The sequence below is a fragment of the Anopheles marshallii genome, chromosome 2, assembly GCF_943734725.1.
Source record: "Anopheles marshallii chromosome 2, idAnoMarsDA_429_01, whole genome shotgun sequence".
Classification (NCBI taxonomy): domain Eukaryota; kingdom Metazoa; phylum Arthropoda; class Insecta; order Diptera; family Culicidae; genus Anopheles; species Anopheles marshallii.
The window spans coordinates 88,263,565-88,335,653 of NC_071326.1; the positions used below are offsets into that span (position 1 = coordinate 88,263,565).

Consider the following 72,089-nt stretch of genomic DNA (forward strand, 5'->3'; position numbering starts at 1 on the left):
CAACAGTGGAAGAAGTGGAATGTTTTATATCCATCATTAACTGTCAAACTGTGCTGTTTGGCTGCTGGGAAGCCGGAATACCGGACGCTTCTTATTCTTCGGGCAAATAAAAGGACGGTGTGCAGATTGTGCGGCCCGAGCACAGAGCTGTGGCAAACACGAGAAGATTCCTCTCTTTCGAGCGCGCATTCAACTGTGTAGTGAAAAGATGAAATCTTTCAAAAACGTTGTAATGCGGGCCAACCGTACCTTAATGCCTTCGTGTGTACGTGTGTGTGTGTGCGTATTTTCCGCTTATTTTTCTGATACCCAATGGGCAATAAAATGTTTTACAATAATTCTCACTTTCAGCTTCGGCGGGGCCCGGCTTTAAGGGTGCGTTTTATATTGCCATGGACAGGGTTTGCACACCGAAATGCAAAAGGTGTAATAAAATTACTTTTATTATCGAAACAGCACGTTGCTTTGTTCAAATAGTTGATGGAATGGGGAGTGTTTTTTTTTTTTTCGTTGGCTGTTTTTCTTTTTTGTTGCGTTTTTAAAACAAGCTCCGCTCACTCTCCCATTTATTACGTACTAGTGTTGTATTCCATTTTTTCCTCCTGCTTCTCGCTATCAAACAGAGTATGAAAAGCGGAACATAGGAAGAATTTGATGATGGGTTTCTGCCTTACACTATCTTGTCAGCAGCATGGTCACGAAGGCATCTCGTTCCCGGGGACCACGAAACAGGGAACCATCAATCTGAACCACGGTTGTCCACGGCTTTACCTTATCGATGACGCAGAGCGCAATGATAACGATGCCGATGGTTAAGGGACTGTAAAGAATCCCCCTGGGGAGGTGAGCAGTTGTTGAAGATGGGAAGGCAAAACAGTACCACCACCAACCAATTCCTTTCATCGCAGCGAGTGTATTTTTTTTTGTTTGCTGTTTGATTGGAAGACACATAAAATTCCCCAAGGAACTCGAAGGTTTTCTAGCGTTTTGCGCTCTGCGGTCCCTTCTGCCTGTTCACAATAATCGGACCAGACGAGCCTCTTTCATTTCAAGCCCCCTGCTATACTCTTGGGAAGTGTTGCGAGCACATGGAAGGAATCAAATCATCTGGCAATCGTATTGGTTTTCTTTTTTTTCTTTGCGCGCCTTCCACCACAGGGAGTATGTCCACATACCGTTTCTCCGTCCGCCGCGAAGAAACCGAATCGATGACAATTTCTTCAGCGGTTTCGGATCCCGTTTGATGTGTCTGTTTGGCAATAAATATTGTTCTGAGCAGCTCGCGGTTGATTGCAAAAACCGTTGCCTTGCGCGTTTCTTTGAAGTGGCTTTCGAAATAAAACAGCATGGAAAAATGGATAGAAGAAAAAAATCTTACACACAAACACGACGAGGGCTCGTCCGGGAATTGAACCCGGGACCTCTCGCACCCGAAGCGAGAATCATACCCCTAGACCAACGAGCCAGTTGTACGTGTGGGTGCTATCGACACAGTTTGCCATGCGTAGCGTAATGCACCTGTCAATAAATGCACTATCGCTTTCAAAGCCTCAATAGCAATGACCTCAATGCTGCTTGCACAGATGTTCCATAAGGAACCGAAACATTGTGATAAGATAATGTGTTTTTTTTTTGTTTTCTTTGGCGGGCACTTATTTAACACATGAATTACCCGCACCAGTTATGTTGACTGAAACGCTTCATTTTAATTTAATTAATTTTTGTAGATGATGCACAAATTGTATTTTGGTTCAATACAGCTAAATAATAAAATCACCCCGTGAGGAAGTTTTTCTGCTACATTAATCAAATGAAATTAATGGCATAATGCAGAAAAAAAACAACAATATTCACAATTTGTTTAAATCCCAACAGCCTCTCTGTGCAAAAGGGACAAATTGTTTCACATTCCATAAACACACACACATTAGGATTAGATTTTTTTTTGCCTTTGTACATTTCTGAAAGGTAAATCTCCACCTGGTACGTAACCTGTGGCACCGGCAATGACATGACAGGAAATATCTCCCCAGAGTGGAAGGCAAAACAAAATGCCGCCATGATTTTTATTTTACGACTATCTCCCATCGGGAGAGAATTTTCCACCCATCCGCTATACCGAATTCCAAAAATTGGTTGAGCCTTTTCATCAATCGACAAGCGTGAGATTTTATTTGCCATTTTGACATTAACGTTCTTGTCACAACACCGTGACGGCGCACGTTTCAGTGGTGCATGCCTTTCGACCATTTTTGTGCTTCTTCTACGCTCACCTTAACAGCTGAAATAAGACAAATTGTGCTGTTTTGCTGATGTTTTTTTTTCTCTCTCGTGTATACCATGAGTAGGCAAGTTTTCTTACATGCTTTCCTATATCACGCACTGTGTTCACAGATTTGTTTGTTTTCCAAAGAATTTGAAATTTCTTGAAGTTGTGTCAACTTATTTTTGCCTCCCTTTTTACCCTACCCAAAAAAAAACGACTCTTTGAACTAGCTTTGTTTTTCACGCAAAGCTGAACGAACATGCTGGTACAGAGAGCCCCATTCTATGTACACACCCACCCCGGCACTAATGTTGCGAGACCTGACCTGCCATAAAATCTGCATATGAGTAGCTTTCAAGTTTACGAAACGTTGTGAAATTCTAACCAAGCTTCGAAAACCATTTCTCCCCACGCTGGTGTTGTTCGTTTGCTGACTGAAATGCTTTGCTGTCCGTGTGATAGCACCAACAGTTAGAGAACGGTTTCGGAATATTGCCAACAATTAAACCCTGATTAGGTACCGGTGTAATTTGGTCGCTCGTTGTCTTAGAACTTCTGGGCCGAAAAAAGCCGGGTGGAACGTTGCCGGGCCGTTCAAAACAGGTTACGGTTGGAGAATGTCCCTAAGGGAACGTTAGACATCGAAAGCACCAGCTTGCTTCATGGCAAGCAATCGAACCAGATAAGATGATGCTGGACAGGGTACAAGGCAACACCCGAACGTTAACGAGACACCATAATACAGTAAGCTGCGGCTGAAGGACATGCTGTGCCCCCGGGGGTGGCCGCCATCGCCAGCAAGCCTCAAACGCACACCACATACACTCATGAACAGCTTTTGCTGGGCGGTGAAGTTTGCCCTTTAAAGGCGTACAAATAATTAAAACTTAATTCCTTACCCCAACCGGTGTCCAACCCGGCCGTGGAAAAGGAGCTCTTGCCGGACGAAACTAAGCGGAAACTATCATCAGCTCGAACGACCTAATAAATTCAATTAAACAACGATCAAGCCCCCACCGACTGGATGCCTGCGGAAACGGCATCTTCCAGGCACTGTTTGAATTGTCCGGATCGTGTTTGAGTACACCGAACCAAACCGAATGCCCGGTAGTAGTGTTATGGTTGCTCTCGTGCACTTGGAAAGCCACCCCGTGCGAGAGTGTGGGCACGGTTGTCATCGTCACCGTGGGCCCGCGTGCTGTGGCAGGCAGGAAGTGTAATTGAAATAAATAATAAATAATTGTTCTAAACCATCTCACCGAAGTGTATGACGGTGGGCCGTACAGCTTACGCTACCCTTACTCGAGGACTGGTGATCGTGAGGCTCGTGATATGTCAGAATTGCTCACATTCCGCGTCTGTTGTGTCGGTGAGCAATCAGCGGGTGATTGCCTCACGCCCGGTCCCTTACGTGACCGTCCGAGATGAAATAGCTCCGTTGGACGCTTCTTTGTCGCTGCTAAGGTGCGGTTCGTTTGAGTTTGTCAACCGTTTCGAAGGTTTTCCGTGTGACTGAAGGTTTTATTTCCATCTGTACTTGTTTGTTTGTTGATAGTTCCAGACTCCAGAGCGGATGAAAACGTTCAAAAGTTTTAACAATAAAATTTAAAAAAGAATATTACAAAAAAAACATACATTTCCACCATCGACAGAAGAGCACCAGCAACCGAAAGGCACATTTTTAAGGCCGCTCAATCAATATCAAAGACCTGTTTATACAAAAAATGAAACAAAAACGAACGAAGATACAAACGTGAAGCGTAATGTAACGACCGAAATCTGCGCCCCCTAGGCCAGCAAATTACCATCATCAGAGTGGTGAGGTTGGTAGTAATGCAAAATAAAAATAACGATAAAACGCTCTGCATTAAATAATAAAATGCGGCCATCTTTCCGGTTTTTTTTAACGCTTTCCTGTCTCTGTATGCCGCTGGAAATGTTCTCCTGTTTCAGGCATGGAACGAATTTCCGAGTTTCTCTGTGTGTGTGTGCGTCTTTAATAGTATTATTTTCTTTTGTACTTCAATGGCAACCGAGCCAGGAAGATCGTTCTATTAATTTGATTTGAAGATAGTTCATTGCGGCATCGCACCTCCTTAGGGAAGCACCGGGAACGCATCCTCGTACGCATCAATGTAAACGACGGTTTGAGTTAAAGAAATACACATAAACAGCTTAATCCTCCCAGGAGGACCAGGGGCTTACAAAAATGGTCCAATAAAAGCAGGCAAACGATAACGAGGCCCACGGTAAAGATGCCACCACGATGTTGTTGCTCGCGTAACCGTTGGCAACTTTGGCTCATGACGTACTTGGCGCGATTAACAAGTATAGTTTACCCGACAGGAAGGCTGAAACCGTTCCACCGAATGGGAAAATGGGATTCTTTGAAAAGTTTACACCGTCTGCCTGCGAGAAGCCTAGACACACAGAGCCTCGTGCCTCGATCCTGAGCATCCAGCGTGTACGAGTGGTTAACGATCTTGTTAGTGATAGTTATTTTTCCGCACGAGTCACTTCCCGGAGTGGGGTCGCATGACACTAGGAGGAAGTTTCGTTATTCCTGCCTGCCTATCGGCGTGTAATGGGGTTGAGGAGTGCAAAGAAGATTTGCGTCAGAGAGATTCTTTTCCGGAATCAATAAACAATTTAGCTTAAAGGTTATTGGAACATGGCATGTTTAAGGTTTTCCAATAATGCTTAAGTATTTAAAAAAAAGTTTTGGATGTAATATCCTGTATAGTATATTAATAATTGATACTTAATTTGTGTTTCAGGATTTCAGTGGTTTCTCAAGCCACTCAGCAAAAATCTTGTATCTTCTTCCATTAAAAGACATAAAGACCCTCATGATTTCTATCTATAAGAATTCCTACAAAAGTTTCATATAAGATACCAAACTGAAGGAAAATTTGCTGTTAGAAAACTTGCTTGTCAGCTTTGTTGGGCATTACAAGCCAGTTTTGTGATGTGTGAAGAGGTAAGAACTCATTTTGATTGCTCCATTTTTAATAGACATCTTTCATTTCTGACCCTGTTTTCGGGGTTTTCGGAATTCAAGTCGTATAAATCATTATTTTTCCCCATACTCAGCTTATTCCACTCTACTGAGCTGATCATATCAATGCTAATGGAGTAGCTGAACATTGTACCTACTGCTGGAATTTGAAATCGTTGCTACTTCCCCATGCTCAGGTACTGCTTAACACGAACCCATACTGACCCCAGCAATTTCGAGAGCCGTGGCAACGCATAGCGCTAGACATTCGTTACCGTTCCGTAGGTTATGGTTTTGTATTATTATGCAATTTTTATGGTCTTTCGAACATTCGAATCCCTTTTCCTGCGGTCCTTGTCCCACCCTCTGGAACCGTTTGAAGCAGCGAGCGAATAACGAAAATTCTCCGTCTTCGCGTAACCATGACAACGGAACAAGCAGCTGACGACAACCGACACACAAACGTGAGGGTTTTCTTCCAAACCTCCATGAAACAGAAAACCGGTGAGAAACATTGTTTAGGCAATACGGGTGCTCTAGAAGCACACACACAAAAAAAAACATGCGCTAGAACCGTCAGCTCAGTCAGCTGTCATCGGACGAAGTACCGAGCTGAAAGCACCATCTCGCGAATGATGAAAAACGACATGCGAAAATTCTTCCACTGGAATTACATAATCAAACCGGTTAGCTCGCCGCTCACATGTGCCGAAATATGGGATCCCTCCGGTTCAGCTGGAACTGGAAGTGGTTTTCCTGTGTGTGTGTGTGTTTTTTTTTCTCTCCTGCGCTACGTTCTTGCCAACATCTTTCAGGTGCCTCAATCTCAAGAACCCTTTGCTCGCCCGCGATGAAGAGTTTAGAAAGAAGGAACCAAAAACAAAGCCCAAAGAAGTCACGTTTGCGAGCGGTCTGCCATGGAGTCGGAGGGATTGAGGTCCACCGAATCGCAACCAAACAGCCGTCAAATGACCGAAATTTCAACCCAAAAACAGCACAGCTGGATATGGTGGATCTCGCGTTCTTTCGGTTCCGAGGAGTTTTTTTTTGTTGTGTTCGTTGTGACCACATTTGTTTGTGCTCCAAGCGCGCACAACCCGGAGTTCCCTTTTCGCTGAAAGCATAAAATTTATGCGCAGTTCTCGCGGTACCTACAGCGTTGAGTAGGGTACATGTGGCCGCGTGTGTGCAGTGTGTATCGAGGCAGTAAAGCAGTAAGCGAACCACACACAGCCAAAAAGCAGACGGGAAAAACAAAAAATACACCAAACCTAGAACCAGTGCCCGGATTCCCATTCGTCGTCGTCAACAGTAATATAATGTGCACCGAAACCATTTCTGGCAGCAGCATATGCTGTAACGGTACGCGCTGGTTTGTGGTGTGATTTTTCCTCCCCGTCCATCTTCACTTCACAGTGGTTTTTTAGGAAAATTTGGAACTGGATCGCTGGGCCGCGGGTTCATAGCCAGAGATAGAGCATAGGTAAGTTGAGCTAAAATTGCAAAAGACACGGCATAAAACAAGGAGAGAAAAAACCTCCACCTTTGACATTGACTAAATGTTGCCCCGGGTGGTTTATTTTTCGGTGGCTGCCGGATTACGTTTTGTATGAAAATCACTGCCCTGGTGGTACCCTGTCTTCAGGGGGGTTGATGAGGAACCTGAAGTGGAGGTTGGGGAGGAGAATTATGGTTCAAGCATAAATATTTCATGTGGACAAATTTCGTGCACAAAAAGAAACGCCGGTTAGCAGTTGGTGCCGGAGGAAAATGAGCGGGATTTTTGCTTTTGTTTCATACAAATGTCGAGCCGTATGTAAGTGAAGTGTTTTAAAATGGGGATTAAGGGCGCTCGGAAGGGCGCTGGATGCCGTTGTGTAGAGGATCGGCAGTAGGGTTTAATTATTCTATTAACTGAGTGGATTAAAATTATTCTATTCATAATAGAATTATACGGTTTGTGTGTTGAATAAATGTATTACTATTCAATGAATGCAAAAACTGAATACTAAATTAATCACTGTTGCCCTTACAGTTGTTATTGCTGTTTTTTTTTTTGAGAATATAAAACTTCTTAACCTAACTGTCTTATAAATAGAAACTTCTAACCATGGCTTAAGATACTCTAAACTTGCTTGTGAGATCTGCTGCACAAGCTAATTTTATAGCCATTCTTCAACTTTCATCTATCAGCATTATTCTTAAGCCGTTGACAGCTAATTAAATGTTGTTTTGATGTTGCTCTGGTGGACAATAATAACTTCCATCGCTGACACTTTATATCGCGACAAACACGAATGATCGATCGCACATGATTGCACAGTGTCCCATGCAGGCTAGGAGCAACTGCGCAGGAAGAAATGTCCTCGCATACCGAAAAAATGTCCACCTCCAATAAAACCCCGAGGATCCCGGGTCGTCGTGTGACGCACATTCGATGCGGCACACGAAAATAGAGCAAACCGATTAACAAGTGTAATTTCAACCCCCTCCAAAAACCACTCGTGGGTGGAGATGTCACTGGACGGAATGAAAACATTTGCTACGCCAATGAGGATGGGCCGCGTTCGCACGCATCTGCCCGTACGTGGAGGTGGAAAATCGTTCCTTCCCATCGAACCATTTCCGCATTTTTACTCACTCTTCGCACGTAGGACGTTTGGTATAAGTTTGTGTTGCTATTGTAGAGTTGGTTTTTTGTTAATAGAAGCGAATCCAAACTACCCACAGTACTTTTGGACAGCGAATGGATTAGCAGTTACATGTGTCACAACGGCGTAGCAACGTCACGTCGGCAGTAGAGGCACTGACCTGGTCAATCTGGTGGGTTGTGTCACCAAAGAAGGGGCAAGATTAATGTAGCTCACCCGGTTTACTTGCAGGATTTTCAACTCTTCGCTACGACGTTCACTGAGCAATATGGCGACTACTGTGGTTGCTAGATGAATTTTATTTAAACAATTCTTTTGTATTCAATCGCTCTCTCTCTCTCTCTCTCTCTCTCTCTCGGTGTATTGTAAATTTAACGTAAACAAAAATTTAGTTTTTGAAACACATTTGTGCATTACCGCATTTTTGTTGACTGTATTTAGTAGGTTTTCGGTCTGTAACGAGTTGCCTTTAAGTTAAGTTTCATTACACTTAGATTGGCCCATGTTTCGTAACTGACGGCGACGTGTTTGTTCAACGAATTCTGCTTCCTAGCAAATTGGTTCAGTATGCCAAGAACCGTGTAAATCCACTCATCAATCATACCAACTAAAACAATCTGTGTGCAAATCAAAACCTTCATCAGGTAGGTCAGTTACTCCGCAACCGATTGCTTCGTATTATCATTTATTTGACACGTTTGGTTGTAAATAATCCTTACATTGTGTGCCGACTGCAACGCCACTGATAATCCTTCCATTTGGTGTCACAACAGTGAGTGGCGAAAGTGTGTGCCTGCGTGTTCTTTCCTCCCGCAAGACGCAAGATACAGCGCGACGGCCAAATGAACAGTTGTGCAACGATAAATAACCATCCGGCTGCTCCCGGATGATGTACGAGTTTGTGGCAGAGCACACAAAAATAGCTCGTTTGCAAACGAATGGCAAAAAACAAAATACAGTAAACCATACAACAAACAAAACAAAATCTACCGACCAACACGTAAATGGGTAAAAACGAATCCACCCAATCGTGGACGGAGTAGAAGCAGAGCGTTGAATTTCAACCTGCACAAACCCATTCGGGTTGCATCGTGCAACTTTGGTGCTTTTTTTTTCCTCTCGCTTGTTGTCTTCGCATTGCTGTTGCATCGCTTTTTTGTTGTCGATCTTGCAACTTCGCCACCAGTACCTTCCAGTTATTGGATCCAATTTCAGTACGTGTTCCAACCCAATCTTGCGGGCGGGGTGGACAGGAAGTAACATCCGTTCGTTGGATCCAGCAAAACCGTTCCCGCCGAGTGCTATTTATAAATTTCGATCAAAAAAAAAATGCGATACGAAATCAAAACAACGGTGTCCAGTGTTACATCCCGGTTTCAGAACCTGGGGACGGCGTGCGAGTCGGGTCTCGGGCTTCCTGAGCTGTGCGAACTTGACACTGAAAAATATCTACCGATGCAGTTATTGCACGGCCAATGGTGGCCCGACAGGCTGGCTGGTTGGGCTGGCCAGTTTGTTTGTTTGTTTGTTTGTGCATCACCACACGGTGGCGTGATAAGGTGGGTTGAGTTTCTTCAAAAAATAAGCGGCGAAGGTTTTGCGTTGCTGCTGCAGAAACTGTTTTATCGTTTTACGGTTGTTTTGCAGCTTATCACATGAGTAGACGAAATGACGCTCGCATTTCACGCGCCTGTTATCGCACGAAATCTAAATGTAGTTTAGGGCAGATGCATGCAAACAACCAGCACAATTGGCATTAGCACAAGCAACATCGCGTGGCAATTATTGACGTTCGAATTTTGACTCCTCCAACACAACGTAAATTAAGAGAAATTTAATAACTGATCGGCAATGGCTGCGATTCTTCACAGACGTACCTAAAGAACTTAAAGTGCGTAGTTGCCTAAGAACTTTAAAACATTCCATGAATAAATGAATAAAAAAAAAACAATAACTCGTTTAAAAGTTTAGCTTACTCCAATGTTAACAGCGTGCAATTCCTGCAAGTGATAATGTAAATGTAAAACCCTGCCTAACGGTACAACTTCACCTAGCATTTTATGAGCAATTCTGGCTTGCGGCCAGAAATGATTGACCTCGAAATTAAACCAATTTCAATTTCATCATTCGTTCGGGTGGGGGGGTGCGAGGGAAACTTTTTACCAACCAATAACTCCACTCACTTCTACAGTAAGTTGGAAGAAGTTTGCCAATGCTGGTAATGCTTTTCAGTGGCACGAAGAAGAAGCAGCCAACATGTACATTTGTCGTTTTGTTAGTTGAAATAGGAAAACTTTTCATCGAAATAACTCAATCTCTCCCAAAAACTCGCCCCGAACGCTGTTTCTTGGCCGATTTTGCCGTGCTGCGACAAATATTCTCGGTGATGAAACTATTTCAATTTCCCTCCTTAGCCACAGTTTGTCATTGGAATTTGAGCGCTAGACGGGTGATCTAGTGCTCCGGCCAGTGGTTTTGCGGGAGATGAAAAACAATTGCCCAGTGGCTGAGCGCCTCCTGCCCGAAACAAAACCAGCCCGGTGTCCAATTCAATCCACAAATGGCCACCAACCGAACGGCATTGTTGGGTAAATGAAGAACGGACGTGGGGAAATTCGTTCATTCGGATGGAAAAATAGTTTACCCACTGTGGTGTAGCCACAAAATCCGCAAACTTTTCTTGCACTTACCATCATGCTGCGAATGGTGCGTCGTTCATCCCGCTTCCCAGTGGACCCAAAAGGTCCTCCATGATGAGGTTCCTTCCCGTTACAAAGGCGAGGAAAGTTTTAGCTCCGTCAATAAAAACGCAGCCGCAGTGGCGGCTCTCTGTCCCTTGCCTGGTGGATTGTGTCCGGTATGTTGGCGTAATAAGAGGCGGCACACATTCCTGCGCAAATTTTATGTGCCATCAGTCACACCGAAAAACCATCGGCACCACTGCAGCACCGTCATAAACATCACACGCAGCATAACGCGGTGGCGCACGGTTGGAGCACGGGCCCCGGAGCTCATAAGACTCGGACATGCCGTGCTGTCAACACCGGGGTTTGCCGGGTCGGTTCACTGGTCGAAGATGAATGCAAGGACGAGCAGCGCTACAAAGGGCAAATGGTATTCAAAATTTCCTACAGTATGTATATATTTTCCCTACGCACACATACAGAAGATCCTTGGTACGCATAAAACGCTCGAAATGAGGATGCCACGACAGCGCACGGCTTACATGCTCATTTGTAAGCATGTAAAGGTTTTATGGAACGAGCCCGTATAGCAGGAAGGAATTTCATTTTACCTTTAACGATCCTGGCCCTTGGAGGCTCGCTGGCTCGCTATGGTATTCGTTCGTTCATTCATTAACCGTTTATAATTAAATGCAAGCGTTTTAGCCTGATGGGGAAGACTTAAGTCAGGGGAAACGTTTAAGCAGACACATTTTTCCAACGATAAATTATCATCTACATGAATGAGGAAGCGCTTCTGATGTATTAAAATAAATACATCAAAAAGTTATATTTAGAAAACCTTAACAGCTTATCCAAGAAGATCTAAAAATATCTCTATTAATACTACCTAGACACACCAATTCCAAGACACTCGCATTGAACTTGTTCATCGGAAGTTGCTTCAATGTTAATGCCGGAAACGATTCGCAATCGATGCAAGTACCTGCTGTTCCAATGTCACAGCAAAGCTGACTTGGCAGCATCCAGTAGCGAAAACATCCTCCGACTAACTGACGAAACACTTCCAACCAAACCCACATTTCCTTGAAACATTGTCCGACCATCGGACACCAGCAAGGGAGTAACCGTGATTAAATGGCTGTCCCTTTGTCCAAACACCTACAGGGCGGGTGGAGTACGAGGTGACAGCAGCATGACAGCAGGCGCGGTTATGCTGTGGGATGCTGTTTGCGATGCATTTCGGAGAATGACAAACAGCGATGCGAACATTGTGTTTAGCGCCATTTTCCACGAAGCGCTTTTAATATTGTTCTCCGTTTCGCCAGACCGATGGACCGGTGTCCATTCGTTGCTTTCAGCGAAAAGCTCTTATGGATATTGAAATAATTGCTTCCGCAGAGAGCATTCGTCTGCTATTTCTACTCTATTAAATCAACGTATCCGAGAAATTGTTGAGAAAAATGTGTTTGGTTTTAAATAAATTGTTAGAAACTCTTCAAATTTGAATCTTTGAGTGCTGGATTAGAATCATTTCAGCTCAATCTGTTGTGAGTAACGTTTTCCATCAAATCGTTTCCCGCACAGTAATTCTATTTCCGTCCCGTGTGATAGGGGCCTGTATAGCGTATGCTAACTAAGCACCATCTGGTATGAATGGCCATTGCAGATTGTCGAAGAATAACCGCTTTCCGACACTTTTGTCCTAAAGGAGTGTAAACCTGGCCCCGGCTTGCAAGCATACAGTTATTCCCCGAAGCTTTGCTTGTCTGATTTAACGACCACGAGCGAATAAAACTCCCGTACGGCAAATATTCACCCTCCTAAAGGGGTGTGAAATATTTAACAGGCCAGAGACGGAGAGAGAAGAAATACGCAACTCCGTCCGCCACACAACACACCACATACATACGGGACAGGCTTGGAAGGATGTGATTAGGCACTCGGCCACACTGCTGCTTCCCAAAACTCAATCACCACCAAAAACCTTCCATTGCTGTTATACTGTTCGCGCTCGCTCCAGCTTTCCAGAAGGGAAACACTCGGGGAAAAAAAAACAGGAGCTATCAAGCATCAGGCAAGGGAGGCCGCGTGGAAGGGAGTGGTGGGAATTTAAAACATTTTTCAGCCATAAAATGAAGTCATAAAATAGATTGAAAGTGCATTAGAGCAGGAAGCGAATTTCGGGATCGCGCAAACGTTTCCATAGAGACGTCACCGGTCGGTGGAGACAGCGCCCGACACCATCCCGGCAAGGGATGCGCCGGAAGAATGTTACGCTCATGTGCAAAATATTTTCTAAAATATTTGCACCAAACAAGCAAACAAAAGCACCAACGTTTTTCCCTCCCTCCCGGTGTTGGTTTAAAGCACCAACGAAAGTAAATTGCTATTTTCCAGCATGGCAGCAGCGGGCATACGAAAGCTTCCCAGGAACGTTTCCACAAAGACCATTTTAGCCGGCAAAGTGATAAGGTTTTTGCGACTAGAAATGTCGTAAAAATAAAACCGCCTTCCTGTTTGATAGCATCCGGTATAAATTTGACCACAGTGCGAGCAAAAACAACGAAAAGCAATTGTCGCCTGACTATAAACATTAGATAATGCAAAAGAAAAGCTTTTCTCTTGGTCCGACGCCATTCAACTGTGAGATGAAACACACGAAAGCTTCTGCACTCGGCGCGTTGCATCGCACAATGCTGCGTGTTGCGACCTGCAGGGGCACTGATAGCGTACCATACAGTAAACATTCCGCCGCTTCTTTCTTCGCATGATGATGAACCTGATACGCACCGATGATCTCGTCGCGCAAGAATGTGTTATTGTTATCGATACGCCCCGTTATGCGCATCGGATCGCCGGAGGATGATATCATTCCCGTACGCGCAGTGGGCGCGTACCTCCGCGTTATCGGGCGCAAATAAACAACGAAACCCCTTTGGGACCGATCAGGTGCCGCGGCCAGACAATGATCCGCCACGCGAACACGGTACGCGGGATTTCCCACGCCGGCATCTTCGGAAGCGGGGTGCACCTGATGCTGTACACAATATATTTCACAACTCGCCGGTGTATGCACAGGTGTCGGGTTGTTGTTGAGGTGATGTCCGTGGGCGAATACGAAACATTAAAGCGAGAAAAGACCCCGGTAGAAGGTGGCTGAAACGCGACTGGGAACGATTAAAACGAGAGCAATGATCGCTTTGTGCAGGGGAAAATAGGGAATTTTACATGCGTTCGTTATTGTTAAAACAGAAAAAAAAACATCCAATTCGAATGTCTAAGTTGTACAGCTTTGTTTAGTATGAGAAAGAGATAACGATACAATGCTACAAACGTCATACAAACGCTTCTCAAAACATCCAAACGATCACGTCTTCACTGCCTTGTCGATTAGACTAATAAGGCCAATAGAAATAGAAGAAATACTTAAAGTTATTAGAAATATAATTCCTAGCTAATTCTTTTTTGTGTGACTTTAATCTCGAAGTTTTAGAGCTCTTGAGCATTTTGGTTGTCTCTACCTTTCCATACGTACTTAGACCGGCGTCTGTAACAGCCCTGGCATCAACTTCCTTTGAAAATGCAGTCCCTTAGCATTCTTTTGCACATATCCTATGCAATGAGATTCATTTCCTCAAATGACATACCGTTTGCTTCTAGAATATTCCCGTAACACCATTAATAGGATGATGGCCTCATTTTCATCGCAAGACGTAAAAAGCAGTTTGCATTTCATCAGACAGAGAAGACGAGCCAAATGGGCTTCCACAACAAGAGAGCAACGTCGCCATCGGTTCGGTCTTTACCAGCTTTGCAAATACCGACTCAGCTTTTTGTTTTGTTCCCCGCTTTGCTATTTAATCGCACATTCTGCTGGGAAATTCCAATCGAATGCTGGATTGTTTGCACAGCAGCTGAACACAATCAGCGCGGATAAACCGATCGCCAGGTACGGATCGGATCCATCCATATTTTGTATTGTCACGTGAGCTGCCCGATGGGTGGGCAAATTGTTCACCATAATCACAGGATGGGTTTTTTTTTTTTGGAAAACCCAAAGGTGGATTTTCCTTTACCACCCCTAATCATCCATGGTGAAAAGTGAAAGGAACACCCCGCTTTTGGGATCAGATGATTCATCGGCGCACCGTTCTTCCATGTGGAGTTCCACTCGAATGAAGGTAACCATTGTTTTGTTCAACAAGACGGCGCAGTTACCGCTTTTACGACTTGCGCCATGTAATGCCTAATTGGTTCTAAAGCTAAACGGCAGCTGGGCGAAAAAGAAAGGAGGGTCATTTTTCTTCCGCTACCCAGCGCTAGTTTCACCCAAAAACGGGCACCCACACCTTCTTCTAATGTGCCATTGTGGTCGCGCGGTACGAAGAAATGGTCTTGAAAATCGAATTAATTTCAAGCACAACCAAAGCCCAAAGACGGTGCGCATCTTTGCTGACGTCATCGTGCGGTCAACCGGAACGGTTGGGCAGCGGGCCAGAGGCCTGGGAAAATCGAGAATCGCGGACACTGTCCATTGTTTTCCAATGCGGGTGCCCGGGCTGCCCAGTTGAATGAAAGGAAGTGACCGATTAGAAGGGAGCGTGTGTGTGAGCGCCATAGCATAAAGATGACCCTCGTGCGAAGAGCAGCCGTCGAAATGGGGCAGCGATGGTGGTTTGGGGAGACCCATTCGAAGGAACACAATACAAAAGTCGTGACATTCACGCGACTGACGTGGGGCAGGTTTCTCATGAATTAATGGAGGAGCTTTTGGCGGTTGTTTCGGTCGTCGAGACTGGTGTGTGTGTGTTTTTTGTTTTAGATTTTTGGTTTTCGAAGTACAATCGAAGAAATTACGCCTTTGGTGCGATTATTTTATTTGAACTATGGCGATGCGCTACGCACTGAAGAGTATAAGCTTTTGGGGAGTTCTAATGGAGTATAAGTGAACTGTAAGACTATGATGAAGAGGGTTTACTAGATTAAATTAACATAGAAAACAGAACAAAACATGTAAAAATACATAAAACAAATGACGAAATAGAGAACGTAATAAGCAAAACTATCCCCAAGGAAACAATTAAAATACAAACAAAAAGATTCATCCAATTGTGCTAAATTGGAAACAAAACAAAATTCAAAACAATATAACTTCTGAAAGGACACTATACAGAGACAAAAGCTTAAAACAAACAATAAAAACATCAACATAGAAATCAAAACAGAACAAGCGCATTAAAGAAAAGATAAGCAGGTAAGACTGAGATAACGAAAGAAAAATACAATCTTAGAAAACAATCTCAACCCTACACAATGGGTTATGACTAAAACTTACTTATAAAATCAACAAAAACGTAATCGTATGAGCGTTTGCCATACGAAATAATGGGTTTATGTACTATTCCACAATGCCTTTCAACTAAATCCCAAATAATGACTCAAACAAAGCAAAGAAACAATCACTTCTCTAAGGCAAACAACACACTTTACGAATGCTTACCTCTTTTTCCCGCTAGCCAAACCGATGACCCATTTGGTTAGATTACCGTGCGTACATTAATGACAATGCCGGGCCGGTACGCGCGACGCGTAACCCCAACATAACCCTACCAGATGATTTCATTAAAACTAAATTAGCGCCAGTTTTTTGTACCGTACCTTCCCCACAGGGCCAGTTTGACTTCTTATTTTGCACTCTTTCACTTTGCATTGCTCGTTGTATTTTTTGTACTTGTGATGTTCGCTAGTAAACCGACATAACCATTCCAGTGGTCACTTTGGACGCGGCACGACGGCACGATGATTGATGATGAGAAAAAAAGGCCAAAAGAATCACAAGTAATGGCGCATTTAGCGGGAAAGGAGCAATGAGAGCGGTCGTAGACGGGGAGTTAGGGCAGCTTTTATGCGTGGCGAATCGACGAATAAATTGTTTTAAAATTGTACTTCAAACGCAGTGCGAAGCTCTTGACGTGCCAGATTATCTAAACACATGATGAGTACGAGGTTTTAGGGAGTGAATGAAACCAAGAGACAAGAAAAGTAAAAACTAAACATATTAGAATATATTAATAAATGAAAAATAAACCATGACAGGAATATACAATCAGCAAAATGTTGAAAGAAAACATTCAAAACAATAAAAGAAAAGTGCAAAACGTAATAAAAAGTTGTTATTAGACATCTACTTAGATGCTCAGGATATTATTCGGCTTAAATAACAATATTTTTTTGTTTGTAAACAATATTTGTTGTTTGGTTATTTTATTTCAAAACTGTCTTGTTTTTGAAATATCATAGTAGCCTTAGACATAACAAAGTTTGTATTTTACATTTTTTTTTCAATCGCTATCTTCGTTTAATGCAGAAAGATCATGAAAAATACAACGTTTACTTGTTTCATCGAATCTTTGCGTGCATCTAATCACATGCTAAGAATAAGTCCATCCATTTTCTATCTTTTTATCCCTACTAGAGACCAGTGCAACGAGTACGCAGTGAGAGATGCCAACCAGGCATCATTTTTCACAATGATACACACATTAAAGCCGGAAGCATTCAATTCGACATATTACGCTACATAATACGTTTCATGCTACTGGCTCGTTTAAATTAATTAGTGTCCGAGCGCCTCCCGGACACGGAGCGCCATCGCGTTCACCGTTCCGGCATCATTATCGCGGGCGCATTATCTGCAACCATCGGGCCAACCAGTTCGTTTGGAGTTTTGTAAGCGGGTAAACAAGTAAAAAACTAAAAACAACCAGCCGGGAACAAAGAATGGTTCTATTTGGGCAATGAGTGGCTACTGCCTGCTGATACTGCATGACCAGCACCGAGTGGAAGAGATATCGAACGTGGGGGAGACACGAAAAACACAACCAAATCACTAAACAAACCAGCATTAAACTGAACTAAACCACCCGAAAACAGACACGAGCAAATGGGATGGCATAGAGGGAAAACGAAACAAAAAAAAAAACAACAGAAAATAAAAGCACACGCACCCATCCACAATACAGTGCAAACACGCAACCGCGACCGAAAATTTACATAAAACACAAATATCGCCCACCGTTGTATGGTGCGTTTCTTTGTTTTCAGTTTGGTGGGTTTTAGTGGATGCAGGAAGGGATGGTCGAATGGATGGATGGATGGATGGATGGATGGGGCGAGCTCCAAAACCGGGATGGTCTTTGTTTCGTTGGTTGCGTCGGGATCACGCTTTGTGCGTGTGTTATGTTCTTGGGGTTTTGTTTTTTTTCTCCTCCTTTGTGTACCTTTCCTTTGTTTAATCGCACACTATTGCCACCCTTTGTGCCACCCCTTTATGCTTACATCCCTGTGGTTGGATGAGGATTACTGAGCGAACGGACGATTCGTACGCACTGCTGTAGATGCATCACTATTTGTGTACGAGGCTGACCCAATGCGTACACAATGTGTTTCTTTCTCTGCTTCGGAAAAGCTTGGTATTATAGGTTGCGTTCTGAAACCTTCCACTTGCTGTTTTGTTTAACTTCAATCATTCAAGTGGTGCAATCTGACCGCTGGCTGCTGTCCATAGGGTCTATTGATTTGGTCTTATTTAACTTTCAAGCGTTACCTGTAGAATTAAGCCTTACTTAAGCTTACTTAAATAAAGAAAGATTAAACAAATATTAAAGTTAAAGAAGTAAAGTTAAAAAAAGAACAAAACAATCAAAGAAAAACAATAAAAAATTACAAAAGATAGAAATAGGCAATAAGGAAAAGAAAGAAACCCATTAAAATGTAAATTATCAAATAAAACTTGTTAAACACAAATTTAAAAACATACCAAGAAACAGAAACATTACAAAAAAATTTATAATTGAACTAAAATTTAAAAAAAATCGATACAAATGATATTAATAAATGTAAAAAAAGAAACAAAAATGAACGTAACAATTACTCTTTGTTATAAATAGTTTTGCTGTTAAATTATGCAGCAAAACATGTTTCGCATATTTTGTTTATGCTCACAGGTAATAGACATAAATTAAATAAAGACTAGCCTCGACTAGCATTAGGTGGATTCGTTCGGTCAAAAAAGTCAGATGTTAGATTGTTAGCCCTTCCACATTAGGTTCGCACCCTTGAACGCCCTTTCCGAATGGAAGGGCAGTGGTCGGGGCACAAGCTGGCGTAGTTTACAATTTTTGAGGTTTTGACCTACTGGCCGGTTAGTTTTGTGCATACAAATTAAGCAACAAATTTGTATCCGAAACCCTACCTCGCCGACAGATGGACACGCGGACCACGAAAACACGTTCGGGCACCACATAAATAAGCGCACGGCTCAAACCGTACACTCCCCGGTAATTATCCCTATCACGTCGGGCTAAAGATAATTAGACACTTTGGATTCAATTTCCGAAAAAGTTTCCGTTGGCGCTCGTCAGCGGCAGCTGCGTTTGGGTGCGGAACGCACAATAACCGCCTGCTATTGTCAATAGCCCAAACCTTTTGGTTGAGGATCATCCATTGTTAGCAGGCTCGACATTCGACAACCGGGCAGTGTATCCTGATGCCACGCAGCGTACGGGAAAGCCATTAAAATTTGCAAATTTTTACGACCGTGGAGGATTTTGCGCGAAACGCGGGAACCCGTCGGTGGCTTCTAATTGTCCACCGGGGATGTATCGTCGTAAATTCAGGACAGCGGTGATTTATCGATCGTTCCGATCCGATCCGTGCTTTAAATAATGGTGCTACGCCCTGTCGGTGCCTCCCCTAGCACTGGCGGTACATTAAATCCGAGCCGAAATGTCAAATGCCTTCTAAATCTTTTCCCCAACTTGTACGTTTCGAAGGCACCAGCACCGAAACTGTTGCGTTGTAAAATTCATCCCAAGATTGATCTTTGCTAGCCGCTAATCCCTTCCCCAGTGAGTAAAAAGTAATAAAATTTCCAATAAAAATGAACACATCACTCGCACACCGAAAGGGGCGTTTTAAAAAGATACGGAAAAGTCGCGATAAAGGAGAGGAAAATCTTTCAAAATTTGCCAATAATGTTGCGAAAATACATTAAAGAAAACCAACACCAAGAGAAGGTGCAGTTTGAAAGGAAACATATCACAACAGTCATCAAAATGGGAAAAAAGGAAAACGAGGGAAAGTTCGTAAAAAACCATTTTGGGAGATTGGACATAACAAACACTATCGGTAATGAATTGGTTTAACATTTAGGACCAATAAAGTTATCAAAAGTTAATCTCTTTGGTTGGTCCTGGGATGCGCCTACTTTGAATGGTCACCATGGGAGACAGAAACCGTAAGGGAGATTATTCATGGTACATGTTGCAGTCAAGTTTTCCCCATGTGTAGTACAGGAACTGGTGTAATAAAATAGAGGATGTTTGATGCATGAAATTATCAAGCAGGATTAGCAGGATCTCTAATGCTTTAAGAAGGATCTTTCCACCGGCTGGTTCCTAACTTTATGATACGATGCGAATAATTAGATGATCAGAAAGGAAAATACGTCATGCAATAAAAAGAAAACCCACCATCCATATTCCACCCTTCGCTGTGGACTCTATACTCTAGCTGGGGAGATTAATACGCAATATCCTGAGCTCCTGCACCCGAGCAAAGAGGACGTGTTGTTTTTTTACGACCATTTAAAACTACGAATCAATAATTTCGATCCCATATCCCAGATAAAATATCAAAAGGGGATATTTTTATTGCCCATCATTATTGCGCATTATTGAAAGGGCGTGAATGTGATACGCCAAAGAACTCGTGCACAAATCATTTGCTTTCCCGGAAATTCACCCCAAAAATCCGGGGAGCTTTCATCTGTACCTGGTAAAAAAATATCTCGTTTCATGCCATTGTCTCCGTGATGTTTGCTTGGCAAATAATGATAATAGCAAACGAGCCTAAACCGATATGGGCAGGGGCGTATTTTTTTGCACTACTTTCCAAACACTCCAAAAGGAGCTGTTTCGTTTTGGAATCAAATTCCTTTGAGATGTTTTTCTCGGGAATATATAGCCACTCGCTTCCCACTTGCTTTGCCTGTGCCAAGCGCAGATAGAAGGGCCAATTAATTAACCGATCCGAAACCGTGCATTACCGCACGATTGTTTTTCGGGTGAAAAACAACTTCGAAACCGAGAGTAGCTGTGCATACTGTGTGTCTGTGACTGTCAGCCAAGGCGAACCCATGGAGGCGATCAATTTAGACATGCGATAACGGAACCGGCGAAAAAAAAGAACCCGAAAACATAAAAGCCACTGTGCTGCTAATGTCTGCAAATAAATCGTTCTACGGAATCGGCATTCGGTTGTTTGGAAAATAAAAATCCAATGCGTACCAGGTAGCATCGAGAGTGATGCTATCGTAGGCACGTGCTACCAAGCAGGGGCACATTTCCCGGAATGTAAATATTTAGCCACGTTTGTTGCTTTTCGCTGTCGACGAACTGATTAATCATGCGTTTTTAGCAAACACATCTCAGATGGGATGCTTCGGCTGGAGCACCATTTATCTAACGAATGTTCGAAGCCGGTTGGACATTATGTATCCCAAGCCAAATGGTCCAAACGATCGGTATCGGATCATAGTCAATACGTCTTCCCACCGGAGGAAGCATCGTAAACCGTACAATTCCCGTGCAATGTTCTAACGTACTGGCCGAACTTGACATGGGGCGCGATTTTTGGAGGTGCGTAATATGATTTACTATCAAAAATCAATGAAATTTCAAACCATCACACAACGCACTCCGTCAACTCGTCCACTAAGAAGGATGCCAACGCTTATCTGGAAAATAATTTATCGCCATTTTAAAGCCTCGCTCCGCATCTCATCAGCAGGCGGTATGGGTAAACATAGTTCCAACACACTGCTCCCCCTTTTGCTAGCTTTTGCTAGCCAGTACCACATACACAGTGTATCCAAACACAGCAAGTAATTAATAATTTTACGACTCCTCCGCTCTCACCAATCAATCACGCAGTAAATTGATTCGTTACATGGATCGTTTTCCTATAAACAGAAAGGGAGGAGCGATCGGGGGTTTATGCGCGAAAGACACCTGACTGCTGCCCGAGGGCACCAGGTGAAGAAAGCAGATGATTTATGTGCAATTTTTGAAATATAGCTCACCGATAAAACTGAAAACCGAAATCACCTTCATGTTCCCGGCGGACGTGACTGATGCGGTCCCCGCTGATATACGAGACTCAACCGAGAGAGCAAAGCCGAGGAGGACACACAAAGGAGAAGTGCGCATCGTGCCACGCATCAATCAAAATAAGGAAAACCAATTTATTAATTCTATAAGTAAGGTACACGGGATGAAAGGTGAGTTTGAAGCTGGCGACTTAGGATACGAGGTGATAATTTAAATTGATTCGATATCTTTCATCACATGTGGTGATAGAAAATAGTAGTGAAAAATCCGAAATCTTACTTCTACTGGAAGATTGGCTCAGTTGGAGGATGTCCGGTGTGTACGCTTGCTTGAAAGTCGTCTAGCTTTTGGGGGGTCCTTTACACTACTGTTGGTTACTTAACTAGACCCTCTAAGCTACGGTCGAAAGAAAGACACACGAGAAAGTATTTTTGGTCCCGTACCTGTGAAAAGAACGACAAGTTCCAGGGGCTGCACGAAGAACTCACTTTCTCACAGCGAATTTGACTCTCCAGTTTCAGATGATCTAATCATTAGGGTGGAATCGAAGGACCCCACCCCTAAAATCCTTTTGAATAAATCCCATCAATAGAAGAGGCATAGTAGGCCTAGATTGATTGTGTCGACGCATCCTCTAGAGGCCGGAAAACGGATAAGTGAATAAGCAAGGTGCGTCTCATTGATCACTGATCTGACAAGTTGTCTAGCTGATAAAGAATGTGAAACTACTCGTTGGCCTTATATAGCGCAGTGAAGTTCTTAAAACCAATTAAAGAAATTATTGCTAACAATTATTGAAATATTGATAAACCTGCCTTCTCAGTACATCTTCATAAAATTATTTCCACTAGGCAACTCTCCATCGCACAACCGTATAATTTTATGCACAAACAAAGCTTAAAAGCATCGATGAAAGACATCAACATACTAAAGCCAAACATAAACCCGAACCCATTTTGCAGGGCTAAGAAGTTTGAGTGCTTTTATAATTAAAAACGACTTATACCGACGCAAAACTAAAACACGAGCCAGGGATTGTAACGGAGCCGGGTACCGAGGACCCGGCACCCGGTAAGCACACTACCGTGTCACATCGCTAATGGCACAAATTGACACACGGGTCGGTCATCCTCGTCCTTTCATTTGCATTTCACCGAAAAACCATCCGACAATCCGGCTCAATCATAATTAGTCTCATTTATTGGTAGGCATAGCCATTCGCACAACTAACAACGCAAAAAAGGCGCCTGTTCGGTCTGTTCCATCGCTCACTCCCCCCGTGCTGTGCTCCTCTCCCGGTCGGTGAAAATGATCCAATTATGCGTGGGAACGATGGCAGGAAAGGAAGCGTTTCCGAAACCTCCACCGAAACACCTCACCCCGGGCAACGGGCCTGATGACAATGGAAGTATCCTATGGGAGGTTCTGCCGGCGCGCTGCCTGAAGTTGATGGATGCTGGAGGGATCAAGCCCTGTAAGCCTGTCCTGTCTCGAGGATAGATTGCGAAACGCTGTCCGCCTGTCAGCTGGTGTACCGGGCGTTTTCCCAACGTATCCCCGGTGAGTCAGGTGTGATTAGGTCAGCTGGAGCCGGCTAGTAACCGGCTTTCGATCGAGTCACGGACCCGTGCCGATGAATGATTCATGAGGCTGAGCTACCTCCGCCGAAACCGAGTGGAGGAAATCATTGAAAATCACTCATCAATGATGCAGGACGGTTGCCATTGTTGTTTGGTCCTTTCCAAAGATTCTCAGCTGACTTATAGAAAAAAAGCGGGACCCCATCCAGGGGAGGAAATCTGTTCCGTTTCTCGAACAAAGATGTTATTGTGTCGTTTGTGTCGTCGATGCTCCCACCGACACGTGGCTGCTGGAAATGCTAAAAGGATAAAGTGGAGAAACTGAAAATCGTGGTCGGTTTTCACTTAATACCACTTTCCATTCGTTAGGGAAGTGTAAGTGTGGAAAATTCCATCATCACCCGATGGTCGCGCTGTAAAGCCACTGGCTGAAGTAGGCAAGTAGGAAACAATTGATTTTCAAATATGAATTATAAATGGGCTCTCCGCTTGACGGTCGAAAAACTCCGGGAAGCGGAGTCCAAATGCAGGGCTGCAAAGTAAACGAGTGCGTACGCGGTAACAGCAGTTTACTTACAGGGCTGGGGATGGATTCTTAGTGTGTCACCCGGTTGTTCCCGTGATATCCGCAAATTCCACAAAATGAAGTGTGTCACCGCGAGCACCAGGAGCAAGTGGTTGTTCGCTTTTCACCGGGCCCCAATGCATAGGTTTGGTTCGACATTGAAAGGGAAAACGGACACATGGCGGCCCAGCAGTTCGGTTAGCTCCGTTTCGTTCCTATAAATATTTAAAATCAACTGTTTAAACCACCACCACACCGGAGGCGAGATAGCGAATTGTTAACGATTTCCAAACGTACAAACACATATAAAAGTCGGTTTAGTCGCGCGAGTTCACACTTTGCGTACATACACTGAATGGCACGAATGAAATGATTTCTGTATAAATTATCATGTACCTTCCGCTGTGCGGAGGGTGGCTTACGCAGCTTGATAAGAAGGGTTAATGAATAATTAAACAAGCTTGAGCGAGAATTTTACTTTCCATTTGTTACAGCGGTGGAAACTTGTCGGGTGGGCATATTAAAAGGCAGTGGATTAAATTGATTGATTATGGTCAAAACTGAACGATGCTGGTTTGGGTGTGCGAGGAAAAGCTGAAGGAAATCTACGCCGTTGGCTTTCATTTTAGTGTAGTCGCTATCGTTTAAACAATAATTAAGATTGCGTTTGTTCAATGACAACCTTTAGTACAATATCCTGCCGTAATGCATAAGTATCTTCATATTTAAACCACCACACGAACGGAAGTTATCCACTGGAATTAACGATATTAAATGATTTTCTTTCCACCCTAGGAATAATATTAACGAAACTTCTTGCAAATAATAATACTTAGCTCAGCCAAACCGACTTTTCTTTAAAACAATAACGCCATCTCAAAAATCCTCTTGCAGCTGGAGAAATAAACACTCTTATTTAAAGTTTGTCTTGTTATAAGCGCTTCAGAAGCGCAGTTGAAAATTTCCACCCAATTGTTGTATGTTGTTTCCACAAAGCGTGTTAAAATATATTGTTTCTACAGGATCCGTCCAATATTGATCAACTTTTTCGACTGAAAGCTTACCAAATCCGCTGACGTAGACGAATGCCCATGCAGGACGACCATCGAGCATCATTTAAAATGTGGAAATTCGACCTTTTTTATCCGGATATCCTCTTAAGCGCGCTGGAAGCATCCTTTTCCCGATCGAACCATTTGGCAGTTTCGACTAGAACTGCGAACTGTGAAATTCCATTCCGAAAACGGTGGGGGCGGTGGAATCCGGACGAAAATTCATCCCAACCCGGGTGGGTTGTCTCATCCTCGAACCCGGGGAAGTGTTCGCTTTTAAGTAATCGAACCATTTGCTTCACACTTTCGACAACCAGTGCGGCGTCCCGGGCCCATGCCTTTCGAAACCAATCGAAAACACCCCGGCGAGCAAATTCGATTCCAGCAGCTCAGTGGTGAATAATTGAACGTAAAACAATTCCACGGCACGTGTGCGAGAGTGGTGGGGTGGTGTAATTGAAAAATAAATAAATGCGCCATCCTGTTTGCATGCGGGAGCAGCATTTCACCCGAAAAGTGTGGATTGTGTTATGTGGTTTTGCCGACAAAAAGAAGTCATCAGAAACACTTTGCCACGCCAGTTTTAAGCCAATTGCATCGCAAACATTTACTTTCCGACTCGCGATGGGATGGGTGGGCAAGCGGGAAATCCTCTCCCCAGTTAAGCCCAAGGATGCTTGTTCTGCCACTGCTACCGCTCACACGGTTAGCAGGATATCTTTTTGAAAGCTTTTAAGACAATTTAAATGCGCGGTTGTGAAGCAATATTTTCCACCCAGAGCCGCGCCTTTACGCTGGCCCCCGCTGCTTCTGCTGCTAGGTGCGAGTTCTGAAAGCACCCAAAGATGGCGATAATGATAACAATAATAATAACAAACGTACAAGCCCGCCCAGAACAGTGCCCCGAAAGAACGGACAGAAGTTCAATTTTTACGACCACTATGGCGTCCTCTTCTCTAAACCACGCTTCCCCTTCCTACGGCTGGTTCGCTTCCCATCGCTTCGGATCGCTTGGAGTTTAAATGTTAAAAGTAACGATCGAAGTTATGCAGCTTGTTTACTAGTAACTACCAGTGTTGTGGTTCTTTGCCGCTCGGAACTACTTCGACTACTGGGCCGGCTAAAGAGCTAAAGATGGTGTCTGGTAAAGCGTAGAATTTATGCGACTAAGCTGCCTCTATCGGTGCGAAAAACTTTTCCATCGCTACGGAAACGGCTTTCCGCAGTTGCCGTGGGTGAGATCCTACTTAACGCGGTCTTTTTGTCTGCACAACGGTGACTAGATGGGCAGGCAATGGAACCTTTTTCCGATATAGTAATTAAAAATGGAAATAATATGCCCTCCTAACATAGTGCCCATAATCGGGTTTGTTGTAGTAAATATAGTGATTAAAAGTTACACTTAACATTTAAAGTTAGTTAAAGCTTGGATAACAACCCGCACAGAACACTGAACCATTCAGAATAAAATAAACATTAGCAATGTTAAGGCGACATTGCGCCATAGCATGGAGCCAATCACCCCCAACCTCCTCCAGCGCACATTATCCACAGGTTCTAGGTGATTGATGAAAATTCGATAACGATAAAACAAAGACACAATTTCTCCCAATGGAGTATAAAACCAAACTGTCCCACCCAGAACACTGACGCAACCAGCACATCATCACACATTGATCACACGCTCGGTGGGACACTTACAGCAGCGGAGCAGTTTTTATTCTTCCCTTTCCATCACCAACATAAAACCAAAAGGCAATAAATTTACCTCTTCTTTGCAATAAACGGTCTTTGGAAGTTTAAAGATCAGCACGGCAAAAGTGGCATTTTTGCAGGACATATATTCAATTAAAATAAGAAAATTCATCACTTGTTGTTGATGTTGTTGCTACGGGCATGGTGACAGAGCAGGACATCGACTCCCATAAAGAAGAAAGGGACCACATCCAACGGACATGATAGATCACAAAGCAACGATGCAACTCGAACGGTAATAAAACTCCCGTTCCTGATTCTTGATTCAGCTCCCCACGCCAACAGAGCAAAAGCAATCATTGGTTCAGTTCGTTTTCCTTCCATTCGCCACATTTGGTGCTTCTTTTATCAGAACTCTATCGACAGGAAAGTGGCGGGAATGTCCAGCAGCGGTATGGCACACAACGAGCGCAAAAGACTTTCTTTGTTGGTGCCGGTGCCGCCCTTTCCATGTTTTTGGTGAGCAATTGAATTGATCGAAAAACAACTTATCTCTCCCTCAGCTTACAGACAAGCGGAACATGAAAACCTTTCGTCACACACACACACACACACACACACTTACAAAAACAGGGAACCGATAGCAGCTTCCGATTTTGTACAGTGCACCGCCAACGTCAAATACGTCAGCCTTGGACTATGGCTGGACGCGATCCGTCGTCCTGGGGAAAGAAAAGAAATGACAATAAAAATATGCAATAAAATTTTATTTTCTCCTTTTTTCGGGGGCGATCGTTCGCGACGAGTCTCAACGTTCACATTCCACCGGCACTGGGGACCATTTCCGGTTGACATTTGTCCCGCGCACAATCTATTCATCCATCACCGGCCACTCAAGGACGGTGCTTGGGTGAACACAAAATGGCAGATAAAACGGACTCCCTGTCCCGAGTTCGTGCTTGCTGTTTTTTTTTTCTCGACCGGAGCAAGAGTTATGATCGAATCAAATCGTCTTCACAACATTCACAAGGAGATCTAGTACATCTTACGGTACAAGTAGACGAAAGAATTTCCACACCCTCGCAAACCTGTGTATGTGTCCTGTGTATGCGTCCGAAACAGAAAAGGACGTTTTATGTGTGACGGTTCCCGGTGTTCGCTAACCGGAAATGTGTAGTCGTATTTTTCTGTCCCCACGATAAGAAGCGTCCTTTCGCTTTCGTTAAACGACATTCTTCAGCAATAATCTTTTTTTTTTGCTCTCTCTCTCTTGGTATTTGCATTTTCTTTCAGGCAGCCCCATTTTGAATGTCCTGGGATGTCGCATTTAGATTTCTTGCGGATATCGCGTTTAGTGTGCTGGGAGTGATTGAAGCGTTGTGGAATGTTCTGCAAAACACGAATCCCTTTTTTTTATTGTCCGTCACGTTCACCTGCACTCTCGGAGGATAATTTAGAAGTAAAAATAAAATAATCTAACACTGCATAATAAAGACCCAAATGATGAAAAGGCTTATGGTTACCTTTATAAGAATTATGATAACTATAGATGATAGTATGATGAGTAGCTATTTGAAATTCATTTTATTGAAATATTCGATAAAATCCAAAGTAAATACATAACTAGTACTTCAGAAAAATTTAATATTACTTTACAGCGCACTTCATTGAGTTACACATTGCTTAACAAAAACGCATCTATCCACATTGTCGCTATGGAGAATTACAATGGGACAGAATCACCTAGTTCGTCATCACGGTTCGCTCGTCACATGTAAACCATGCCATGATTTTGCAAGAATAAATCAATTAGTTTATCACTCGAAAAACTCGAAATGAATCCAATTACTCTTCGGCTGCTGATTGGGTGGCAGGCCCTAGCAATGGCGATGACGCTGATAATTACATTCGAGGGCCAATTTTCCGGCTTTCGACAGATGAAAAAAGTATGAACAAAACCGACATGCAGCAAAGGACATAAAAAAAAACCAGGCACAGTGTTAACAAGCGTGCAGAGCCACCATTTCAAATTGGTAGACCATCAGCTTCATTTATGTAACATATGAAACAAAAGTGGTTTATTCCCACAGAAAGGAAATCCAACCACAAAGCCTACCACCTTTGGGACACATACTGCACACACACACATACGGGCGCACGCACACATATACACATTCGAACATACAATTGCAATTATAATCCGATTTTGACCAACGTTTTCGCTTTTCATGTTTCCATCATTTTCCACCACCGAAACGAGTTTGTTAGTGGCACCATTGGTTACCACCAGCGCATTGAACGGCACAATACCGCAAAAACCCAAAATATCAACTTCCGGTTCGAATGGCATCAATCAACACACACACACACACATACATTGGGAAACAACGCCAGAGGAGGCGGGCCTCTGGCATCGTAACGTCCCGAAGGACGCGAATGAAAGCGTCATGTAACGACCACAAAACGCCAACCCCCTGCATTACCGTCCACGTGGTCCATTTTCCAACACCGCGACCCAAAACACTAAGAAAAAAAAACACACGTGACAAAAAGTGTTCCCGGGAAATGTGACACTTATGTATGTGTGTGTGTGTGTTTCCCTACTGTGGCCGCGTGTCAACGTAATCGCCGTCACGTTTGCCGGACGATGATTGGTGATTGTTATTTTTAGTGATTATATTTTCAATTTCCCCTGCATTTTCCTTTCGCACGGAGCAAGGCACCCGGAAAAGGCCCCCGGAAATGTGCGTGTGCGTGTGTGTCGGTGTGTCCATCGGCGACCATGGATCACCGTAAGGGTAGTTTTCCATCGCTTTCCACGAGCGGGGTAAGCCAAAAACCGACGAGCGCCGGACGACGAGACGGACGACCGGGTTTTGCAATATCCGTTTTGGGTTAGGGAACTGCCCAGGGCGAAGGAAAGCGAATGCGGGAGCGGGATTTTTTTATCTTCCCTTTCACCCCAACATCCATGGCAGTATGACGTACCAAAGACCGTGAACAGGATGGTTATTAAACTCAGGAAATCGTGTACTGATTTACGGTGATCGAATTGTGACCGAAGGACTTTCCGACCGGACCGAATAAATCGGTGTCCAAGGGGTTGTCCGTACGGTGAACTTTTGGCAGGATGTGAGAAAATCGATCGGTGGAAATACGTCCAGCATCGTTGTCACGTCGCACATCGCAGCTGATTAGGGTTGACACATCGACACGACACGGAAGGGCTATCTTGTGCAGCGAAATTAGATAATCCGGTTGCTGAAGTTACTTTTTATTTTACTGAATTAATTTTAAGTGGAAGGATGTCGAATGGAAATGAATAAAACAATGTGAATGTTTAACTAAACACCGTAGATGAATATCGAAAACATCCAACCACTCGATCAACGAAACTACCATACAGTGTGTAAATTTGAAACCGGAATTACTACAACCTTCTTTTTTTTGCATCGCCTGCTTTGTTGGTCTTTTATGCCATAATTCTACATCTTAAGAGGTCTTGTGGAGAACTGCTACTCTCTGGCTTCAATTGAATAGATTTATCCCTTGGCATGGACGTCATGGAATTCGTCCCAAAAATGTGATGTTATTGTATGAAGACTATCACCACTACCACCTACTCTGCCAGACAGCGTGAAGCTTACTGTAAGGATGTTCGATAAGGATGCGATTAGATACTTGGACCTTGCACACTCGTACAAGCTGAAAAAAAGAGAAAAAAAGGAATAAAAAAGCAAAAAAATAATAATAAATAAAGAAATCATACAAGGGATGTAAACAATTAAATAAAAACAGGTAAAAAAGCATGCAGTAACGTCGCCACAAATCATAGGCATGCCCGGCTGGAAGATTTTATTTGCAGCTGAACGGGAAAAAAAAGTTAAGAGCAACATTAAAACCTGCCCCATTCCCGCACGGGCAGCGGCAAACATAATTTATAATCATTATTTATTATCGGCGGTAATATCTCCTATAGACTTCGCTTTGCTGTCTTTGGCCGGCGTTCGGATGATGTATGGCTTTTCCTTCCATTTCCCTCCATTCCGCTCTCTTTCTCTTATTTTCATGCCGGTAGCAAAATAGCACCACGTTAATCCTCACATGACACCCTGTTTTCGTTTCCATTCGCCTGTTCCAATGAAACAAAAAGCACACCAAATACTGTCACCATGGTGGCTCTTTGGTGGACCGGGGAAAATTATGATGTTACTTTGCCCATGGATGCCCATTCCGCTAAGCCAGTACGAGCAGGGCCGGAAGCGCACCGATGAGGAAAGAATTAATTGCTCGTGAGAAATGCTCGAGAGCGCCAATGGTGGAACCGGAACCGACCCCGATGCAAACAAATACAACATCGCGCCACTTGGATCCGTGATCCACACGGTAGGGATGCTAGGGCGGCGAATTAAGAGGGTGTTTGATAAGAACAAAATAGCAAAGACATCACGTTATTTGGGTCAGTTTTCCGCGCATTAGGAACGCCATTCACTATCGGCCAGTCACACTCGGCGTTGTTATCTAGGTCAAGGGCAGATATTCCCACATGTTGGTGCCATTTTATCTAATCTAATCTAATAATAGCGAAGTGTGAAAACGCAAAAGACAGCAGAATATCGGTGTGACCAAGAGACATAAGTCGTATAAAATCGAGCAATAGGTACATTATGTTCATATGCTTGGTGTGATGTTGTTGCCTTGACATGATACAAAAAAAAACTTCGATCCTGCCAGGAGTCGAACCTGGAATCTTCTGATCCGTAGTCAGACGCGTTATCCATTGCGCCACAGGACCTGGTCGACGAAGGGGCAAACTATTTTAAAACGCAATCACATCCGAGTGCTACTGCGCTATCGCCGAATAGATCTATTTTAAATACACATTTTCTACCACAAACCAAGCTGATTGCGCATGAGCAGAGTAATCTTCACGAGCCGTTACAAACAAATGTCTATTGGCGCTTTGCTGTATGCTTTTCGATTGAAACGATTTTGTACACATAGAAGCGAATTGAAAGTTGACTTCCATAAGCTTTAAGGCAATTGTAGCCATATAAGCCATATAATGTAATAATTTGTGTTGTAACACATGAGTATTTTCTTTGCCATTAGCATCAAATTTAGCAACCAAACACCAAACACAATTGCATTTACTTCCCAACTCACAACTGGCAATGATAATATTGGCTAGTTGTTGCATTTTTAAACCAGAAATTACTTCAGCCTCAAAATTTACGACAAAAAGTAAAGGGAAAACAATGCACAAACATTATTACGTGCAGATTCAAATTGCGTTTCGTAATTTATGAGCGTTTTATGCGACATCGTTTTAATACAAAGCGATAAATAAAAAAAGTTCATCCCGCGAATATTGGACCCTATTCATTATAGCACACTGCATGCATGCCATTTCGCACATAAACGGACTTTTTTTCGTATGTTTCCGACCTCCCCATCAGCAAGGATTATAAATTGTATCGATTTATTTATTTTATTTCGCTCCTATCGATTCGTGTTTCGGAAAACATTTTTTTACCCCGCCGCTTCGTATTCACGAGCCAGAGCCTAACGAAATGTAATAGCGTTTTGTTGTGTTGTTGTACGGTTCACTTTTTTTCCCTGCCGTTATCTTGTGTGATCATCAAATAGCGATGATTTAGCCTCGGATTGCACCGCAAATGTCAACACTTTGTGCCATTATTTATTTTTAAATGTGTTCCTTTTTTTTCTGTTGTTGTACTGTATGTTCGCTGCTGCTGTTATTATGTTGTTGTCCCTCATATCGCGTTTCCCCCTTCTTGCGCTTATCCCACGGGGTATGTGACGGGTTGTCGAGTACGAGTAGGAGCGCCGTGTCCGGGTGCTCGCTCTACCCCCGGGTGCGGTATTTCAATTAAAAGTGCCAGAAAAATATTTATGTGCCAATGTGCCGCTTGAAAGAAGAATGGACCGATCGCGAACGGATGGAAAAGGTAACGTTTTGTCAAGGATAAAGGTCATAACAGAGTTGCCATTTCTTTTTTGGAAGGACCGAAACGAGGCAGTAGCTGACGTGTACTGCATGTTATTCCACTAACATACATGGTGCCTTACGGGAGATTGAGAAACAGTTGACTTGGGTGACATTAGAGAGCCCCCTTCCAGGGAAAGGTTCAAATGCTCGAAGGTCGGTAGGAAATAGTTGTTTGTTTTCTTTTCGATTTCGAGCTACGAAATGTGCACATAAGCGACCAAACAACGCATTCTCATCAGCTGTTCTGGAACGGAAACCAGTATCAGCACTAAGCGTAAGGTCACGAAAGAGCTTTAAAACGGCTCATAATTCATAACGCAAAGGCATCTGGACATCCAACACTTTGGAGAAAATTTCGAATTTTTTCTTATAACTTTCGAAGGAACTTTTTGTTAAACATCTTCCATTAATTTACATTCCTTTACAACTTGAATGGCAAGATTTTAACGCTTCAAACAATTCAAAATCCGTTAGAACCGCACTTCCCGCCCGAGTACAAAAGGTGTTTTTGCTTTGACCAAAAAACCCATTAATAATACTTAACAATGATCTCACAAATTGGCTTATGAGAAAATTTCTCCCAAGAAGTGCAAAACCATTTCTCACAGCTCATCCGTGCCAATAGCGGCTTTGCTGGTGCTTATGTTGCTCAAAACCCCTTCCAAACACCCGGGGAAGTCCTGGTTCATTTATAATCAATTTTTAGGACATCGAAATAAATGACTCCATTCGGCGTCACTCCACTTCCGTGTCAGTGGGATGCTGAGTTTTGCCGAACGCGATGTTTCTTTATGCCCGGAATGTCCTCGTTTAATCATCCCATCTTTCTAAGCACACTGACAACACGAACAAGGACCATTCAGTTCGTTTTGTAACTACGCAAGCGTACAATCAAAACAACATTAATCAAACAATTCTGTCCTCGGTGAAGCGAAATGGTACAATTATTTTCACCTCACCGTCATGGGTAAAATGTGCCCCGGGTATGGAACCGAACCGCTTGACGAAAGATTGACAAACTGCTAAGTACTCAGCGCGACCCGTCAAACAAGCGGCTACATATGTCACATCCCTGTCCCAGTCAACCGGTGCCGCACTGCAGATGCATCGCCAACGATTGTGCCCCCTGCGGGAATCTCTTTCCGGATCTACCTTTTTTTTTTTTATTTTCGCTCCGGCCACTTCTTCTGGCCTTTTATTCACAATGCTGCGACCAGCGCTGGGACAGAAGATGCGAAACGAACCGGCACGGTTGGGAAGCATTCGATTTTAATTGTCCCTTCGGGCGTATCTAATTATAATCTGTTGATTCAAATGTCTGCACCGGGTGGGTCGTGGAATCGGGGAGGTAAGTTTTTATCCCTTCGTCCCTTTATGTGCTTCCATTCTCGAGAACGCTGATAAGCTTGCCGTTTCGAGTGTCGTATTGCTTCGTCGAAACCATTCTGGCGGGAATGGTGATGTAACTTTTAAATCAAACGTTTCCTATCCTGCGGCAATCGAGCTGTTATTGGACAATTAGAGTACTTTTACAAGGAAAGTTACAGCGCAAAACTTGATTCTGTTTGTTCAACAAGCAAGCATGTAATTTAAGAACGCTTTACGCTGTAGCTTATTGAAATAAATTGCTCTCATGTAACAGTACGGTCCTGTTCGTTAGTGTCTTGTACTGCTTAATCTTTAAATTCTTGTCATGTTGCTTTTGACCTATTTTTTTACTATAATTGTTTAGACATTTTTAATAACAAACTGGTAAATTATGTTTCGTCGTAATTGTTTGTTTAGTTTGTTGATTGGACAATTTCATTAAAGTATTTATAGAATAGAGCAACTTTCATCATTTTCATAGTCCTCAAAAAAGAATTGGCAGACGACGACGCTCGACCATAAGCGGTTTAAAGGACAAGAAAGCCTGATGTTCTTAATAAGTAATTTAACAAATGAAAAAAATGGAATATTTCTAAAACGTTTTCAAAACCTTTAGCAGTCCTTTTTACAGTTATTACAAACACACTAATTGATAAAACTTTTTTCTTATATTAGTTTAAATCCTAATTAAGAAAATACTTTGTCAGTTGAAGAACAAACTCAAAAGCCATTTAAATCTTTACAGTCAATCTGTGTCTGCGTACGGAATCACAAAAAAAAACCAATAAAAAAACAGGAGCGGAATGTTACGGAGTGACTTCAGAACGTTCAGAGTCAACGTAATCCCAGATGGCTTTTTTCCCTGGGTGGATTCGTAACGAACTGTATCGAATTTCAATTACGGCCAGCCGACACACGCACACAAACCCTAGGAAGAAGAGAAAAAAAACACTGGAAACCCGGTGAACAATCTGTCCTTTCCTTCCTAGGCACTTCATTGCCAATTTGGGCCGGAATTCGTTCCAAAAACCAGAGCCTCTTCAGCGGGGTGTTGCTTGAGAGTGGCAGAACAGCTGATTACAGCAGGGCAAGAATTAGGCAATGGGGGAAAATAATAAATCCTCCATCCACCCGTTCCACTGTGCGGTGCGCTTCCCCCGGTGGACTTTTGATACCGAGTTGAATAATTCATCTCCACATTGGAGTCGAGCCGTCGATAGATAACGAATGTGAAAGGGACTTCTGAGGATTTTAAGGATAAGGCTAGCTGGAACTAGGGAAAGAATACAATGCCAACAAAAACACACAGCCCAGCGGTGGTGAGTGATAAATGACGTCCTTCGTGTAGATGTTTAAAATGTCATTAACTTCAAACAGTAGCTCTGTACACGGCTGTACCGAGACTATTTTTTACGTCCCCTTTTTTATCTCAATAATAAAAAAAAACAAACGTTTCTCACTTTGTTTCTGTGCGAGTGTGTTTTCCGAATTTTCTCGAGGTAAAACTTTAACCAGCACGATTCCAGTCACCGCCAGGCAGGACACTGGTTGCGTTTCCTTTCCCCGCGGTTCCCATACAAACCAACAGGGCCTCGACAAATGGAGAAAAAGCGAAAAGAAAGCAAGTCGAACTGGAAGGAAAGTTTTTGCGTAACCGAAAACCATAAATTACACCTGAGCACTCCAGAACCATTAACAGCAAACAGGGACGGTGTACGAAAGAGGTAAAAACCGGGTGGGCCACCACCGGCAGCCGAACCTCCGGTCCCGTTGTTTAGGATAATTGTTTTGCTTCGCTCCGTTCGTTCCCAGTGCATTTTTTTTTTCACGGGAAAACGGGACGATTATTGATGGTGGAAAACGTTAAGCGCTAGTAGGAGCGATGGTTTTTCTTTCTCTCCAAGGTTTGTTCGGATGTGCCAGCGAGTTGTCACCTCGGAGAGCAAATAATATTGTTCGTCGGCCGGTGAGCTAATCCGATGATTAATAACTGGCTGGCTTGGGTTCGGAAAGGGGTAAAAGACCTTTATGGAGGAAAAAGGTTAAAGGGCTTTTTGTCATCCAAGCTGGGAGAATACACATTGGGCAATGATTATTGATGGATTTTTCGATCCATCCTTTAGGCATTAAATCAGTCGATTGTTTGTGTAGACTTTATGCGACTTTTCAAGCAATTGTGGATGTAAAACTCCCGGATTCTGACGGAAACAACTGGGGGTTTCCACAGAGTTCTCACAGGAAAATTGATTAAGCTTCAAGAGTCTTCTACATGTTCTAACGAAGTTTCTGATCAACACTTTTCAATCGTTGTTTTTCAGTAAAATCCTTAAGAATCCTTACGGATTTTTATGTTATTGTAGAGACTTCTTAGAGATTCACAAATCTATAACGATTTTGAGAGTTTGAATGGCTCTTCGCAAAAGTTTCATATGAATGATTCTTCTCAAACGATTCCATAGACTCAACACTAGTTAATACTGTTGTGATGGAACCATTGAAGCATTCCTGCTACCAACGCAAAAAAAATCTCCTTCCGATTGTCCTCCCATTCGTCCTTCGCATTCCCAACATCAAAACACCAGTATGAAAAACCGGCCCAACTTTCCCATCCATTATGTGCATGTTGGCCCATTCAGGTTGAATAATTTTGTCCCATCGTTATTACACCCGAACCAGTGTTTGGGCATGCTCCCCGGACGCCAATTTCCATAATGACCTTGCTCACCTCTTTTTTTACACGCTCGTGTGGGTGTGTGTGTGTATGCATGACAAATAATGACATTCCGATCGTTGCCAGTAGTAAAAATAGCTCCCAAGGTGCGTTCGGTTTGTGAATCTCATTCACACGCCGACCTATCGTCCTGGTTCCTTTCGGAGCAACCCTTCCTGCAAACAAGATCATTCCGGATTGTCGCCTTACGGTACCAAAGCGCAATGAAAAATCGGAATCGGACCCCCCCCCCCCCCCCCCAAGACATGAGTGGGTTGTTTGTGCCAACAAGGGTGCAAAAAAGGGACTCCCTCGGGGACGCCTCAAAGGCAAATCAATCACCACCAGCAGCACCACCACCGCACTCTGGCCGCCGTGTGTGGTAGCAAATATTTGTGAAAACTTTTCTTCTTTCTTTCGGAAAAATGTCACCCATAGAGGAAGATTTTAAGAGCCAGCGTGCTCTGCCAGATGGAGCACGAGCTCCGGTACACCGTCGCCCATTTCCCAAAAGTGTCCCGAAAAGGTGACCGAAGAATTTACCTTTTCGCACCCAGAAAGCCTCAAATTGGTTCCGGGATTTTGCGGTCCGAGACTTTTTGCGCTACTGCCACTGATGGCGACTTCCCACACTTGCCCCCATTACGCGTCGCCTTCCCCGGGTAGGGCACCTGATTTCGATCTGGACAATAAACGTCAACTCGGTTGGAATGCCATCCACAAAACAAATCTTACCCCGGGAGACCTAACGGGCATGGTTTGTTTGACGTTCCAATTTTTCTCCTTGCACGAGCTAGAGAGGAAATTCCTGACTGAGTCGAAACCGGCCGAACAAGAAACCCAATTAGAGCGACCATATATCACGGAAACCATCGTGCTGGACTTCCGTCTTCGTATTTTTTTTTTCTTCGGCTCCTGGCTCCTGGCTCCTTTTTTGTGCAGACTCACCTGCTGTGGCATATTTTCGCCCTTTCTCTCGCTTCCAGCCGCAATAAGAGGTGGAATTCATTGTCCAAGAAATCTTACCCCGATGACCTTGCACGAAGCTCACGGAATTTGCGACGAATTTCCGGTGCTTCATCTGTAGCAAAAACTGTTTCCACAGCAAAAAAAAAAGAATGACCTCCCAACCCCTAGAACTGGCGAGATGCGAGGAAAACTTTCATTTTCCATTCCATATCCGGGGTTGCTTTCATTCCGTTTCATTTTTAGACTTTTGCACACACACACACACATTCCTTGCACTCACCTGACGGCACGCTACGAACGGAGGGCGAAAATGGCGATTGTCCTGAACGACCTTCTCATCCGGTACACCATTCCATATATATACTTCTTTCTCCTAGGCCTCCGAAAGCCTCCCCCCAAAAGAAGTCTTTTGCCCATTTTCATTTGTACAATTTTTCCTGCCCGAAGCTCCAGGAAGGCCAAAAAGAAATAGTGCCTCGGCAAGCAAAATTGCCATCCGAGATTAAGTGAAGCGAAACGTAGGAAGTTACCTCAGCTCCTGGTAACCCGTTGTTGTTTTTTTTCCTTTCCATTTCTTTTTTTTTCTTGTTTAGAATCGAGATGGAAAGACATCATTAAAGTGCCTCGTTGTAATGCCCCCCCACCGCCCCCCAACCCTAGTGGGGTAGCGTAAAAGGAAACCATAAAAAACGAAGTATGGGCGGCGCTGCCCACCGGCAACTGTCGCTTTTCGCCAGGTCGTTACCGGCATCTGTTGCCGGCCTGATTGCTCGTTCTTAAGGTACTCACGGAGTAATTTGCAGTGGTCCTTTGGTCCAACACCGGGAGAAAAGTTAAACGACTGCAGCGGATTCCTTCTCGCATTGCTCAGCCTTCGGTGGTAACCTTTTTAACGGTGCACCAAACAACAACAACAACACACACACAATTACGGGTTTTAGAGCTGCCACATCCGGTTGACAAGGGACTTCTACGTAGGTCCAGTACACGTAAGTTTACGGCAGTAATTGAACCTATTACTGCACTTGCCATCATAAGGGGTGGGATTTTTTTCTTTTCATTGGTGACTTGGTTGATCTTTAACCGAAAGTTTCATCTCGTACCTTCTTCCGTACTCAATTTCTGTCGAATGCAGACAGCAAGGTGAGTATCGTATGTGAAGTAGCACCACGCATAGTGTTGGACGAAATACTCGATATGGAGCTGAGAACTGGTGAGCTTTGGAAGAGAGCAGCTTGTTTGAAACATGAACTAACGACAAATTGGTTCAATGGCGAGTGAATCACGTATGGAGTGAAAGGCTCCAGGATCCAAGCCGCTGGAAAGGGTCTGAGGATAGTCATTTCCGTTTAAGAATAGTTAGAGGATCGTTTCCGTGAATTTGATCTAGGAGAGTTCATGGCTTTCTTTGCATTTATTCTCAGATAGCCTTCAAATTACTAGAATATAGTTTGATCAGGGAGTAATATGAGTGGACTTAGGGAGTACAAATTCGTAGCCGGTAATACATTACTCACCACCAAGCTCGATCTATGTTCAAATATCTTCAGGATTGTATCTCTTGAACACAGAACTACCCAAATTTTTCCCAGTTTCAACGACAAAAGCCACCAGGCTGATTGAGAACTCCTGCGATAGCTTGTCCACTTCGGTAAAGGCGATGCTCATCATTGCCATTAGATAAGTATCAATCTCACATACAATTAAAGGAAAGCTCCTGTGAGCCATTTTTATTTGTCCACGCAATTTATGACACTCCGTTAGTCGTTACCTGTAGCATTGCTGTGTGCACCAAGAGCATAAATTTCATCGTAAATAGCTTCAATTAAAATAAATCACACCCATCCACCCAAAACCAGCATATGGTTCCGCAATTTGTTTGCCACCACACAACGGAACACACCATGATAAATCAGCACCCTAGAAATGGAAAGCAAGCGAGCGTAAACAAATAGTCCGTCCAATCTTAAACGTTTTATAAAAGCTCAATAAATATATCCCTCAAATTTTGCTCGCCACTAATCCCCACTCCAGAAGGGCAATGCGTCTTTACATCCACCATCCCTGCCCTTGCTGGCACGATTATTAATTACACATTACAAGCATTATTCGACCATGCTTTGAAACTATTTATCGCGTAACGCGTCGGATGATGGCAGCTATAAATATTCTTTGGCCGGTTTCCTTACAAGAGAGAGAGAGATTAAGAGCTTTCTTGCCGCGGAATGGTAGTAAAGAAAGCACACCCAAAAAAAATAATACCCCCCATCGACCTGTCGTCCTGTAACGCGTCCTCCCGGTTGCAGTACACACGTACAATGTTGCTTATTTTTCAATTTTTCGATTACGCTGCAATTTTCTTACGCTTAAGCCACAAAACGATGGGTCATATTTCATGCCTGCCGGCAAACGGACGGAGCGTTCCGAAGGGCATCCATCATCTAGCGGGAGGGGACTCCTTTTTTTTTGTTTTCGTAACTTCTTGAAGCTCACCAAGCAACGTAGTAAATCGTTAATTTATACGTAAATCTTTCACCATGCTCGGTGTCCGAAATTTTATCCGAAAGCCTGTGGATGGTCCCGGCAAGGCAAACGTAATGCGCTCCAACGCTCAACGGTGAACAACACACATCAGCAGGTTTGGTAGCAGGACTTTCTCGTTAGCAAATGGTTAATTTCTCCATCCATGTACAGGCACGCCCTATTGCCGGGCCTGCCTTTCACCCACGCGACAGCCCCATTCAGACGTACGGTTTGCTGACGCCGTACGCTATTCGGCGAAAATCGCCATCTACAGGCAAGTGGATAGAGCAATCAGCAAACTCGCCGGTTCTCGGGGAATGGGTTTGGGGCACGAACAAGGAAAATGGAAATCCTTCCAGCGGTGGAAACCATCCCACAGGATGCGCCCTCGGGATGCAACAATGGTACTGCCAGCGAAAATGAATGAGGTGTTGAGCGAGCGTTGATGAAGAAAAGTGCTGACTCCTTTTGCTTTTCTACCACTTGGGTTTTCGTCCTTTTGTTTGTTACATTTGCCAGCTAAGATTCCCGGTGCTAGGTGGTGCCTTCTAAAAGCGAGCGTTTCTGGAGGGATAAGCCGGCTGGCAAGCGAAAAATAATCATCAAGCCTCCTGTTAACCTCACACGGACAGGGAAAGGTTTTCACCCCTGCAAACGAACCGCACGACGTGAGGGAAATGAGAGCAATGGAACGTACGGCTGGGTGAATGATTTCCATTTAATCATACAGCGGCTAGCAACAGTGTATCAGTGGCCTCTGATTTTGACACGTGTCTGTAGTAAGGTGAATTATTTAGCATTGCTGCAGGAGAACGGATAATGTAGCTGAAATTTTAATCCGATTATCATTACCAATTGTCTCAGGCAAAAGTTACAATACACAATACACAACTGAAGTATCATTCCACTAACGTTTTTAAAATGATTTTATGCGATAGAAAATAAGTTTGTAATACTTTCGATACTTGGACGAATAATGTCTAGTAGCACAGTTACTATTCTATACGAGAATCTTTCAATTCCCACTCGGCAATCCTTCTTAAAGCTCATCGATCTTGGTTAAAGTGTATCGCTTCGCCACCACACCCCAAGCTTTTACTGCTCAGAAATCCATTTCTGCCATCCAACCACTTGCTTTATGCATTCTCACCCATCACCACCAATAGAAATGAAAGAAGAAATAATTAAGATTCTTCATCAGGGGCGGATCCCATCAGGTCGGGGGGTACCACTGCTACACCAAGACGGTCGAGACACCTCACCAGTGCCAAGATGCTCGTGGAAGAAAAGCACTGAGCAAAAAGCGAACAGCATTCATTAGCACTGCTGCCGATCCATGAAACTGATGAAACTGTTTCCTGCCTCTCGACTTTTGTGTGTGCCTCCATCATTTAGTAGACAACGATCTTACCACGAAACGGACGAACGAACCATGCACAACGCACCAAAAAAAAAAAAAGGAAAACAAAATCGAGGACGAAACACTTGCTCACTGCTGGCGAAAAAGAAAGTGAAAACAATCACCCTAAAAGTGCCCTCACAGCAATGATAGAATGGGCTGGGTGTTGGTGAAGGTGAGGTACGTTACCCGCCCGATGCCATTGCCCTCGAACGCTCTCGAGAGGCATCCGCACTGAGTGAAAGGATCAATTAAAAGATTTCAACCGAATGAGCAAAAAGTCATCCGTCGGGGCGCTCAGCTTTTATGGAGCCCTGGAAGTTACTTCCCACTATTCTCGGATGCTATCTTCATTTTGCCCCCGTCCGATGCTTTCTATCTCGCCCATCGCCGTTCGCTCATCCATCAAATCATCCACACGCGCATCCACCAGATGAAGGCTAAAAACAAACATAACCCCAGAAGCCACGTTTGACCAGGACGTGGTGGACCGGTGGAGGCAGGACGATAAAAAAAGACGTACACCAGACACACTTCCGGCCGATGGGAAAAGATCTGCACGAAATGGGCCCCATAAAGCGATGAGGATGCGGATGAGAGGGTGCTAGAAAAGTGCAATCTACCCTACCGATTGCTGGGGATTTGTGCGCTCTTGCCCAACTCGAGATGGAACTGGCAAGCTGGAAGCCAAACCCTGTCAATCTCAGCCACATGAGCAGGGGTGAGTGATGTATAAAGTCTAAATTAGTAATAATCGTAAAACTGTTCCAAATCCCGTAGCTGCGCAGCGGTGGATTTCCATGGAGTAAAGTTCACCCGAAAGGACCCAGCCTACTGCATGTTCCGTTCCGTTTCCTTTCGATTCGTTCGATTAGCATAAACAGCGGTGGCACTGACAGCAGCTGTCAGTGTGTACACACGATGCCATCTCTCTCTCTCTCTCTCTCTCTCTCTCTCGCTATCTGTCTCCCAGTGCATGTCATAAAACCTCACCGTTTTATAACCCTCCGGAAGCTCGTGAAGCGAATAAACTTCCCATCCGAAAGTGCGTCATCCTAGCAACAGCATCCGAAACCCTCGCACAACCTGGCTGGATGTGAGCGAATAAGCGAGTAAGCGCGATTCTTCTCACCGGGAGTTTATGGTCCCGGTGCGATTCTGCGTTCTTTTTCTGCAGAATCGAATTGTTTCTGTTCTGATTTGATCCGTGATTTTGTCAAAATGGTGGCCCCGTTCGCGACAAACCCGGGGGCACCGGGGCGACCGAGGTTCATTTCAATGCTAATGAATCCGCACACCAAATCCCATCCGCAGCAAGCACACAGGCTACCCATTCAACCGGTCTAAGGTGAACGTGTAGTGCTGCTTTGCGCTTGGGGTTTCTTTGAGTCGTGAGGATTTTGTAATAAAATAAAGCGAAAACAAAGATATTTTTCTACGCACGGGCACCGGGAAAACGTGCGTAATCAGCCTTTCGATCTGGCGCGTTAGGGATCTTTGGGAGTCTTAGAAGAATCCCTGACAAGCAAAATGCCACCCGATGACAATAATCCACATCATCGACGGCGTGTTAGGATGGTGAGATAAGCGTTTGCCGGTTGTCACGTGACGGGCAAGCGGCTGTCAGTAGTGCCTGCGGCAGGGATTAGAAGGATGACACTGACGATTGAAGCGAATGTCTTTAAAATTGTCTACGCGATTGATGATAGCCGGTGGAACTCGAGCTACAAAGAAGTAGAGCCTTAAAATGTTCCTTCTGTCCAATCAATCAGTGTATCGGTGGAGAGAATTATGCATTGAACTTCGTGATATCCTTGACTCATAGTGAAAACATGTTGTCTAGAAACCGAACTACTTTAAGGCAATTGCTGCGAATGTAGTTACAGCAACTGATGCCATTCCCCAGAGATAATCAACTGATTTTCAAAATTGTTCTAGATAATTCTCGACTCTGACAGGCTTACAGAAGTGACCATATATTAAAAAATAAATAAATATATTTGAACAAGAAATATGTCATCTGCGGATGGAGCTTTAAGCAATCAATTTGACGAAGGTCTTCTAGAAAAATAGTTGCTAATTGCTACTGTATGTCCTCTTAACTCGGAACCATGCAAGAAACTAGTGAGCCTTATGCAATGCCCAATATTGAGATCAGTGTGCTAATCAATCTCAAGTTTTCAGACCACAAATCCATGCACCAATCAATGCTTACAATAACAAATAAATCAAAGTCAAATTTTCGTAAAGAATTACTAAGAATTTTAGGCAGCTATTTCATAGTTTCGAAACGATGGCTGTAAACATCGCATAAGGAGCAATATTGACAGATTCTGTCAAACATCACATCGACTTCCATTCTGGCAGTTATCCCTTCTTAGTATTCTGATGGTTCCAGTGGTTCAACAACATCCAGTATTGATCCCTCGTCACGCTCGTATGCGTTACACAGCCGAATATGAATGACTCTAATTATCAGCAATTCCTCCTCCCATCCTCTCACCCCCCTCCTCCTTCTTCTGCCATCATCTTCTAACGTTTTCATCGAACAAACCCCGTTCGATTCCCAACCGCCCAGTGCCGGATCCTTTTGTCGACCACATACCGGTGATGTAATTCAAGCAATTCCAAAACATGTTGTCACTGCTGCTGGCTGTCCTTCACCACCAACGAAGTCGAAGTGGTCGTCGAAAACTATTGCATAATTCAACAGTCGCTCTTGAATCCACTCCAGTTTTCGGTTGAGCTGGCCGGGTTGCGTTTAGCGATTCGGATTCCCGATATTCCACGTCCAGAGATAACTTCCGGTTTTGCGGCAGCCACTACATTCAACATGCGAATTGTCAACAAAATCGTGTCCCGTACTCGCTGCCCGTCGCCCATCGAACCGGTCCGCTAGTGGCTGAAGAACCTCTTGAGTTATTCGCGTCCTTTTCCTCCGCCCTCTGGGCGTCCGTCCCTGGCAAAAGGATTGTTACTGTGGAGCGTTGGCGCGCATCACCAAACACGGGAACCAATCCGCCCAAAGCGGAACCCCGTTCGGAAAGCCGCCGAACACCGTGGGTGGGTGGGGGTATTATTCAAGTTGACACATTTCTTCGCTTCCATCCCTAATTGACACTTTTCAGCGTGAAGCGAAGCGCACGAATCCGTGATCCGTGAGCACAGAAATAGCGCCGATGTCCCGCAAGACACACGTCAGCTAGGACTGCCGGGATTCCGTCCCGCGAAAGAGGCGGTGGGTTGTGCTGGACACAGTTCTCCCACTCTCGCCCGATGGCGTTGTTTCGCGGAGGGTGACTGTTCGGTTCACTTGAATAAATTTTATCGCACCCATTGTCTTCGGTTCGGAAGTGTCTCCACACAACTCCGCCGGAGGCAGAATTTTTTTTTTTAGATCTTTCACCGTTGAAACGTGTCGATTTTTGTAACCATTTCCATGTATCTTCCCGCCACCTTCCCTTCCCGCGGGGGTTTTTGGGAAGAATAGAACGGTTTTGGAGTACCGTCTCGAGGACTTTTAGCGTTTGCTTTCGTGGGCGCTTTTGGTTTTGTGCTTTGTTCGCATAAGAAAAGACGCCATTCGCATATTTTTCGCGCCCTGCACTTTAGCGCCTGGCTACACGATGCAACGCACCACCGTGTGGCCTCCACAGCCGCATCCGTGAGGTGTTGGTGTCTTTGATGGCTGCCTGCAGAGTGTTCACTCTCACTCTCACTAAGCCGATGGAAAGGACACTTTCTAAATGGAGCGTGCGGATGCTTGTTTGCCAAAAATAGAACCAACAACCTCTCGAAGGATCGCGAAACGTGGACGTGGAACTCAACAAACAAGAGAGGCTTACTGCCATGGCGGTTTTTAGAATGTGGAGAAAAGTAAGCTTGGGTTCTGTTCTGTAAAGTAATGGAGTAGAATGAAGCAACGGGATATTAAGGCTTTGTGATTTGATTTGTTTCTAAGACTGGAAAAGCTTTCCTCATATCTGGTAATACTTCGTGCCTTGGAATTGACATCTTCCTGTCAAAATTCCTCTTGATTTATGATATTAAAAATTTAAATTTGTAGCAATTTTGCCTCTCGGGTCACATCCTCCGCACCTTAATTAACAAAATTTCATCTAGAAAGTCACGGATAGTGTCTACTTTAAAACACATAAAGAAAGGTAATCCAGTGACCATTCGTTTACAAAAAAAAAACATTAAAATAAGAAACTAATTGTAGTAAAATGTTTCCTTGCAAAACCAACTCCCATGCCTGTCGCCATGCCTTTCATACCCCACCAATGGTCCTGTTGTGTTAAATATAAATTCGTTAACACCATGTAAAATTCTTTTCTTTCTTTGTGCCCGTATCTTCCTTTCTCCCCACTGCTGCTACCCCATCGCACAGGATGTAATCCTCAATAGTTAAATTGAAATTTTCAAACAGCTTCCTATTGCCAGCACTTTACAACCGGGGGGCTTCCTTTGACAAATACAGAAGCACCATCCAGCAGTGGAAGAGTACACCGAGCAGATGCAAGAAACGTGAAAAAAGTATCCATTGTGCATGTAATAGGACACGCTAGCAACATCACACACAGGCACAAGAAGCTTAAAAAATACACATTGAGGTGTCTTTCAGCGCTCGTTGCGCACGGAGAGAAGAATTCGATTGATCGCGAAACGCCTGAATGACAATCAATATCACCTCCCCCTTGGGAAGGGAACAGAAAGGACACCCGGGAAGTGGATTGTATTTTATTTTTGCTAGCGCTTTTTTCTTCCTTCTTCTCTTTGAGAAGATTTCATTTCGTTCTATTTACAACCCAGAAGCCTCGAAGGATTTTTTTTTACACCCGAATCGGCTGTGACGGATTGTTGTGGAGCGGCACGATCGGGATATTACGTTCCCTTTTGAGGGCTTTTAGACGAGAGCTTGAAAAACGAAAAAAAAACCGCGCCAAATGAAATGGATCCAATTTAATCAAACAAAGGAAATCATTGTGGGCTTTGACGATCGGAACAAATTACCACAGCTTTTTAAGTGAACTTTACACAAAAACTGCGATAAAGTCGCAGCTTTAAGAGAGTGTCTCGATGAGATGATTTTCCTCGGTTAAAGAGATGCGAGATGAGGTCATTAAATCTGAGACCGGCTTTTCACCACCGAATGACATATTAAATGAATGTCTTGAAGACACAAAAAAACTTAAGCACAACGATGACGAAGCTTCAATTATGCCCAACGCTTGCAGCTTAAGATTACGGCTTGGCACATTCCGCGCAAAATGGAACACAAATTCCAAAAAGCCAACACAAGGTGCTAAATGCTTTTTGGGAAATATAAAACTGCTCACTTTTCCTTCCCAGTGAGAGGAGGGTTTTTTTATATCACTATTTCACCCTTTTGGCCAACCATCCTTTTTTACGATCTTCTCGTTTTTTTTTGCTTACTTTCCTTCATCAGAGGCATCAGTTGGTTAATTACAAAAGTTCAAATCGTTCTAAGCTGATTTATTTTGTTTTATTACACTTTCATATCACGAAAAAACGGAACGAAACTACGAGAGAGAAGGAGAGAGCATGACGGCTGAAGAAAACTCTACCCACGTAACCTTCCAGCAGTAGGCTACGAGTTGGCATTAATCCTTTTTCGACGGTAAATTTGTTATAGCCTACTCTGTTTTAAAGGGGTTTTTTTTATTCACTCCTAGAAGATGCTTTGGTTGGAGCTGCTTAAGCGATGACAACACCCCGCACAGCAAATGTATGCGCTGTTTGTCGCAAGATAAGCATAAGTCCGGATTGCGGTTTTGTATTTCAGATGTCTTCAAGAATTCCTGGAACACGTTTGAATACCCAGCAGTTGATTATGCTAGATTGCTGTTTCATTTTGTGCGGTTTTCATTTATTTTATTCCTGTGAAGTAACGTTAATTTTTTGAACCTTTCAAAAAGTAATTTATACATTATGTATCGTTAATTATTTATACAGAGGACAATAAATAATAGTGCAAGGACCAAAATACAATATAATAAGCATTGCGATGGTTAAATCTTATCCTTAAACAGTTGTTGAAGCATAAATTATAATCATATTTCGATTACATCATGTATGCTGTACACATATTCTGTGCTTGCTCGATAAAAAAACACAACAAAAATCTGAACAATAGCTAAACAAAGCCGTTCATTTCTATACATGCACAAAAAGTAAAGCAAATAAGCGACTTGCCCGTTGCTAATAAATCAGCGAGATTACTAGGTTTTAATACTCATTTGAAACATTTCGCTCTTACAAAACCATTTGTCTACAATGGATGATGGCGTTTTTTGGCTCCCTGCTACCCTCTTAATGGTCAAACGAGTTGTTAGCAAATCCAGTTCCAGTTCCTGCAATGGGAAAACCGAAATACGACAAAGGATAAACAAAAAAAGGCACCTAGCACGGAAGCATTTTCCGTTTTAATCTAGTAAATTTAATAAAAAATGATTGATGACCGCCAAGGCACGCCCCGAAGCTCTACGGTCGGACGACACCAAGCAGCTAGCGCCCGCCGAAACAAATCTCGCGCGATTCATTCCGCTGGGTTGGTTTACTCCCCCCAGAAGACAAAAAAAAAACAACCGAGTATTTGTAGGAAAATCTCCGAGGAACAAAAAAAACACATCGGAAAAGGGTTGTGTAATTAGAAAAACAAATTTTTTACCCTTTCTCCGTGGGTAGGGAAAGAGGTGAGAAAAGGAGTGCGGATTCGAGAGGAACGATTCACCAAGCGGAAAGATACACAGGCCACGAACAAACGACTTTTTGTTCATCCTGTTTGTCAATGTCCTTTTTCCTGTCCTGTCTCTCGCTGTTTTTTTTTTGTGTGTTCGCCTGTTACTTGACACATTGAGACACATTGAAGGGATTTAGCAGTTTGTTTCGCTGTGGCAGCTCCGAACGAGGATTTTGGGCAATGAGTCCCACGGGAGGCTAAGCTAAACCCGTACCAACCGGTCTTGATTGATGGCTTCCGAAATCCTAACCATTTTCTACAGTTTTCACACTCTCGATCGAATGCAATCTGCTGCGAGGGCCACTCGTGCGTAGCAGCAGCGAAAGGAAAGCGACATACAATTGATTGCAATCACATTCGAGAAAAGCGAGAACAAGGTGACACAAATATTTGCATCATCCGGTGGCGATGATCACAGCACAGATAACGCTCCATCGCTATTGGGTGGAGGCTATTTTAAGCCTCATCATCGTCATCAGCATCATTATCACATCAAACCACCGATAGCGACCACCCGTAGGTCTTGCCCGGCTGTCTGACGAACTGGTCAATATTGATACTTTTTCCGAAAACAGACCGATAATTATGTGTGAGAATGCTGTTGTTTTTGCATCCAGATGCCAGACGGATCCGATTGTGCAACCGCATACACTGCTCGGTGATTATCAGTAATTATTTTTAACATCGACAGTCCCGGGATGCGTGCTCTGGGACCTGATTCCTGGCAGGGTGACACGGATTTTAGCTTGACCATCTTGGGTTGTTTGTTTGGTGCGGTATTATTAATTGTGTGATTTGTTTGGGTATGCATTAGTCGACACAATCCGGTAGTACGTCACCAAACGGGAGGAATTACTTCATTCGATCGTAAGTGCTCGCCTGCACTTGAACAATGATCCTTCTATTATGCAACACATTAGACTCATAGGACTGCGATAGGCTAGGCACGTTATGCGATCGGTACTAGACAATCTATTTTCTACCCTATCTTTAGTATCACTGCACTGAAAAAGAACTTATTAAATCCGTTTTGCAACATTTGGTATGATCTTGTTGTATATGCGTCTCGAATCACAAAACGCATTGTATGACCCATCACTACTAGCAATTGGTGTGCGAAGGAGTGACCTAGTTGCCCTTAAATTGTAAGCCTTGATGCCGTTTTGTACATGAACATTAAGATCCAATAAGTTAAGCAAGCAATTAGAACAATTTAATACATAATAGTAATGAATTAAAATTAAAACGCTTAAGATAATATTACTCTAAACTACTAGACTCGATCTCTTAAAATATACTTCGTAATATTCTTTAAGTAGCCAGTACAAAATTAAGTACCTTCATAACGTTGGGTAGGGTAGGATTTTATGTACTTAGTTGTCTCAGCAATGCATCATTCGTAAGTTAATTTCCATTTTGTATGCTTCACTGTACAGATTTTTCTTTTTTTTTCCATTTTTCCAGATTTTTTTCCAGATTCTTTGCTGCGCTGCAAATAAATATCAATTAGAAATCTGCATTCAACAGCAACAAACATTGCAATGCCAACTCTATTTGCCGAAGTAATTTTTAAATGCTTTTTAATAAAGAAAAAAAAACCATTACGACGCATTCAAACGAAAGTAATTACATGGTCTTACAAACGAACGAAAAAAAATCTCTCAACTTCACAGTAACGTGCGCATTTGCTTACTGCCTTTTTGATTTCACACTCTCCAACCCTCACTGGAACTGACTTATGTTTTTTGCTTCCTGAAACGATTCATAATAACAGGATCTGGAAGTAGTAAGCTTTTGCTTCCTTAAGAACCGTTTTCCTCCTTCCTTTCCCGTTCATTCCAGTGTCTTCTATCATTGAAATAAAAGGTAAGGTGAGCTTTCTTCGCGGCACAAGGCGACAAATGAATTACACTGAAGTGCAATTAGTTGCATTCAGAATCGAGTGCAGACGTTTGCCGGCCCGCTCGTTGTTCGTTAGCCAAGCGTTTTGCTGTCGTGGCCTTTCCCTTTTACCACTAGCCATTGGTTTCATGAGGCATCGCCACCAACATCCGGTGACCGGAACGTGGTAACTTTGCCATCATAATTTCCCCCACCCTCTCGGGGATGCAATAAGCAAGACAAAACAGTGCAAAATTTACAGCTCAATTTTGTACCGCTTGCATCGGTGGTGCTGGTGTTTTCTGCTGTGTGTTGTCCCTCTCGGTGGACCCTCGGCCATCTCGCAGGATGGCGACTGCGGGCGAAAGTGTCGACACCTGGGGAGGGAAAGACGAGATAGCCATTACTTTGTGCGTTTTATGAAGATTGGATTACTTAATTGCAATGGAGGCTAAAGTGTGAAAACGAAGAGAGCAAAACTGTCCTGACCGCTGCAAAATGGGAAATGTGTTTAAAAATTAAAACAAAAAATGTATAAAAATGTCACTTCAAGTGCGCGCCTTTAAAGTAATTAAATTTACGGCAAAAAAAAACCCCCTCAACGTTGGACAATGGTGTTGGCAGTTGTGTTACATGGGAAAAAAAATAACAGCAACTTGACAAACCATGCGAATGGCACCAGCCTCCTTCGATCAATAATGGATTGCTTGAAGGTTCCTTTGGCCCGGTTTGTGGTACAGTGGAGCAACAACTAAATTAGCATGTTGATGGCTTTCTTCACGCCAAGTGTCGCCCGAAGGTGCCGGTGCCGTAAACTCCACGTTGTTGAATGTCATATTTACTGTGGATCTTTTGCAGCAGGATTTCTTAGTATTAGTCTCCCGCCTTCTTCCAACCATTCCGTACGTAAGCCGGCTGTACGCATCGTTGCAATTGAATTAGATGTGTCTTGTCTTGGAACACTTTTTATCCTCACGCAATGTTGTAATCTGTGTGGGGGATTTTATTTACTTATTTTTTTTCCCGGTTTACGTGTCCTTTCGACCTCCTGCTCCTTGCTGTAACGCAGCACACACAAAGGGAACACTGCTCCGAGCCAACCAATCATCCAGTAATACAATTTCCAAATTATTCAATTACAAAAATAAACAGTATCCGTCCAGGGTTTGAGGAGGACACTGGAATAAAAACACACACAACCAGTACGCCGCAGTGTGTCGGCAGAAGGATGGCGTACCGATGGCGATCCAACAGAACCCAAACAACGAGTGACAGTTCAAAAATTGTCAACCATCGCTATTGTTATGCTTTATTTCCATGTTCTGTGTTTATCTTGTTACCTCTTGTTGCCTCCTGCATTGTTCATTTCTTCGCTTCTCCCCTGTGTAAATGGTGCACTGTTTGTTTTACAACTAGACGATAAATTGCTTGTTTGTTTAATCGCGCCTCTTCCTACCGGTCGCCGCCGGCCACTGAATTTGTTACGTGCAGGCAGGCAGGCACAACATCATTACTGGCACGTCAATTGACACTCGCGTCCAGGAATGTATTTCCTATCCATTTCCGGTCGTTGCGTGCATAATGATGTAGCCAATCGAAACAAAGCAAAACAAGTTGCTCAGCTCGCGGGGACAGTTTCGAATAAAAACCAGTGGGATAATGTTTTGTTTGCCAATAAACTGGATAAACAATCGTTGGTGAGATTGGAATCACTTTTTTGTGTTATTTTTTATTCAAGCTTTTTCAATGAAAAGTATTCATAAAAAAATAATACTTTACGACGATAATATAATTCTTTAAAATGTGATTAAAATAATTAGAAAAAAACTTCTATAAAAAAACCGAAGCTAAAGAAATAAAAGTGAATCAAAACAAAAACAAAACAAAATACAGTGCATTTCAAACATGCTAATGACTCACACTAACAGATATAAATAATTGAATTGTAAAAGATACAAAAATATATGCCAATTATCTACTAGCATATCATTAACATAAACAAATTTTCCTTAAAAAATGCATTTGAAACATTGTTACTATTTTTTTTATTACCATTATTATAGTTTATCTCACTTATCAACTAAAACTATCCATTTTAAGCTCCAAAAAGCTGTCCGGGAATTAATTCTCCCTAAACGGATTCGTATGAAAGGGGATTAAATTTTGCCCCAAAAAAAATATTAATACAATTTAGAAACACATGCTGCAACAGTAGGACAACATTTTCAGAAAACCCATCTACAGGGATAATGTAAAGCCCTTGGCAACGGATACTGTGCGCATTTGATGTAGCGAATGATTCATCATACCTCTCACCTCCGACGCCACTCATCGTGAGGGAATGAGTCAAAATTCATCCGTCAAGATGCGCCCTGGCAGGATTAATATGCCCGAGTATCGTTTTCTCTCTCCCTTGCTCTCGTGCGCACTCTGCAGGAAATGCAATCCACAGTACGGCGGCTAATAAGACTTACCGCCGTTTCCCGGGCAACTTAAAATGAGCATCGCGCAACACTAAATCCCCTGCTACACATCACACATGTCGTGCCGTACCGTGTGCGTACGGTGGAGCTAATCCTTTTTGGGTAAACGTAATGCCGGCCGGGTGGAAACGAGTCCTGTATGCTAGTATGTTGCGCCATATTTGCACACCGCAACTGTACGGCATTCATTCGCGAACGAACGACACAGTCTCATCACGGTCACATCATCGATGAAAGGTGATTTACTACATCTGCTGAAGCCCTGATGATGTTCGGTGCCTTGGTCTTGCCGAAACTGTCTCTTCCCGTTTTTTTTTTGGCTTTTGAACAATGTTCAGCTCGAATGTCAGCAAGGAGCTGTTTGCGAACACTGGAAGGAACGGTTCCCCCAATACATCCAACTTAACCCGCGACGCAACACTGTCCCGGGTGTGCTACCTTGGCAACATTCTTGCAAGATTTTAATTGACATTTTTATCCCTCTTTGTCGGCGTTCCTTCGCGTGCTGGGCGAATTCCGGATGCAGTAAAAACCGGAACCGTGCAGTACCGTGCAGGAAGCATAAATAAACATGCGCTCTATTCAGCTAGGACTGGGGCCCGGTGACGATTGCACCCAGGCAGGCAAGGGTTCGAAATCAAGCCAACTGGAAGCCACGAGATCGAGGATGTGTGTCCTTCTGGCGATAACTGCGTAAAAGGGATGACTCGCACCGTTCAACACATTGTGCGCACAAAATAGTTCCATCAAATCTCGTGGCGTGTGATTAGTTCCGGACGAGCGGATCCATTACCGGACCGGTGCGCCCAAAAACGTTTAAGAAGCACCACTATATTACACACAGCCCAATCTCTTTGTGCACAAATTAATTGCACAAGGCATTGCTGGCTCACCAGGTGCCGTGTGCCAGGGCTCGGTAAGAACGGTCTGTTATTTTAGACCTCATCCGGTGACATTTTGGTAACGTCGCAACCAGCCATTGTTCTCTCTCGCTGCCGTAAGGAAGCGTACGATCGGTTATTTTGTTTTCCTACTCAAAATAAAGCGAAAACGTTTGCATTTGATTAGCCAAGGTAAGCTTAAGGACACGGTTCGCTAGCGTGTGCGTTTGACTGTGGACGAGGGCTTTTGTGTCCGCGGTTCGGAAGCATTTTGTTTTTCTTGCTACTTATTGTAAGGGTTGCGAGTGCGGCACCGTCCTTGAGAGGGATTTGATATTGTCACTAAAAGGCTGGACCCATTTCATGGTGTAATTGAGGGTTAAGTACAAACAAAGCGGGCTAATTCCAAATTGAACAAACATTTCTCATAAGAAATATTTATTCACTCAAAAATAGTGATTATCATGGTTTCGTTCATTAATTTCTGCTAATGTCTTTTCTATTCTGCTAAAATAATAATTTCTGATCGTCCCAGTAATGAAGAATCTAAAAATAAATGTTCTGTTTCCGCCCGGGATCGAACCGGGGGCCTTCCGCGTGTTAGGCGGATGTGATAACCACTACACCACGGAAACAGCTCGCGTTGAGCTACCCAACCAACCGGTGTTCACCTATCACGGTTCGCTTGATTGACCACCCCGTTCACGGCGCGATTAAAAACAAACCTGAGCCCAAAGACGTCATGCGCTGGCAAGAGCACATTTAAAATATAATTCAAGCGACTTCTTGACTTCTTCATCCCGATTGATCTCGAAACCTCCGGTGCGGTTCCGTATCAAACCAGGAATAGAATGTAGAGGCCTGATCCGTCCACAGACTCGTGGCATGTGGCAAACAACAAAGCGACAGTGTTCTCGTCGAACTGATTCAACACGATCCCACGGTTGCGTCATATTTTTGCACCGAAATTCTTTCATTATCGCAGGAAGAAATTCGCGCGAAGGCACGAATATTTTTAGCATCACGCGATGATTACCAGGGGTTAAGAAATGTGACGCAAGCGAACAAATCTTTCGTGCTTTTTTACTGCGTGGCATGTAGTCCAGTCCATTCGCGGTCCTATCAAGACTTGTAGTATAAAGTACACTTAACAAATAGAAATTTCAAGTGTCATTTTTATAGACAGCTCTTTCGAATAAACATATTTGTACAATCTACATCACCGCCATAAAACATGATCCTAATTCAATCGCATTGACGTAATCTCCATCAGAAGTGGAATGTTTCACGTAGCCGATGATAGCGCTGCTGACCTCCCCACTTCGCCATGTGCAAATCTCCATCGCTAATCACCACCAACAATTTATTACACAAACATCACCTCCAAACGATACTGCTTCTTGCCCATTTGCACATTATCAACCATTGTTCACTATCCGATGGAACCAGTTCACACCGGCGGCCATAGATTACCGACGAGCTTAAGTTCCTGTAACCGGTTATCGTCTTACGCGCACAGGAAGTGACCAGCCAACAATCGTAGCTGAACTGTCCCTGAACTGCACTCGAACCAGATTGTGGTTGGTGGTACACGGGAGGGATTATCAATTTATTGTACCAACTTTCATTGGTATGTTGACATTCCTTGCGAATCGTTGGGCCTTCGCCTTTGTTACTAAGCACAATTAAAGGAAAGAAAAGTGGCAAAATATCATATACCAACGTACATTATGCGTAGAAAACTTAATAAAATCAAGAGATGAATATAACAATAGTAAAACGAGCCAAACGGTTCAGTAAATCATTAAGAAGTATCTAAGAAATAAGGTCCAAGGAATCCAGCAAAACAAAATATAATATGCTAAGCGAAACAATTCAACAAACATAAATAAAGCTTTTAAATAATTAAAACAAAACAAATAAGAATGATTGATAGTCATACACAAGCAAAAAAAATAACTGGAAGAAAGGAAGGAAAACAAATTATCTATTGTGAATTTCCACGCTATGTTTACTCTTTAAATTTGCAAACAATTCATCCACTTCTGATTTTGTTGTGTTTGAGTTTGTTGTGTCGTTTTTGTTCCAACAAATTACCTACCAACAGTATACATGAAATACCTACAAAAAAGATAAGTTGAAGGTTCCACCGAGATTTGAACTCGGATCGTTGGATTCAGAGTCCAAAGTGCTAACCATTACACCATGGAACCCGTAGATACGGGTTGGCGGCTTCTACCGAGCTGTATCGTTATCCCGGCTATGATGATTGCCTACCTATAACAAACCTGACCTCACAATCCTTATCGTCTACGTAAAGCAAATCTAATTCGTTTCCACATCCCTTTCAATATTCACCATGACAACTGGCACGTAGCACTGCCACTGCCTACTTGTGTACCTCCATTCAATGGATTACCACCCGTAGATCTGAAGAAAAATAGCCCACAATTCCAGAACGCAATTGCCGAACGATTCAACGACACCAGCGAGCGAGATGACCGTTCACATCCCCAGTGCAGATTCATCCGTATCGCGCCAACGATTGCTTTAATTAAGAATTGATTCTCGATTACTTTTCGGCCGACTATCGTCCGGCAACCGTTGGGATGCGATGCGACTTTTTATTGCCCATCGCGTCATGCGGTGTACGTCCCACAGCGCTGGTGCTGCTGCTGCTGTCTGCTAATTACCGCTTCTCACCTTCTCAAGAAGGGCTCCGGGTGCCGGGCGAGAGAGGGTTGGTTTGTGGATAGAACATGTAGAAGGCAAATAAGAAATAGAATGCAATGGGTAAGAAGGAGTAAACAAAAGAAAAAAGCTAAACACACATACACACACACAGGAACCAAGGGGGTTGGAGTACGCACGGTAGGATGGCATTAATAGAGGAGTCATAAAATAATTTACGATAGATAATACGGACTCATTAAGGTAATCACAATAAATGCGACGAGTTTTAGTCGGTTACAGGACGGTTCCAGAAAGACCCCGACCCACTGCCCCCCCTTCAGAATGGTTCTCCTTCTCGGTTTCATTTCATCCACGGTTTCCTGGGCGTACAATCGAAAGCAACCCCTGATACGAATCCCATTCGAATGCTAATCCCTGAACAGTCGCAGTCGCCTTTAGGGGAGGTGGCTTTTTCCCGGCCACTAGATGGCGCCCGTAAATCATGCTGCTTTTGGACGGTCCGATCCGGTCCCGGCATCACATCAACAGTGTGTGTGTGTGTGTGGTCAACGTGGAACTACTGCTTGCTTTCGGCCTATTAAATAAATACCTTCGATTTACTGCCGAAAACATTAAACAAACAGCGCACCATAATGGATTAAAACGAACCACTAAACGATGATGCTTCCTCCCATTCCATAACCGTATCAATAATCATTAAACTCGGTACGGTGCTTCAGATATGGCATCCACTCCGGTAGCGTACGGAGCACGGTACCAGACCTAAGCCATGGTTCTTCTTCCGGTATCGAAAACGAACTTCATGTGTACCGCCCCGGACGATACTACGGCAAACGATGGGAACTTCCCAGTTTTGGAGGCACCGAACAAAACTAACGAGATGCAGGTGAACAGTTAAAACAGACGTCGGTACCAACAGCCCATCGCTACACTCTGCCGGCAATAATGGCAAATTACTTCTGCCACAAACAATTCAAGCGAGCTTAAAATCTTACAACTCACGCTCCATTCTCGCAAGATGTATCCAAGGGCACTTACACGCCCTGGGTGGAATAAAAATGTTTCACCCTTCAAGACACTTTACGCCAGGGGGAAGACGAATATTGTCTTCGCAATTAAAACCCACGGTACACACTGCCCGTATTGGTTTGGAGAGTGGAAAATTTATTAGCTATCAAAAGATTACCGGAAACGAGCATGGTTTGCATGAGAACCGGAACAGCAGGTGAGCAATTGAGTGTGTACGCATCGCAAGGGATATGTATGGTAGGATTTTGTATCCTTCGTTGTAGGCAATCACATTACGGCTGACGGAACCAAAGTGTGGCCAATAGATACCACGATTGGAACAGAACGTTACTCAAGACACAATGTGTCTAGATCGCGATAGCATTCAAATTTATGGTTGTCCCAGAATTAGCAAAAAGTTCTGATTTATTTAAATTGTTGCTCAGGTTGGTACATTCTTGAACGTACAATACGTTATAAGTGCACAGCACAAAAAATAATTCGAAGAACTTGATCGTCCGGTATCTTTATTTGCGAATAGGACTTTAAGAAGTCTGTTGGTATTTGGTCTAAAACATCTTTGAGAAAGTGTAAACACAAACGACTCCCGCTCCACTCCAAGAAATTCGAAGGAAATTATTCTTTGTCTACACATAGGCATACTCTCATGCAATTTATAGAATTTTTTTATGAAATATCAGCTGTTTTTCAGTTGTAGACCAACAACAGTTTCATTCAGCATTCAATTTTCTTCGTATTTCCCCTCAGCATTTTCAATTACGCTTACGCTAGTTTTCAATAACAGAGAACTCGCTGTGCACTTTAGCCTTTAAGTAACTCTGATAGAATACTATTTGAACATGTAGACAGTGCTTTAAATTTGTACGCTTAACGTGTTGACGAACTATTTGAATGAATTGAGAAATAAACTCGAAACAACGTATACCAATAGCCCGCCAACTGTCAGATTCAACTTCTGGAACTGTTCCCGTCGAGATATACAGATTAAAGCTGTAATCAATCCTCATTACGCGATCAACAAACACACACTCGCGCATCCACCGTACCGTGGAAGCCATGGTGCGCACGTGTGAGAAACAACAATACGCCATACCGTCTCGCTATCAACTCTGGCCCATCATGATCCGGACACCACATGGCCGTGCACGAACCGAGATCCCGAGACCCGAGAGATGATCTAATTTCCATCGTTTCCAGGCGTTTTACATTACTTCCTTCACCGCGCGCCCCGTCCGCTTTCAGTTTAACAGCTGTCCACCCGTTTTTGCCCTCGCTGAGGAGCGATGTGGGGACGGTTTGTTGATTCCACCATCACCACACAGTGAATTTGTATCACAATTAATCACTTATTTAAATTCATCATGCAATACACTTCGCATCGCTTACATCACCGCTGCTCATTTGCACGTGTCCGACCCAGCGCATGGCGATGGAAACGCTGCGGCCAATAAGGGCCAACATCGCCAAAAATGGTTTGCCTTCTAACAAAGACCACAAACACACAAACCGCTCAACGTGGCACTGCAGTGTGTGCAATGGGTGCCTTTGTCATACCGCGCACACAAAAGGCTTCAGTTTTCAGTGCGGAAGAGCATAGAGGCTGGTGGTTGAGACGGTTTAATTATTTTTTCGCGCCTATTTGTATCACAAAGGGGTTTTGTTTGCCGGTGTTTAATCCGTGGCTCAATGAATTGAAGGCAAAGGTGGATGGGATTCGCTTTCGATAGGATTATCTGGATGGTGGCACGCGGAGAGGCCAAGCGAACGAGACGAAGAGAGGCTTATCGCCGTGCTGGATGATGTGTGCTGATGTGCACATGATGATGGTGGTGTTTGGGGAAAGGTGTATCGTGCGTTTGCATCTCACCTTAATCCAATCGGACACGAGAGAGCACGTTTATTTAAATGCGAAATACTGTGGCAATCACGCAAACGGGATTTGATGCGTTGTGCTGCGATCAATCTCGACTGGTGATTTGTCGAACACAAAACGCCACAGATCCGGAACATGACGGAACTGCACGTTATCGGCCATCCAGATGATGTCTTTATCGACTGAAAACACAATTTAAATTTAATCGATAATCCATAATCACAATAGGTTGTGATCCTGTGCATTTGGAGAGGTCTACGGAATTATTAAGACAATGAGTAGAATGTCCGGATTTTAATGGAAATAGAATGTGGATTCGTTAACGTTGAAGAACTATTGAATCACCCGAATGAGGTTTATACTGAACAGTTCTGTCCTTTATTTCCATTTGCCATGGGCGATCTTTGTTAAAACGATATTCTTAACCATTCGACAACGAATACTACACCAGAACCTTCGATCACTGAGAGATTGTCTGCTAGTAATTTGGTAATTTTAGCCCTATTTGGCCGATTATTTAAACCTCCAGAGGGAACGCAGACCAGAGATCTGCTCTCGATCGACGTTGCTAATGAAAGAGGATGCAACAGATGACTAAATCCAGCAGGCACAAAGGGCCTCTGCAGATAAAAACACCTTTGCTTTGTTAATTGAAAACAATGTGTCAGATTTCAAATTGATTAAATAATAAATTAATACCAATTAATTGGTATGAAATTCTTTGCACATAACTTCATTCATTTTCACACATTTTTCATTGTTGCTACTTTTTTTCCCCTATCGGCAAATATCATTAATATTGTGTAATTACTACTATGCCCTGGTAGAACCATTCAATTATACTCCATATTTAATGTACAAATTGTGCACCAAGCGTATGTAAATATCAAGTGCAAAGTGTAAATAATATTTTTCATGACAATTTTAATCAAACACTTGCATCACCCCGGTTCAACATTCGCAACGAATCGATATTTTATCATTATGTGTAAATAAATAACGTCCCGCACACATTCCATGCAACCTTCAGCAGGATAATCATCATTAACTCGTGCGGCTGAAGTATTCCGGTACGCACCATATCATTTAACTACATGTAGCATATTTTGTTGCTTTTGCTCATCCAAACCCCAAAATACTGATTACTGAACATGAGCTGAACAGTGGACAAACAGTGCACACACGCGTGTTCCGCGGAATGGAAAACTGACTTCATTATGCATTTTATTTGCATTCCCATTCCCGGTAAACGGGCAGATATTATTCAATCGCTAGATAAGCTACTCGCGAGTTCTTGTTCTCTATCTCTTTCACTCTATCTTTTCCGTTCAACTGCAAACGAGCAACAGCAAACAGACGGGCACGGATGTGGGTTTCATTTTCCCGATCCACGATCGGTTGAATGCAATCGAAATCCGCATCCACGAATTGGTTTGGAGCTTCGGATCGAAATTATGCAATTCGGTGCGTTACACTTTACTTACCCCTCACCACTTTTTCCACCCTTTTGCTTGTTTAAAGTGAGAGAGAGATAGTTTGCCGCAATTCGACCATATTAAGCCATTTATCAGCTGTAAGTGGAGTGCGTATGTGTGTGTGTCTTGTAATTGCGGAAGAGAACAGAGTAATGTAGAATCAATGCCAGATAAGCGTGAATCCGTGGATGTGTAACGGGGTGGTGCTGTTCCGCTACTCCACCTCTCAACCCTCCTGTTCAACCACCACCTCACCCTTCTTCACACCAAACTAGAGGTCCAAATGGAGTAACAACGAGCGATAAGCGCTTAGTCAAACATCATCTGCGGTGGTCTGCTTCACTTGCTGTGCACATTCTCCCTCCCTGTTTTCCGTATCTCGCTTCTCTCTCTCTCTCACACGCGCGCACACCATTTTCCAAACCGTTGTTTAATATGTGTGTGAGAGAATCTTCGATAATTGGAGTGGTTGTTTATTGATAAACATGGTGCCCCCGGGGTGTGTCCACCGTTTCGGCACGGGTGCACGGCGTACAAACGTTCAAACGAAGAGAAGACTTTGCCTGCCCGTAGATAACTTTAGACATGCTTTATTTACGTCCAAGGGTGGATCCAATGGGGGATGAAGATGGAGATGGGAAAAGGGGGCGGTAATGTGTAAGATCATTGGCGTAAAACGATGCTGCGATGCGTGGTAAGCATCCAACGGGATGGATTACTGAGCGGACCTTACGCACCAAGGTAGCGTGGCCGAGCGGTCTAAGGCGCTGGTTTAAGGCACCAGTCACTTCGGTGGCGTGGGTTCGAATCCCACCGCTGCCATGCTTTGACGAAACGAATATTTTACTGTTTCTTTAAACAATTTGTAAGAGTGTTTATCATGTTTTATCAGCTCTTTATACCACCACCATTTTTTTCTATATTGTCAGTTTATGAAGCAGGGAAAATTTCTCAAACTCACTTCACAATTCGAACACTTCACAATCAATTCCTCCAAAATCTTGCTCTACCACTTCACATTATCTTGGCAAACATGCAAAACTTCTTCTGCATCATTTCCCGCTTCCGTAATTCCCCAACCATTAACCAGAGCTGCACCCAATCTTCCGACCCACACCAAACGAGATGTTCAATTATCGTACGATCACCACCATTTCTGTGCAAGCATCCCGCACGCAACCACCACCTAAGCAGCGTCATGAATCTGTCATCAATTTACGGTTCCATCAGCATCTTTTTTAACCTTTTCCTCTATTTGGGATGAGTTATTTCTATCCTTCGTTTCACCAGCAGCGATCGAAGCGTTGGAAAAGAAACCCCGCGAGTAAAGTAACGAAAATAATCCACGTTCCTGCGAGTGGTGCCGGTACACGGACAGAAGAAAAAAAAACGATCCTGCACAAGGAAGCACGATACGCAAAACGAGTCAAAACTCATTTCGTAACACATCGTGTATCGTCGTCTTGCTTACCATCAAGGCGATTAATGTGCACCTCACCAGTAACGGTTTGTTGCCTTTCGTTGCCTTTTCTGCCGCCCTTTCCCAGGCACGTAAGATGATGATGCATCGTTTGCGGTGAAAATGAGATGAGATTACATTTTTCCACCAGCAGCAACCGGAGTGATACTTCTTTTTATGGTGACATATTCGAGCTTTTAACGCTCCTGCCGTTGCATCCGTGCGTCGTGGGCATGGGCTGGGAAAGATTTGCCACTGCGTCAGAGATGGAGCTGGTTCAAGGGTGGAAGAGCTACCACATTTAAGTGCATAGGTCTTCCATGATAAAATACCTTTTCCGTTTAGAAATATGCAACATTATTCTTTAAAAAAAAAGCTTAGTACAAACTCTTTGAAATGGCACTCACAATCCACAGAAAACTGACATTTTACGTATAATCAAACGAAACACCAGGCGTCTCCATGTGGAAAATTCATAAGCGCACCCCTGCATGCATTCACGTATCACCACAATCATCACGACTCAACGCTTAAACAAAGTAGCACGATGTTTACTTTAAGATCCACACCAAGTTGTGTCACACCATTCTCCATTTTGCAGGAAAACAATCGACAAAAACGGCACTTTAATCATGTCGCTTGTCTTTACCATGCGTTGTCCTCCAGCGAATGGACGGAAACCCGCACTTACCGCGATGTACTATCGTGAGAAGATCTTTAATCTTGGCAAGGTTGTAAAACATTATAAACCCCTCCCTCTTTCTCGCTTTGTCGACCAAAAACGTTTGACAAAGGAAAAATCGATTTACTCACCAACGCAGCACATGGCTCTAGCGGTCCCGCCTCGATAACGATCAACATGGGAAAAGTTTGTCAAAACATTTGAAAGCCACACCATTTAGCAGTCTAGAGACTCGGTTAGAGATAGGTAAAAGTGCTGTTTATTTTCGCGCACCGAAATTCGCTCAACTGAACGGGGGTGAGAAATTAAAACACAAAGACAAAACGATAAGAAAAATAAATGTCAGTATTGTTTTGTTTTTACGATTGATTCAATTTATCCCTTTTAAGATGGTAAAGCATTTTTCACACAACATTTTCTTTCGGGCATTGGTCAACGTCGCCGATAAGAAGACGGGTTCAATAAACACATCCGATAAGAGAATATGTGCTTCGGATGGGAAAATGTGCTGGTCAATTCCTATAGCATGTGTTCTCTTCAATCCTTGTCTGTTTGTATGTGTGTGTGTGTGTGTTGTTATATGGGTGTGAATGATATTTTCTTCTCCATCATCCCATTAAGATGAATATTTTCATACTTTGTGTTACCATCGGCACTGCAAAAAAAAAAACCTTCCTCCCAATGCTGTTTGCTTCAGCCATTTTTCTCTAACCCTCTCTTGGCAATTCTCCCCAAACTCAGCACCCCCTCCCTCTCCACCCTTTTGGGACCATCTTTTATCTAAGCTTCCACTTCACTGTCACAATATTTGCCATTCAATTTCCTGTGCAAACATGGCCCCGGCCACAAGGCCCAAGCGTACACACACACACACATCCATCGCCTTCCACTGGTGGGCTCACCACTTCGTACCACCGTTCGTTACCACGTTTCGTTATCTTTAGGCGAACTTAAATCCTTTTTGCGTCTCTCGGCTCGGGTGGCTCTTTCGATACAATTTATCAGCCGGGACCGGATCTTGCGCTAGGGAAAAGAATGCCAAATTGGTTGCTTCCCGGCCATTTTCGGCTCGTGTGCCGAGTTTTGAGAAGCGAAATTTTCGGAAGTTGATTTGCCTCGGCGCTGATAACAGGTGATGCTCCGGCGCTGGGATAAGTTTGCACTGAGATTACGAAAGAAAATGATTAAAAAGAGGCCTGTATAATGTTTGATTTCTCACTTTTTCTCGTGGCTGATCGATAGGAGACGTTTAGGATGGTTGAACGCATTTCATCACGCCTTCCATTCATCTTCCATTTCCGACAGCTTCAATGTGTGTAATGGCTTAGACATTTTTTTCGTTGCCACCTTCTATGTTATTATATCGTCAGACCATCCCCAAAACGAAAACAACCCCCTGTCACACACAGAAAGCAATATAACGACCTTGACGCCAAGCTTTATCTGACAGTTTGCCAAAGTGTTGTTTTGATAATCACCAACACCAATCGCAGCAAGCCGCCTGACTGTACACACAACGCTCAGTACAAACGCACTCAGCCAACGAGCTCGTCATTTAGGGTGCTCCCTCCACATACACATACTAACACGTACGTGACAAGCCCCACATCGGCTGCCATCGGATCGGTAGATCTGTTGTAACACAGACACACACCCCTCAAAAGAAACGCAAAACAACAACAAACAGCATCGAACATAGCGCAAATGTGCGAAAACAACAAATACTTTACCGGCTTAAATTACTCACACCAGCAGACAGAACCGCCCAATGCGATAGAATCAACTCCATCATCACTCATAGGTACCCTCCGATTGCGCCTCCATTTTCTTCATCCGTCCCAGCGTTTCATCCACTCACCGGTAAGTGGTAAACAAGCGAGCATCTTCCGAAAAAAAAGGCAAAAGAGTAGGCTGGCAATCGTAACAGTTACACAAACACACAGCCACAATCATTTAGGAGCGGATTTAAAAATTGCCATTTCGCTTGCTTCTTGCCCCCTTTACGCAGTGGCGTCGTGTAGTAAACAGTTTAATAAATAGACACTTTTTATCAATTTACTTTACCGGCTCCTATTTTTAACCAATCTTAACACGTTTGATCCGGAACGATGGGTGGAAGGGGGTTAATTCGTTCGTACAGTATTACGCAAAAAAACCCCTGCCTCCTTCGATTTGTTTTTATTTTTAACAATTCGTGACGTTTTTAATTCCTAACATTTTGCACCATTTTTTATGATTGATTATTGATTAAAAAAGACGCTGTTTGGTTTGCTTAACGTTAAAAATTCTTGACCATTTATAAATTTCTAGCATTAAGATTAACTCCAAATATTTGCGTAACTTATGTTCTTTTATGACAAAATTTCTAAATTTGACATTTTCACAGGGTTTTCTACGGAGCGCTGAGAAAAAATCAGAGTATTTACAAAAAGTCACTGAAACCAAGTAAATGCCATAATGGAATTTTCAATTAAGAACAAAATGGCGAACGTTTCATGTTCAGAATGTGATATTCGTTCAGAAATTTATCTTTATTTTGCCCATAAAACAATAAGACTTCAATTTAAAAATAAAACCTTATGACCTACGATGTAAATCATGATTTTGGTTGTGTTCCTATAGAGACTTAAAATCTGCGCTGTGTGAAGTTAATGGTTAGACTAAACAAACTTTTACTAGTATACTATGAAAACATTTTTTAACTGCTAGGTACGCGTAGGCATAAGAATAAACAACATTGAATAATTCTTATCAGAATAATCTTAATCGGCTTCATCAATGTGCCCCGTTTCATCCTAATCACTCATTCATTTCATAGCAAGCACACAATAAGTGGCATTTAAACAATAACTCACATCGAGCTTAATCCTACGTTGAGTTGGTCATGAGCAAAACAAAGTCCCGCAAGTCAGGCAAGTGGTAGTATAACATTCCGAAGAAGAAAAAAAACAGTACAGATAGAACGAGATTGGACTCAATTTAAATACGCAACACACATACACACACTTCGCCCTTCTGATTGTGCTTGCGCGGATCGCGAATAAACCACCCCATTCTCCCAACTGATCCTCACCACCCAACGGTGCCGCACCATCCATCTTGCAACGCAGCCAGTTCAGTGATTCTGCTGCGGCACATTGCCGAAACTGGGTCAAAATGGTGCGCAGTTCTGTACCATGTGCCACACCATCGTACGACTGTAACGTGTCTAAGCGTGCGGACTTTATCTAATCGCGGATTCTGCACCCATGTGTGTATGTGCGGCCGCGAGAACAAGACAAAACCGAGCAAGAAAACAAACAGCGGTGCGCGAAAGAACGGGGCGCTTTCGATTCCATTCAGCATCGACAAACAACAACAACCCCATGGGTGCTTCCACCAGCGTCCTCCTCGTCCAAACCGTAGCTCCTTCCAGTTCTTACTTGTTGCACACTGACCAACCGGTTCCATCGAGAACGCTAAGACCGGGCCAACAAAAAAAAATGGAATGAGGTATGGAGTGCAAGTGGAGTGGTTTGAGCTTGGTAAATATCATAACAATTTGCGATTTTTTTTTACGATAGCCTCGCTGTGGGCCTGTGTCCAGCAACAACAACCGCATGGGCACGTCTTTCTCCCTTCTATGATCGTAGCTTCATACTTCCGACTGGTCCACGCGGTGCCATGATGGGTGAAGTTTGTTTATCGATTAGGGAAAGGGAGTTGTTTTTTTTTGCGCCTCCAATTCCTACCCCCCCACACACACACACAATTGCAGCGAAAAGGGGTGTATCGTGTGTCAACAGAAAAGGACCGGTAGGGCTATGGGCTTTAAAGGCCAACCGTTGGAAACCATCAGCAACAAAGCTAAACACACTCAAAATATTCAAATAAACCAGGAAGCAACCGATAACGCGACTATCATCGTGTAACGCCCGCGGAGTTTGCTTTGCCATTGCTGTTGATAGTCGAAAATTGCGCAGTTGTGTCGCGTGTGGACGCGATGGACGCGTGTTTGAGATTTCGCCCCGAACCAAATCGCTTCATTTGCAAAACCACACCCGTGGCAGAATTTGGGGTGTGTTGATGACCATTCATACGATGATAATGGAAGGCGATTTGAGAGGGCTAGTGGGGTGACAATGAGCTGTTGCGTATAGAAAATGGGAGAATTGTTGCAAATAGTTTTGAGAATAAATTTCCGAAATATTTCGTTCAGGTTCAGGTTCAGGAGTTACCAAACGACAAGATCTCGAAGAGCAATGATCTCCATCAAACCATTCTATTTCAATACCGACTTCTGCCTATTTCAATACCGACTTCTGCCTGCCGCCGACTGTAAGTGACACTGTTCCGAAGTCTTAACGTATAGCGATAGGTCAATCTGCATCTGCGAAACGGAAATAAAAACATCCAAATTATTCTTCATTTCCCGAATTCTCTGTTACTAAATTACTCATCCTCCCGAATCATCTTCCGCATGATGGGTTTAATATCAGACCCTTGGTTCCACCGCGCGCGTACAAAATCAATACCGAAGCATTACTATTTACTACCAAACGCTTAAGTACAAGTTAACTAACAATAAATCGAACGATCGCTCATAAAAGAGTGCACCCAAATTGTTTTACGATCCAGATCAAAGTGTCGCTTCATTAAAATCCCACCATTGGCGTGTCGCGGATGATGATGAAACGTACCGCTGCTGGCATTTGGCAAGAATGTAATTCTCTTCCCCCCCGGAATGTGTATTTCTCGGGCAGGCGACATTTTCGTAATGACAAAGTGTTTACACTCGGATGGATTTTAAGACGGTGCTCGTAAAACCTGCCGCTGAAATTACACTCATACACACACACACCCCGTCTCGACGAGAGTGTGTGTTTGGTTCGAAACTGCCAATTCCACAACGTCATTAGTTTTGTGCCCACCGTTCCCACGCCCCGTACAGGGAATCGGTAAAATCCCTTCGCCAATCGCAACAACCGAGGTCGCCCAGTTGGCAAACTTCAATTTAATACAAGCTTCTGCCGAACGTTAAACCATCCAAATTTCCCTTTTTGTTCTCATCCGGAATTCATCCGGTTTGGTGGCAGATTATTCGGCTTGCCGTGAGGATAACTAGGTACGGGCACTGTCATGCCACGGTGGTAAAAACCCGCAGCGCAAAGTCCCGCGCCACCGTCTACCGGGAGTCTCGCGAAAATACAGCAAAATTATCACCAAGAATGAGATTAATAATTTAACTTTATTAGCAACTGGAGTGCCGTTTTCATTTCCCGCGATGTCCCCACACCCTAACCCCGAAGAGCCACCCCAAAAAAACACATACGCATGAACACTAGCGGGGTCGTTCGGTAAGGAAGTCACAGAAGTAATAACGACATCGGTGAACCGCACGGTGTACGCTCCACATCCCAGGAATGTCCTTCGGGGTGAAGTGGAACCGTGCGCCAGCATCTACGTATGATGCCACCTGACAGGGAAATGCCACCGAAAAACCAACCCCTTTAATACATTTTCCCAGCCCACCTATGCGGGATGAATGTTTGAGCAGGTTTGCGCGCGGAAAGGCGCTGCGGATTTACGGTGTCAATAGTTAATGCCAGCCACCGATCGTCCCTTGTGCACGTAAAAGTTTGCATTCTGTCTGCCAGCAACACACGGCGAAGCACCAAATCCGGCTTAATATACAGCCGGAGCGTTAATGAAGTGAAAACTACACGCACGGGGACGGTCACACCGCATTTCCCCCTCCCACAATGGGAAAACGTTTCCCAATCCACAGCTTCCGTTCCGCTGTTCAATCTCCATTCCGGCAGGGCTATCCGTAAATCGTGCACCCACCGTTGTTCAACCTGTTTGCGTAATTTATGTAGAATTACGGTAACGTAATCTGTCCCGGCGTCGAGCGGTTTCGATTTGCTTTCGATTGTACCGACCCTGCGTCATGGAGACATTTCTTTGCCACGTTGCCATTTGGCGATTGTTTCACCAGCGCGTGGGCAAACGCTTGGTAGCGTCAGCGGAAAAGCGAACATCAATCGTCCCGTGCCCGCAAGCTAATCGTCCACGGAGACACTTAAATTGCACACATTAGGTGGTCCCGCGTGTGATTGGTGCCGTGTGCGTGAACATCGATTGCTGTTATCGGTTGTAAATGTCGCAGTTTAATTCGTTTCTTTTTTCGCTTAGCATCAGTAAATTTGTCTTTAGACGGCCGGATTGATTTGTGCAATGAGAAGAAATTTGTAAAACTAGGTAGCCTTAGAGAGAGTGAGCGCTTTCTCATCTCAAAAGTGAATATCTGCTCACTTCCCAGGGAATTAAAACAATGTCGCACATCTGGGTTTAGCACCATTTGGAGCCGTCATATGATCATAAACATAAACCTTTGACCGAGCCTTAAGACGTTGCAGGTCGGACCTTGTGCCGATGGATTGGACGAATTCAGCAAATGTTTAAACATCAGCCTGAAAAGGTGTTTCTTCTCACCCTAGTGAGAAGACCCTGTGGTCCCTGATATTAAGCATACACCTCGATCGACACGAAGTCGACATAGGGAAGTTGTTTAAAATAACCTAATAAAACAGATAAACCTGATACAAACGTTGATATTATTGCGATTTTTATTTCCTACGACACTGTGAGCATCCAGCAAAAATAATCGAAAATAACATCAAATTCCGGTTGAATTTAATTGTCTAATAGTTATTAGCCTGATATATGACGTCAAACAGCTTGTGTTACAAAACTAATTCAAATCTATATTTGTATCTCGCTATATATTGTGTATTCCATCAAACAACTCAATGCTCTTTAGTAGCTTCTGAGGGCTACTAAAGGAGAAACATCCAGAAAAACATGCTTTTCTGCGAAATATCTCCACACTTTCCCTTAAAACGCAAACCCCTCTCCCCCAAAAAAAGCAAGGGGTGAGAGCCAATTTAATTAAATGGAATTGATTTTAAGTAATAGGATAAATGGAGGATTATGTAGACACTTTATGGCATCACAAATTCGTGTTCGGTACGATGGTGGTTCCCGCACGGCGCCCTGCACGTTCGTTCGCATGATCGAATTGTGAGTGTTTTTCGCGTGGAAATATTCCTTCTTCCCTCTGGCAGACCGGCCTGTTCGCTTTTTTTTCTCTTTTCTTGGGCATGGGTTCAAGCGAATCTTTCCACTTCCCCTGCACAGTGCAGTCTTAAAGAAGAGGTTGGTTGGTGAAACATACGCTGGCTGGCAGGCTGGCACTGAAGAAGGAATAGAAAAAAACACCAAAAGTACCCGTCAGCTAATAGCGTGCAGGCGATGTGTTCGATTGCTTCCAGGCGGATTATCGTTAGGCTTCTTGCTTTGCCATTCCTTTTTTCCCCTGCTGGCGTGTCCCCCCTTACCGCACGATAAGCCGCATACACTTTCTCGCAGCTAAACCCCTTAACCAACACAGGCCGGCGATAACGGGGCTCCAGTATCCAGTAAGTATCATCCGTAGGGGACAATATTTCGTACGACATTCGATACATGGTGCGCTTTAAGGATGACACCCAGCCCAGTGGGCCAGCCTCCACTCGAGCGAGCTAACCTCACTTAACCGGCCGGCCATAAATACGGCCACTACCAGGGAACGGGCAAGGATATATCAGCTTTCCAAGGGCAATTTCATTAAATTTGAGAGAAAATATGAAACCCATAAGTAATGGAAGCTGCGCAATCGACCAGCTTCACTTCACAGGAATCGCACTGACACACGGGGAACACGGGGTGGGTAGGGGACATTGCGTCACCCGAAGGACACCCGATCGCCGTGTGTCTTAACGCCACACAAACTGAAGCCAAAAAATGGGTTATGTTCCCAAACGATGAAATAGAAAAAAAAATCCGGCGAAGGCAATCTTAGCATTTCTTACTCGCGACATTAGCCTGATGAGCGGATGGTTAAGCGCCAACGGGGGGAAGAAAAAAACGGAGTACGGAGTGCACCAACTATTTGGCGAGTGGTTTTGGGAAATAAATTTGAAATATCATTAAGGGAATTGGAATAGAAATGTTGAGCGCTTCATTTGGAGTTCATTTCCAATAAACTGTCTTCGAGACTTTAACTACATTCAAGCATTCACCCGTTCGGTCTGGCTAAACAAATGGAATATATAATTCGTGCTTTCCCGTCTCGAGAACACTTCTTCTTTTAGTCTACCTTAAGCAAACTTATTCCAGCGGGGGAAAAAAACACACAAAGAGAAAAACCCACGTGTGAGAGAAAACGGGGAAAAAGAGACGACGAAACAGCACACTACTGCACTAAAGAAAAAGTGGCCCATCAACGCAGAATCATATCGCAATAAATCAGATTTAATATTTTATGAAAACGACATGTGCCACCGGTTGGCACACCACGGTGACCATGGTATACATACGGCGGCTATGCTGGTGGAAAAAGAAAAAGAAAGTCACTGTCCTCCCGGTGTCTTCGGCACGGTTCGCTTTGCCACTGCCAGACAAAAGGAGTGAGCCAGTGGGGGAGGGCGGGGATTGATGTAATAACGTTGGAATTTATGAGCGCTAAAGATGGTTTTGATAAGCGTTTCCGTTTAAGGTTGAAGGGTGTACTATCTCCAGTGTGTGTTTTGCCGTCTTGGTGGCTTTTTCCTCCCCTTGTCCCCGTGGGTCGCTACTCGTGATGTTAAAAATCATCCAAAACGGTTAGGACGACTGCTACGGTGACTACTCGTCGTACACACATACGATGGAAGGTAGCACCGAGGAGCCTTACCACACTGGATGCGGGGATTCGTGTTCGTGAAGAAGAAAACTTAACGATGGGTGGCTAAAACTGGTAGAACGGAAAACATTTGTAACCAGGGGAAAAGAAACATCTCGGCAATGCTTTCGCTTCGCTGAAGTAGTAACGCCGAGATGTTGAAAGCCGGCAGGAGCAGGAGCAGGAGCACTTGTGTTAGTTCATGCAATGTGAGATGTTTTTTTAGGAAGACCATATCATCGAAAAATATTCAATTAATAGAAATTTGAAAAACAAACTGTCAAATAAATGCAAATAACAACTAAAAAGAGCCAAAGCTACACAAAAAGTGTTAGAAAAACAGGAACAGACAGGAATAAAATGGACGAAAAATCAGGATTGATCCCCTTCTTGCTGGATGATCTTTACGTATCAAATGAGAAGAAATTGATCATACATTGATTGTTGGAGATTTTGACTCACAAGTGCCTCCGGAGCAC

The 72,089-nt window shown here is 43.6% G+C and overlaps 5 non-coding genes across 5 annotated transcripts; 1 reads left to right on the forward strand and 4 right to left on the reverse strand.

Annotated features, from left to right (window-relative positions):
- Positions 1–1,393: 1,393 nt before the first annotated feature.
- On the reverse strand, positions 1,394–1,465 carry Trnap-cgg (transfer RNA proline (anticodon CGG)). The gene has a single exon. It is a non-coding gene; the product is annotated as a tRNA-Pro (tRNA).
- A 29,922-nt stretch (positions 1,466–31,387) lies between these two features.
- Positions 31,388–31,460, reverse strand: Trnar-acg (transfer RNA arginine (anticodon ACG)). The gene has a single exon. It is a non-coding gene; the product is annotated as a tRNA-Arg (tRNA).
- A 22,757-nt stretch (positions 31,461–54,217) lies between these two features.
- Positions 54,218–54,290, reverse strand: Trnav-aac (transfer RNA valine (anticodon AAC)). Its single transcript has one exon. It is a non-coding gene; the product is annotated as a tRNA-Val (tRNA).
- Positions 54,291–55,796: 1,506 nt separating this feature from the next.
- On the reverse strand, positions 55,797–55,868 carry Trnaq-cug (transfer RNA glutamine (anticodon CUG)). Its single transcript has one exon. It is a non-coding gene; the product is annotated as a tRNA-Gln (tRNA).
- A 5,598-nt stretch (positions 55,869–61,466) lies between these two features.
- Trnal-aag (transfer RNA leucine (anticodon AAG)) lies at positions 61,467–61,548 on the forward strand. Its single transcript has one exon. It is a non-coding gene; the product is annotated as a tRNA-Leu (tRNA).
- The last annotated feature ends 10,541 nt before the right edge of the window (positions 61,549–72,089 follow it).